The sequence below is a fragment of the Miscanthus floridulus genome, chromosome 10 (genome assembly GCF_019320115.1).
Source record: "Miscanthus floridulus cultivar M001 chromosome 10, ASM1932011v1, whole genome shotgun sequence".
Taxonomy (NCBI): Eukaryota; Viridiplantae; Streptophyta; class Magnoliopsida; order Poales; family Poaceae; genus Miscanthus; species Miscanthus floridulus.
Window position 1 is genome coordinate 105621505 of NC_089589.1, and position 71883 is coordinate 105693387.

The 71883-nt window shown below is 47.9% G+C and overlaps 2 protein-coding genes, 1 long non-coding RNA gene and 2 pseudogenes across 3 annotated transcripts; 2 read left to right on the plus strand and 3 right to left on the minus strand.

The window, feature by feature from the left end:
* Positions 1 to 18590: 18590 nt before the first annotated feature.
* LOC136489198 (uncharacterized) lies at positions 18591 to 19133 on the minus strand. Its single transcript, XM_066485906.1, has one exon. It carries the CDS (start codon positions 19131 to 19133, stop codon positions 18591 to 18593), a length of 543 nt encoding a protein of 180 aa, XP_066342003.1.
* Positions 19134 to 34204: 15071 nt separating this feature from the next.
* On the plus strand, positions 34205 to 38131 carry LOC136486929 (receptor kinase-like protein Xa21; annotated as a pseudogene).
* Positions 37621 to 38940, minus strand: LOC136486930 (uncharacterized). Its single transcript, XR_010767073.1, has 3 exons — positions 38402 to 38940; positions 38112 to 38294; positions 37621 to 37729 (listed from the first exon to the last, which is right to left on the minus strand). It is a non-coding gene; the product is annotated as an uncharacterized lncRNA (long non-coding RNA).
* A 946-nt stretch (positions 38941 to 39886) lies between these two features.
* On the plus strand, positions 39887 to 40811 carry LOC136489200 (receptor kinase-like protein Xa21; annotated as a pseudogene).
* Positions 40812 to 41747: 936 nt separating this feature from the next.
* LOC136489201 (uncharacterized) lies at positions 41748 to 46264 on the minus strand. Its single transcript, XM_066485907.1, has 3 exons — positions 46175 to 46264; positions 42310 to 45482; positions 41748 to 42184 (listed from the first exon to the last, which is right to left on the minus strand). The coding sequence occupies exons 1-3, from the start codon at positions 46262 to 46264 to the stop codon at positions 42181 to 42183; spliced, it is 3267 nt and encodes a 1088-aa protein (XP_066342004.1). The 3' UTR covers positions 41748 to 42180.
* Positions 46265 to 71883: the final 25619 nt, after the last annotated feature.

Genomic DNA, 71883 nt, shown 5'->3' on the forward strand with positions numbered 1-71883 from the left:
GACCAGTCGCTGCCTCTCTAGGGGGGGGGGCGGGGGCCACCGCACCGAACACCATCGCCAACATGACTAGGAGGTCGAACATGATGCTCGAGTGCACCTCAGCAACCTCCGGGATGCACGATGGCGTATCGAGCAACATCGCTTCGGTCGCCATGAAGACGATGTACATCACCGCTAGGAGTACGAGCAGGAGTACGAAAACCCAGACTCAGCTCTCGAACTGATCGACGCCGGCAACGCTGCAGCTAACGCCGACCACAACCCCGAAGGGCCCCCAGCGTTTACGAGGGTGCTCAGAACACTTCAGTGGCCCCATGGTTTCAAAATCACTGGGGTCGAGCCCTACGAGGGAAGGATGAATCAAACACAGTGGCTACAGGCTTACGCCACCGCTGTCCGTGTCGCCGGAGGAGATACCAATGTCATGGCGAACTATCTCCCCGTCAAGCTCACACCACCCGCCATGAGCTGGTTCACTAGCCTTGCCCCGGACTCCATCGGATCCTGGGAAGAGCTAAAAAAAGTCTTCACCGACAATTATATGGCTACGTGTACTCGGCTAGGCACCAAGCATGATCTCAACCGCATCAACTAGAAGCCGTCTGAGCTCCTCCACAGCTACATTCGACGCTTTTTCGAGATGAGGAATTCTATTCCCAACATCATAGAAGCTGAGGTCATCACCGCCTTGATCCGAGGACTCCACCATTGCGAGCTTCGCTCCAAATTCAATCGCAAGCCGCCCACAGGCATCGACGAGATGATCACTACTGCCAACCAATACGCCGACGCCAAGGAAGCCGAGGTGTGCTTCAACGAGGATGCGGGCACTCATCACCCATCTCGCCGCTACGATGACCGCCCCGACGACCGATGCCACAACGACTGCCGCTTCGATGACCGTAGTTACCATCGTGACAGCGGCCGTGATCGAATAGAAGGACCCAGGTCTAGCCAAAATCGCCACCGCCGGCCAGACCACATCGTCGCCGCCGTCAATCAACCTCGCGCCAAGCGCAACTACGACGAGCAGTACCAAAAGATCCTTGATGGCCCATGCCCTCTTCACAAGAACGCCAAACACAAGATGAAGAACTACCTCGGCTTGGCTAAGGAGTTTCAGGACAAAAAGCTGGAAGACGACGCCAATGACGGAGCCGAAGGCCACCGACCACCTAGGGGCAACAACAATGGCTTCTAGGACCACGACAAAGTGGTCGCCACCATCTTCGGGGGCCTTGCCTCCACCGAAAGCAGAAGAGAACGGAAGCTCACCGCACGAAGGGTGCTCTCCGTCACTACGGAAGATGCCGCCGCCAACCCCAGTTATCACCCATGGTCTGAGATACCCATCACCTTCAGCAGGGCCAACTAGTGGGTGGACATTCCCTACACAGGGCGTTTCCCCCTCATCCTTGACGCAACCGTCTAGAAGGTGCTCTTCAGGAAGGTGCTCGTTGATGGTGGGAGCGCACTGAATCTCCTCTTCGCCGAAGCCCTAAAGGAGCTGGGCCTCGGGCTATCAGATCTCACACCCTCCAACTCCTCCTTTTGGGGTGTGGTACCTGGCAAGGCCTCCAAACCGCTTGGAGAGATTACGCTACCAGTACAGTTCGGCACGACAAGAAACTACCACGTCGAACACATCAACTTCTACGTCGCTAACCTCAACACCGCCTACCACGCTATACTTGGTCGGCCAGCTCTAGCCAAGTTCATGACTATACCGCACTATGCGTATCTGGTGCTGAAGATGCCTTCACCAACAGGGGTTGTGGCCCTACGGGCCAACCTCTCCATCGCCTACGCCTGCGAGACAGAGAGTCTCGCTCTCGCCGAAGCCACCGACCTCTCCATCCAGATGGCCAGCGTGGTCACTGAAGCCAAGATGTTGCCCGCCGATGACATGGAGATCCTAGAGCTAGAGCCTCCCCATGCCTCTACCAAGTCCAAGGAAATAAAGGAGGTCGGCCTTGGCCTCGACGACCCCTCCAAGACCGTGAAGATTAGGGCTCACCTTGACCCCAAATAGGAAAGCGCGCTCGTCTCCTTCCTATGTGCCAACGCCAACGTGTTTGCTTGGAAACCTGCAGACATGCCGAGGGTACCACGGGAGAAGATCGAGCACTCCTTGAATGTCTCGCCGACCGCCAAACCGATCAAGCAGAAACTCCGCCGATTTGCGCCAGACAAGAAGGAGGCTATTAGGGTAGAAATGAAATGGCTCTTAGCTGCCGGATTTATAAAAGAAGTGTATCATCCTGAGTGGTTAGCAAACCCTATTCTCGTTCGAAAAAAGAATAAAGAATGGAGAATGTGCGTTGATTACACTGATCTTAACAAACACTGCCCTAAAGACCCCTTTGGTTTGCCTTGGATAGACAAGGTTGTAGACTCCACCGCCGGCTGTGAACTGCTCTCCTTTCTTGACTGTTACGTCGGCTATCACCAGAGCTCCCTCAAGGAAGAAGACCAGATCAAGACATCGTTCATCACGCCCTTCGGTGCATACTGCTACACCACCATGTCCTTTGGACTCAAGAACGCCGGGGCGACCTATCAAAGGGCCATCCAGATGTGCCTTGATCAACAGATCAGCCGCAACATTGAGGCTTACATTGATGATGTGGTCATCAAGTCTAGGACCGCCGACAATCTTATTGCCGACCTCGAAGAAACGTTCGCCAACCTAAAAAAGTACCGATGGAAGTTGAACCCTTCAAAGTGCATCTTTGGAGTTCCATCCGGTATACTGCTGGGCTACATCTTCACCGCTCGTGGCATTGAACCCAACCCTGATAAGGTTTCTGCCATCACCAACATGAAACGGACAACATGCGTCAAGGATATACAGAAACTTATAGGCCGCATGGCTGCTTTAAGCCGCTTCATATCGCGCCTCGGTGAAAAAGGGCTACCATTCTTCAAACTCCTCAAGGCCTCCAAGCATTTTTCTTGGTCGGAGGAGGCAGATACAACTTTCGAGCAGCTCAAGTTATTTCTAACAAAGCCTCCGATCATGATGGCGCCATGGCCAGATGAAACTCTCCTGATCTACATCGCCGCTACTTCTCGCGTCGTCAGCACAGCCATCGTGGTCGAACGAGAGGAGGCCAGGCACGCTTATAAGGTGCAACGTCTGGTATACTTCATCAGCGAGGTCCTTAATGAGCCCAAAACTTGTTATCCTCAGGTCCAAAAGCTGCTATACGCCATCCTGATTACATCACGTAAGCTCCGGCACTACTTTGAGTATTACAAGATCGCCATGGTCACCGAGTTTCCTCTGGGGGACATCCTCCGCAACAAAGAGGCCAACGACTGTATCATCAAGTGGGCTGTCGAGCTCGGCACTTACTCCATTGAATTCAGAAGTAGGCCTACGATGAAGTCTCAGGCGCTTGCTGATTTCATCGCTGAGTGGACCGAGATCTAAGAGCCCATCGCTGCCACCTGCCCTGAGCACTGGGTGATATACTTCGATGGCACCCTTAACATCAACGATGCTGGTGCAGGCATTCTGTTCATTACGCCGACCAAGGATAAGCTCTGATACGTTCTCCGGATACACTTTCTGGCCTCCAACAACGCCGCCGAATATGAAGCATGTCTCCACGGACTCCGTATAGCCACTGAGCTTGGCGTCAAACACCTCATGGTACATGGGGACTCCGTACTGGTCATGAACCAGCTTAACAAAGACAGGTCTTGCTTCAGCGAGAAGATGGATGCATATTGCGCCGAAATCAGGAAGCTTGAAGGAAAATTCTATGGCATCGAGTACCACCACGTGGTACGCGACCAGAATCAGCTCACCGACCATTTATCTAAGTTGGGTTCTTCTTGCGCCGCGATCCCACCGGGGGTCTTCATTCAAGATCTCCTGGCGCCATCCATCAAAGAAGATAAGAAAGTTCAGGAAGTTCCCCCTACCGAGCAGCTGGTACTGGCGGTACCTTCGTCGGCCGTCGATTGGAGGGAACAATTCATCAAGTACCTTACCAGCACCGACGTACCCACCAATAAGACTAAAACCAAATGCCTAATCCATCGAAGCAAACATTACATGCTGGTGGACGGCAGCTTGATGAGGAAAAGTGCCAAGGAAGGGATTCTGCAAAAATGCATCATCCAAGAAGACAGAGTGAAGCTACTTCTCGAAATTCACTTTGGCTACTGCGGCAACCACGCTGCATCGAGAACACTGGTCGGCAAAGCTTTCTGAGCTGGTTTTTACTGGCCCACGGCCATCTCTGATGCAGAAGACCTCATCCGACGTTGTGAAGGATGCCAATTTTTCACCAAGCAAATACACGTGCCGGCACAAGAGCTACAGACCATTCTAGCTTCCTGGCCCTTTGCATGCTGGGGACTAGACATGATTGGCCCTTTTAAGCCAGCACCAGGTGGCCTCCGATACATATACGTCGCCATTGATAAGTTCTCCAAGTGGATTGAGTACAAACCGTTCATCTCGGCTACTGCAAAGAAAGCAGTCGAGCTCTTCGAAGATATCATCCACAGATTCGGTCTCTCGAACAGCATCATCACCAACCTCAGAACTACATTTACTGGCCATCACTTTTGGGACTTCTATGAAGACCATTACATCTTAGTCAAATACGTCTCTGTTGCTCATCCTAGAGCCAACGACCAGGTCGAACGGGCGAATGGCATGATCCTTGATGCCCTCAAGAAGAGATTATATCAGAAAGAAGAAAAGCACCTGGGCAGATGGCTCAATGAGCTACCAGCTATAGTATGGGGACTGCGTACTCAAGCTAGTTGTAGCACTGGTGTGTCTCCATACTTCTTGGTCTATGGCTCAGAGGCCATACTACTAGCGGACATTGCCTTCTGAGCACCTAGGGTGGAAAACTATGATGAAGAGCAGGCCGCAGCTGTTCAGACAGAGGACGTCGATAGGGCCGAGGAAGAACGCCTAATCACCTGCGTCCGCACAGCCAAATATCTAGAAGACTTGCGGAGGTACTACAACCGCAACATCAAAGGTTGTTCATTTGTTGTCGGCGACCTCATTCTCCGTAGAAAACAAAAAACCGAAGGGATGCACAAGCTCTCCTCCCCTTGGGAAGGGCCTTACATCACCCGACCAGGGTCTTATCGCTAATGTGACTTAGACGGAATCGATGTTCCCAACTCATGGCACATCGAGCACCTTATATGTTTCTATCCTTGAAACACTCTAGATATGTACTCTCCACTTTATGTTGAATAAAGTTTTGGTCTCCATAACTTGTCTCCACTTTTTCTCCATTATGATTTGATCTCCACTTACGATCGCCGAGCTCTACGCTTCTCCATAACGAACTCCAATACAAATTCGCCATAACTGCGTCGACCACGATCCTCCAAATCTCTAACGTTATCGCCGAACACGTTTTCTCCAAAATCGTCGAACACATTTTCTCCAAAAATCGCCAAACATTTTTCTCCAAATCACCGAGCACTTTACTCTGAAACTCTGAGATATCTCGCCGATCAGCAAGTAGCATATGTTCTTTTCTGTTCTCTTTGGAGAAGACCCAGTCTCCGATCTCTCCCTGCACGTGCCACGGGCTCTACGCTCTACGTTATGGGTGGTCGGCTATGGTTCTTTGGTCACGCTTGTTTCTCCTACCTGTGCATGGGCTCCACGCTCAATGTTTTGGACTATGGGCTAGCCAAGGCCGAGAGTTCAGTAAAAAACTAACTGCTCAGACGCCATTTATACTATGATTGTCTACAAGTTACTTCGCCAACAGCCGAGCAGCACACGTTCTGCTCTGAGCTCTATGGAGAAGACCCAGTCTCTGACCTCTCCCTACACGTGCTATGGGCTCTACGCTCTGTGTTATGGGTGGTCGGCTATGGTTCTTTGGTGACGCCTATTCCACCTACATGTCCACGGGCTCCATGCTCGATGTTATGGACTATGGGCTAGCTGAGGCCAAAGAGTTTAGTAATGAACTAACTGATCGACTATACTACATATAATTGCATTGGGTTGTCACCACAACGATTCTTCGCCGCAAATATGAACAAGTCGCAAAAACATGCACTTTATAGCATTTATACATATACATAAATGTTTTTTGCGCTCACGCATTCTAACTACACTGTCAAGATATTACAGATGATAATCTCTAAGCAAATCAACGAGCTCCGCCATCACCGTCCGTCTCACCGAATAGGTCTATATCATCGGCCAGCTCATTCGCTACGTCCTCCACCTCATCCTCTAGCTGCTGGGTCTCCGCATCGCTCAGCCCTTCGGTGAACCCGCCCCCTATCGCCTGAATGTCGATGGCTGGGTAATGGAACCGAACCACCACAAGGGCGTGAGTAGCGACGGACACAATGGCATTACGGTTGAAGCTCTTAAAGTTCTCCCACGCTGCCTTGCACCTCTGGATGATGGTGTCCGAACGTTGCCGCCTGCCGTCGGGTTGAGTAGCCGGTTCTAGGTCGACGCAGTCAAGCACCGATTTAATTGCGGCGACTACAACATTGAAGTTATCCCTTTGGGTCCTGGCCTCCTGCATCAGCACATCAAACTATGCCTTGGCTTTATGATGGTAGCCTGCAAGTGTTACAATGTTCCATCATACAAGGAAGTTACTTCAACGGTAATTCCGACCAGGAGGTATTCACCTTTCAACTCTTTGGCCAGTTTGTCTGCTCGCTCAGACTCCTTTGCCTTCTCCTGTCGAAGTTGTTAGACGGCCTGGCGTAGTTGGCTGAGCTCCGCGTCTTGCTCTACAAGCACAACAGTTATCACCAAAAATATGGTTGTTCAGCAATACAAAGTACATTCACTAATATACCGTAACTTTCAAGTATTATGTCATCACCGCGCTTTTAGAGGATTCGGACCGCTTGGGGTCGAGGTTCATCACGCTCGATCTCCTCCACCTCGTCCTCCTCTACTGTAGCCAGAGGCACCACCCGGGGCCTCGGTGGCCGGATAGCGGGTCTGACCATGCCCTCCAACGCCTCGGGGAGCGCCGTCTGCTCCTTCGGCACAACAAGATTCTCCGCTCTAGATTCCGACGTGACTCTGGTAACTATAGCTTCTACTCCTAAGGACCTAGTAGTGCCCGCCATTGCTGAGGGTGCTGTCACCGACTTGTTCGCTGTCGATGACAACTGTTCGCCGCCGCCAATGGACATGATTGGCTCCCCCACGTGCTACGGAGCACCCGGGGACTCTAGGATGGGGTCCACCGGCATCCCCTCCACCCTGGGGCCAGCCTTCGGCTGCTCGTTAGTCTGGACGGCCGAGACTGGATCCGTCATACGCCTTGCACTGCATCAAATCAGCTCTTCAGTCACCACAAAAGTTAAGAAACTACAGCAAAGTAACTCCAAGACAAGGATACTTACGGTTTGGTCTATCTGTTCAATTTCTTGAACCAGCGGTGCCTGCCCGAGCCCCCAGGCGCAGCTGTGGGGTCGACTCCCGTGCTCTACGGGGGAGGTCTCGGCTCCTCCATAGTCAACCTTTGTTCTGTGTGCCGTTCTGGGGCCCTCCCCGCCTGCTGCTCCAAGTTTGCCTCCGCCTGTTGCACGAGGACTCCCGTCGCTTGCCCCCTAGGGACTCCTGTCGTCTGCTGTGCGGGAACTCCCCTCGCCCACTGCTCGGGGACTTCCCTTGTCTATGGCTCAGGGACTTCATCGCCTCCCCTTGATTGATCCCCCGCACGCGTGCTGCGTGGAGGCTCCTTCATGCTCAGTGGAGGAGCCAACTGAACTTCGTCGTCATCAGACCAGTTGAACACAGCGGTCCTTCATGTTTGAGTGGTCTGATCATCACCAAGCAAGATGCCGCCGGATTTGATGGGAGCAGCAGCCGCTATCTTCCTCCTCTTCTGGGCCAGCTCGTCTGCCGCTGCCCTCTTCCCCCGGGCTTTCTCCGGCATTGGGGGAGAACTCTTCGTTCAACCAACATCCGTACCTACGGACTCCGATGAGATGCCGATGGCACTTTCTTCCAGTTGAGTCGGTGGTCGTGCATCCACTGCTGGTGGCCAATCACCCTTCGGCACACTTGAAAAGTACACCGCTCTATCCTATGAGTGGATCTTCACATAAGTAAATTAGTCCATTGCTCGGCAATAACAAAGGATAAAAAGCTTCAGGAATACACAACTGAGATATTTACCAGAGGAGGTAGATTTTTGCAGTTGAAGGGCTTCGTATACCCTGACATGTTTAATGAGGAAAATGGAGCAAATAGCTCTATAGCTCGCTCTTCACAAACGTTCCTCGACAGCATCTCTGGCCTCTCCCGGGTACCGTCGGTCTCCCCCTTGAACTCGAAGGCTAGGTGCGCCCTCTCCTTACAGGGCTGCATGCGGCGTACTATAAAATTCACTGTTACTAATCCACCGTTGATCCTCACGCCCTTTATTAAGGCAAGAAGCTCCCTCACTTGCTCCATGTCAGCGCTGTTCGGCGTCTCCGACCAGCTCCTCTCGCTCTCCGGGATGTGTTCGGCGTCGCAGCGGATGGCTGGGTGGCTCTGTTTCATGTAGAACCACTTGGCGTTCCATCCCTTCAATGATGTGTTCAGTGACACTATAAGGTACTCGCCCACCATCCCATCGCGTAGCTGAAGGTACACCCCGCCGAACACCTTGGAACCACTGTCGTCTCTCTTTTTCAGCCAGAACAGGTAACGGAAGAGGTTGAAGTGGGGGAGGATTCCGAGATATGCCTCACAGAAATGGATGAAGATTGAGATGTGCAGAATGGTATTGGGATGGAGGTTGCACAGACTAACCACTCAGAGCTCCAACAGATCCCTCAGGAACGGATGAACAGGAAATCCTAACCCGCGCCAGAAATAATCCTCGAATACCACCACTTCATCGGTATGGGGCATTGGGAAGGACTCACCAAGGGCCGGCCGCCATCCGGCGGTAGCACGGTCAGGAAGAACGCCAGCTTCCACCAATCTATTAAGCTCCGCCTCTCCCGTTCGCGATGGCACCGACTCTTCGTCACGCCGAGCACCGGCGCTTGCCTTCTTGGGGATTGTTTTCTTCGATTTGACAGCTCCTTTCTTCGGCGCCATCTCTCCGATGTGATTGGGGTTTGGCGGCGGAAGCAAATGTGGATGCAAATCTGGAAATGCGAGGATTGAGGATGAAGACGGAATGGCAAAGTGGCAAAGGTGGGAACGCGGGATGCGGCGGTGCAGTTACAAAGCCCTTTCCCCACCCTTTCACATTCGAGGGTTTTGGGGAACCATTCCCGTGATTTGCGCTCCTCTAAATGCTCCGATGCGACTTAATGGGCCATAACCTGGGCTTTCACACAACTGCAGCCCACATCGCTCATTTATCGTTACCGTTGGTTATCAATCGCCGACTTCTTTGGTTTATTATCATCAACGATGAGTAAATTTGTATTTGCGTGTCTGGCTCAGATAGTGTGCTCGAAGGACACAAGGGTTTATACTGGTTCGGGCGAAACGTCCCTACGTCCAGTTCATTGTTGTTTGTGTTACCGACACTTGGTTTGCAGTAGGGGTTATAAACAGGCGAGAGAGGGAAATGATCCTATGTGCTCGTGTCATGCTCTTGTGTTTCAATTTTGTGTTCATGTATCGATTCCCTTTCATAGAGCGCCCTACTTCCTCTTTTATAGATGAAGAGAAAGCGTGGGTTACAGAGGAGTAAAAGGAGAAGAATAGGAGAGAGAAGGCTTCCAGGGCTGTCGGGTCCTTCTTCTCCTTCGTGCGGGTCCCACCGATCCTGTAGATGTCAATAGGGACGACACCATGTTGCGGCCCTGTTCGTCACTGGCACCATACGCGCCGTCATCTGCTGGTCGTGGTGCTCCACTCCGTCTTGGTGAACATCGTGGTGAACTGACATGCCTATCAGCGTCCGTATAAGGATTAGGCAGAACAGCACCGGCACGTCCGACACTGTTCTTGATGTAAATCTCTAGGTATGGCCCCTCATGGCCATGGGTTACAACAAGGCGTGCTAGCCTCTTCCCTGGTGTCAGAGCTTTGACCCAATACCATATGCTTGGATCTGAGGTGGTTGGCGGCGGTATGGGTCCCCGTCGGATGAGACGGAACCCACGTCCTCGAGGTGGGGTGTCGGTACGAAAAGTGACCAACACGTAAATATTTGTAGTTTTGCCATACGTTGTGATCGGATGTGGCCTAGCACTCAATGACACAGGGTTTATACTGGTTCAGGCAACGTGGCCTATGTCCAGTTTGAGTCGGTTGGTGACTTTATTCCTAAGCCCAGGGGGTCAAAGTTTGCTATGGGGTTACAAACAAGGAGTAAGATGGCAGGTATCAGAGGTCCGGTCGGACTCTGGACTGAAGGGCCGAGAGTGACGGGAGCTCCGATGTGTGCTAAGTGTTTGAACGTCTATTGTTCGTTGGAATCCATGGTCGTCCGTATTGTGTGTGTTTGTTGTTCGAGTCATCCTTGTTGGGAGAGAGTGCATCCCCTTTTATAGATGAAGGGGACAACCTTACAAGAGAGAGAGAGAGAGAGAGAGAGTACCTATGCTACTAAGTTTTGTTGCCCAAGCCATCGGGTACAAGATGATTGTAGGCGCCCATAAGGCTGTTGATGTCAGACGCATGTGGGAGGTTTTACCGTGTTCACCATGTATGGCAAATGATGGCTCCCACAACACTGTTGATGCCTAGAGGCATGTGGGGGGTTTTACCATGTTCGCCTAGTATGGGAATTGATGGCGCCCACAACACTATAGGGCAAACGTCGGCGACCACAACACTGCCTAGGTTCTGACATACCTGGAAGGTTGTAGGCACCCTTCTGATTTGTTCTGTCGGTACTGTCCTGTAGGTGTACAGGGTATGGTCCTTGGTATTGTGGTTGACTTGAGCACCCTGCCTTACTTGTTCTGCCCGTTTCTTGGGTCCTCACCGAGCGGGCATCCCTGGTCGGAGAAGAGCTGTAAGCAGAGGTTCGGTGCATCCCTGGTCAGAGTCGAAAGTGGCATTTGGCTAGGCCTTTTGGTCGGAGATGCGTGTCAGAGTCAGAAGTGGCATTTGGCCATGCCTTTCGGTCAGAGAAGCGGGCCAGAGTTGGAAGTGAGCGCTGTTCCTCCTTGGCTAGGCCTTCCGGTTGGAGAAGCGGGCCAGAGTCAGAAGCGAGCGTTATTCCTCCTGGGCCAGGCCTTTCTATCGGAGAGGTGGGCCGGAGTCAGAAGTGAGCGTTGTCCTTTCCTTGGCTAGGCCTTCCGGTCGGAGAGGCGGACTGGAGTCGAAAGCGAGCGCTGTTCCTCCTTGGCCAGGTCTTCCGGTCCAAGAATGGATCACCCTTCTGGCCTGTCGTTAGGTTTTTGGACTGGCCCAGGAGTTGCGCATCGTTCGCAATGTCATCTGCTGGGTTGAGCTTTTGCTGGGAAGCAGGTCCATGAGGGACCCCAGGTTTATGAACCCGACAGTAGCCCCTGAGTCCCTGGGCGATTCGAGTAGAATCGTCTAGGGGACTTTTGGTTTGATGGTGGGTGTGCGCGAGCGCACCCATGGGTGTAGCCCCCGAGCCCCTGGGTGATTCAGGTAGAATCATCCGAGGGGTTTTTTGTGTCACCAGCGGGGGAATTTTTCATTTCGACAGCAGGTGCGCGTGAGCGCACCTGCGGGTGTTGCCCCCGAGCCCCGGGTGATTCGGGCAGAATCGCCTAGGGGGTTTTGTCAGCGGGCATGTGTGTGTGCACCTTGGTGGGCATAGCCTCCTTTTTCCAGTTTTTGACCCATCATTTCTAGGAGTGTGGTCCCAAGCGTTTTGGCGCAGTCGAGGGATCGGGCAAGACAGAGTCATCAACCAGGGTGTCGGGTGCGCCGAGGGTTCGGGCGAGTCAAAGTCATGGATCTAGGCATCGGGCGTAGCTGAGGGATAGCCGAGAGATCAGGCAAGATGGAATCACGGACCTAGGCATTGGGCATAGCCGAGGGATCGGGTGAGTCAGAGTCGCAGATCTATGTGAAGGGCGCGCCGAGGGATCGGGCGAGTCGGAGTCATGGATTCAGGCGTCGGGCAAGCTGAGGGATCAGGTGAGTCAGAGTGTCTCGAGCCCCTGAGCCCCATTGTCTCGGTTGGGGTCAGTTGAGTTTCGTGCATTACCCCATCCGCGATTTCCGCAATCGGAGGGGCTAAACTAACGTCGCTTGCCTCAATGGCTCGAGTGACGCGCTCGGTGAGCTCGCTAATGGGTATGTTTGAGTGAAATCTGGGTTCGTCGTTCGTGACAGGGTTGGCATAGCCCTCATGTGGCATTCCACTACTCCTTAACCTACGTCCTAGCAGATGCTCGGGTCAATCCGGAGACTAACCCAGGTGGCCCACTGGCCTCCCCTTGATGGAGATTATGTGGGCATGGCTCAAGGTTAGGATCGAACGAGAAGGTTGAGATGACCCTGTCTACTTTGGAGCAGGCTAGGTGAGGGCCGCTGGGGCTCATCTACGTTTTCTCCCCTGGCTCTGTTTGACACGAGGTGGCCTCGAGCCCTTCGTGGGTCGTCCTTCGAACCCCGGTCAGTCATTGCTCATGTTGAATGAGGCAACTATAGCTTCGTGATGCAACACGAAGTGTTGTGATGCATCAACTGCATATGCAATGCTTTGGATGCATGGGATGAATGAATGAATGTGTGCATGGATGAATACGTGAATGCGTGCATGGGAAATGATGAATGAATGATCATGTAAATAAATGAAATAGAAGGTTTTGGTAAAAGTTACGTTGATGACTCGAGTGACGGGTTTGAGGAGTTTTTATCAGATATGTCCGAATGGGATCCATGCTCGTCGTTCATGATGGAGTCAACATGGCCCACATGGGGCATCCATCTACTGCTTACCTGTCCCTTAGCATTTGCTTGAGCCATCCAATCGACTTAGGAAGCCCATTGGTCTCTCCTGGGCGGAGATCCCATTGTTGGGCCCTTCCAAGTCTTGCGTGGGAAGGCAGAGGGCCGCCTGCATGCGGTTGAGCCTTGTTTCCCATGCCCAGTGTGCGGTAGTGGTGGGCCATGCCTAGGCCACGTTGCGTCTAACCAGGCACTGTCTCGTCAGGCAGAGCACATCCCATCAGTTAGGACGCGTCCCACCGTATCCCATCCGCATTGAATGGGGGAAGGGAGAGGGTTTTGGGCCCCAATCCTTCGTCTTTCCTCAACTGCTGCGCCTCCTCCTTAAATAGGGGAAGGGAGAGGGCTTTTCATCCTGTTCCTTCACCTATTCTCCAACCACCGCCTCTCCTCCTTCTTCCTTCTTGCCTAGTGCGTTCGTGCGCCTCGGCGGTTCCTAAGCGAGAGAGGGTAAAGCGAGGGAGAGGAGAAAACTCATAGATCCATTCATGAATCCAGAGCACAATGTTGAGCTGGAGGTCATCTAGTGTGAGTGAGTCGGTGCTGGCCACCTTCGTCGAGAAGGGGCTACTGTCGCCGAAGGAGGTGGCGCACTGGAGGGCTCCTACGGGGGAGGCTTTTCCACGACCTCGGGACCACGAGGTCGTCTCCTTCCTCGCCTTCCACAAGCATGGGCTAGGATACCCAGCGCACTAGTTCCTGCGTGGACTCCTCAATGAGTGGGGCCTAGAGCTGCAGCACCTCAATCTGACTGGGGTGCTGCACATTGCTGGTTTCATCACCGTCTACGAGGCCTTCCTCGGGATGGAGCCGCACGTGGACTTCTTCTGACGGCTATTCTCTGGGTGAGCTTTGTCGAAGGGGGATCCGCCTAGGACCACGCCGGTGGGGGACTTTGCCCTGCAGAAGAAACCAAGTTTGTCGGGCGCCTACCCCGCGTACTCCCCCTACGACTCCAATCGGGGGTGGTATGGGGAGTGGTTCTACATTAGGAACCCAGTGGAGGCGCCATTCCCATCATTCACCGATAGAAGGCCGGAGAGGTGGGATAGCTGGTCGTGGGGCCCTTGCAGCTGGCAGAACAAGCTGGAGATCATTAGGGCAGAACTCTTGAAGCTGGTGCAGCATGGCCTCGATGGGCTATGGGTGTTCCACACCTTCTTCCACCATCAAGTCGCCCCACTGGTAGAAAGGACACAACCGATGTGGATGTACACTGGCTCGATGAACCCCGACCGTGTGTCGCCAGAAGAGTTGGCAAAGGACGAAGTCTGGAGCCAACTCGACCAGGTGCTGCGACTGAGGCCCAAAGAGTCCTTCGATGGAAAGCTCAGAGCTCTTCACGCCTCGAAGCTGTCCAACCTGATACATTCTCTTCTCCTTATTTCATGTCCCTTTCGATCCTGCTCTCCTATAATCTTGATTTCAAGTCGCCCATTTTGTAGGGACTCGAACGTTACAAGTCTCGACCACATCTTCTAAAGGGGCCGGAGGGCGTGGCTTGGCAAGCCACCCTGAAGGAGGCGACAAACACCAAGAAGAAGAAGAGAGTTGAGAAGGCTTGGAGGAAGCACCAGAAGGAGCAGGATATCGCCCAGCGCGTGTGGGCTGGGGAGAATAGGAGTGACGTCAAGGCAAAGCTCGAGTTGGAGGACCCCACGGAGGTGGGGGATGATGCGAGCTCTTCGGAGGATGGTGGAGGCTGGGACGCTATCGTGACCTCGGCAGAGCGTCGTGAGCCTATGGCTGCATCTACCAGTGGCGGGCAAGATGCAGAGAGGTGTGGCGATGCTCCTATGCCAAGGAAGCATGCCGCGAGCTCGGACACCGTCGGTGAGCAGGAGGTGAAGCGGACGCGGTCGCCGCGCCCTTTGAAGGTGTTGCCAGCCTTGTCCTGGCCTGCTCCAGGCATGGTGAAGTAGGCCAGGCAGTCAGAGCAGTAGGCTCGCACCCGCGCATCTTCGGGGCCGGCGCCGGCACGCGACCAACAATGGGGGATGCCCCGCCAGCTGCTCCGGTGGGCGTGTCACAAGCTGTTGGTCTAGGTGGCGCATGGTCCGATTAGGAACCGGCCGGGTCGACTCCCCCCTCGGTCGATGTGAGGGGGCGCGGGTCACGACCCGTGAGCAGCCCTCGTCCGGTGGGCCCATTGCCGATGGGTCGGGGTTCAGAGCCCTACCGCTCATGTCCAAGTATGTATTCTTTGTTTCTTTTCGATCTCATAGTTTTGAGTTTTTTTAGCGTGACTGACCTATTCCTTTTGACAGGAGCCAGATACTAACGGGGTTGAGCGTTGCCCCACCTCCTGTGTGGGAGGATTGAAGGCCCACCTTGTAGCGAGCCATGGCGAGCGGTGGGGAGAGCAGACTGGTGGCGGCGTGACCTTCTCTTCCGGGGGTTGAGCACTCCCAGCCAGTCGTAAGTATGGTGGCGGCGGCGATGACGGTGATGGCGGCAATCCCGGTGGCGACGACGGAGGTTGGGTCGGAGGTGACCCTTGCAGTCCCTCCCCCAACCGTCATGGTAGAAGAGAGGAGGGAGACCGGGCTCCCTGCCTCACCCGGTGGAGGGACGCACGACTCGCCCTCTTGGTCGGAGCTATCGGGATCAGGAGGAGACATGGCCAGACCAGAGGCAGAACAACCGCCGGTGGGCCATGAGGTTGAGGAGGTGGAGACCCCTTGCCCCGGCGAGGCAGTCACAGTGGTGGAGCCACCGGCGCCGTCACAGGAGCTGGCGGTGGTTCGCCCTACCCTAGCAATCCGAGGAAGGCACGATTCATCCTTTGGGATGAGGAGGAGGTGCAGCTCTGGGATATACTTGGGGAGAGAGGACTTGCGATGGAGTCTGATCTTGCCCAAACTAGGGCGAGGCTTGAGGAGGCCTTGGAGCAGGTCAAGGTCGTCCAGCAGGCGGTTATGGTTGACCTACCTCGTGTCCCAAAGGTAAGTTTTCTGCATTCGTCCTGATTCCTTCATTTCTTGCTGGTTGCTTCAGCATGTTTGCATCTTGCTTTGTAGTGCTTGGAGGAGATGTCGAGCCGCAAGTCCCGTTTCCTCCAGGAGGAGCGGGAGGCCACGGCGTCGCGGTGGGTCACCGAGCTCAAGCGCTAGCTGGAGTCCACCCACCATGAGTCTCAAGACCGAGCGACCGAGGTGATGGAGGCATAGGCGATGGAACTGCTTGTGGCAGAGCGGGTGGCTGCCGCTGAGCGGGGACTTGCAGCAGTGAAGGTCCACCAGGTAGAGACCGAGGTGGCGCTCTAGAAGTCCCTAGCAAAGACCGAGGCCATGCTTTAGAGTTCCCTAGAGGCCCTAGAGTCAGAGCGGAAGGCCTGGTCGGAGGTCGACCAAGAAGTGCTCGTGCTCTAGGGCCAAATGCTTGGGGCGGAGGAGTCGAACGCCTGGCTATGCGAGCAGGTGACTCGGCAGGAGGAAGGACTCTCCATCCTCGAGAACACCCGCCTCGGTATGTACCTATTCTGCTTTTGGTTGATGTCTTGTGTTTTTTTCTTTTCCTTGCTTCTAAGCCCATCATCCTTCTTCTAGAACTGGGCGGAAAGGTTGGGATGCTAGAGCAGGACCTGGAGATGGCCAAGGCGACGATTGGTCGGAATGCGGAGGGATTGGCCTAGTCCCTTGAAGAGCAACGTGCTCTCGAGGGGGAGCTTGACCAGATCTGCAACGTCGCCTAGGTCGTCATCTCGGAAGTGTTCAAGTCGTCGTCGAGCACCAGCACGCCTGCCATCCGACTGGCGAAGGTCTCGGATGAAGTTCGGGCCCTCATCTCTGATGGGACATCGGGGGTGCTGACTTCGGTGGTGACGCACCACCCGGACCTTGACTTCGCCACCATCTGCAGTGGGTATGTCGATGCCTGGAGCACGGAGGACATCCATGCACTCGAGGAGAGTTTGCTGCCACGTGCACAGTTGGTGTCCAAGCAAGTCTCCGCGCAGTGGGTGATGGATGCTCATCGTGCGAACACGGCTGAAGGCGCATGCCAGGAGGATGTTGCCCAACCTATGGATGGAGTGGAGCCCAGGTCGGAAGCGAACATCGCCCCACCTCCGACCGAGCCTAGTGTCACCCCATCGGAGAGCGAGCAGTCCTTATCTTCGCCGGTCGAGCCGGTAGCCGATGTCGCCGGGCGGCTGTAGTATTATTTAGAGTAGAAAAAACAGTCAATAGATGTAAGGGATAAGTTTGTGGGGGAGCCCCTAGTGTAAACATTTTTGTATCCATGAATAGATTTGTTTTGTGATGGAATCACTTCGTAAGGGGGAGCTTGTCCTATTCGTTCCTTATTTTTACCATAGCATAACTGTGTTTTCGCACCTACCCGTTTGAACCGTAGGCTGCAACCTTAAGAACTCGGGTGTGGCCTGCGAGGCTTAGCTGCTCATAACCGCAGGTCATGGCGGGGTGTGATAGGTCAGAATGTTTAAAGCAAAGTTACGTAAGGTTTTTAAAGGAACAGACTACCCTTTCGTTTGGGTAAAAATTATTTACCATATGATAGTAAAAAAGAGAGGTGGTATCGCACCCCTGAAGAGCCCCTGAGCAACCCGGGCCAAAAGTGTTTGGGCTGGGGTGCTTTGTAGGAGCGAACGTTGAATGAAAAAAATTGGTAAGACCAAATCTTAGGGGAAGAAATGACGTAGGTGTTCGATGTTCCAAGTGTTGGTGAGAACGTTGCCGTTGTCGTCCTTCAGTCAGTAGGTGCCCGGTCGGATCACTTCGATCACCGTATAGGGTCCTTCCCAAGGCAGGGAGAGTTTGTGTTTCTCCTTGGTTGATTGGGTCCTTCGAAGCACGAGGTCTCCAACCTCGAGGATCCTTCCTCTGATTTTCCTCTCATGGTACCTATGGAGAGTCTGCTAGTAGCGAGAGGAGCAGATGACGGTCGTCTCGTGGGCCTCCTCGAGCAGGTCGACTGCGTCTTGTTGAGCCTCCGCGGCTTGGTCGTAGTCGAAGGCCTTCACTCTTGGGGCACCATGGTCGAGGTCGGTGGGCAGCACTGCTTTGGCTCCGTAGGCCAGGAAGAAGGGTGTGAATCCTATGGATCTATTTGGGGTCGTTCTTAGGCTCTAGAGGATCGCTGGGATCCCTACAACCCATTGCCCGGCGTACTTGTTGAGTCAAACAAAGATGTGTGGCTTAAGTCCTTGGAGGACCATGCCATTGGCACGCTCGACCTGACCGTTAGTACATGGATGTCCGAGCGAGGCCCAGTCGATCCTGATGCCGTATCCATCACTAAAGTCCAGGAACTTCTTCCTGGTGAAGTTAGTTCCGTGGTCAGTGATGATACAGTTAGGAACGCCAAACCGGTAGATGATGTCGAGGAAGAATTTGACCGCCTCTTCTGAGCGGATGCTGGTGATGGGCTTGGCCTCTATCCACTTGGTGAATTTGTCGACCGCTACAAGCAGGTGAGTGAAACTTCCTGGGCCCTTTTTGAGGGGTCCTACAATGTCGAGGCCCTAGACCACGAATGGCCAGGTGATGGGGATGGTTTGAAGCTCCTGTGCTGGCAAATGAGTTTGCCGAGTGTAGAACTAGCATCCCTCACACTTGCGGACGACCTCCTCTACATCTCGTAGTGCGGTGGGCCAGTAAAAACCTTGTCAAAAGGCTTTTCTGACCAACGACCTCGGGGCCGCGTGATGTCCGTAGATTCCGGCATGGACCTTGAGGAGGAGCTATTTCCCTTAGTTGGTAGGGATGCACTTTATGAGTACCCCCAATGGACTTTGTTTGTAAAGTTTGTCACTGAGTGCGACGAACGTCTTGGCGCATCGAGTGATCTGTCGTGCTTTAGTCCTTTTGGGTGGGAGAATCTCCTCGTGGTGGTAGGCGAGTAGCGACGCTCGCCAGTCGGTTTGATCAAGTGCCACCATGGTGACATCAGCAGGCGACGTTGTCACGGAGGTACTAGGGTCGGAGCCCCTGAGTGCCGGGTCAGCATCAGGGCGTGTCTGAAATGGCCCTTCCTGGATGTGGGTAGATGGTTCATGAAGGTCATTGATGAAGACCCCGTCCGAAGACGGAACCCGCCTAGCATCCAATTTTGTGAGAAAATCGGCGGTGTCGTTGTCCTTTTGGGGGACATGATGAAGCTCGATCCCATGGAATTTGTCCTTGAGCTTGCACACCTCCTGGCAGTATGCTATCATGAGGGGGCTTTTGCAGGAGGACTCCTTCATGACTTGGTCAACGACCAACTCCGAGTCACCGCGGACGTAGAGCCGCATAGCGCCGAGCTCGATGGCGATGCGCAGTCCATTGATGAGGGCCTCATATTCCGCGGTGTTGTTTGAGGCCAAAAACTAGAGGTGGATGGCGTATCAGAGCCTACTCCCATCCAGGGAGATCAAAACCACTCTAGCCCCTGAGCCGGGCGCCATTATGGACCCATCGAAGTACATCGTCCAGTACTCGTGGGTGATGTTCGGGGTCGGTATCTAGACCTCCGTCCATTCAACAACAAAATCCACAAGAGCCTGAGACTTAATGGTGGTGCGGGGGATATACCTGATGTCGTGGCCCATTAGCTCGAGTGCCCACTTGGAGATTCGTCCCGCGGCGTCGCTGTTGCGGATGATGTCTCCGAGCAGGTATGAAGTGATGACCAAGACTTCGTGGTCGGTGAAGTAGTGCAGGAGCTTCTGGGTTACCATCAGCACGGCATATAGGAGTTTTTGCACCTAGGGGTACTGGACCTTGGGGTCGGTGAGTATCTCCCCGATGAAGTATACGGGTCGCTGGACCTTAAGGTGGTGTCCTGGCTCCTCGCTTTCGACGACCAGGGCGGTGCTCACCACGTGGTTGCTTGCCACGACATAGCGGAGGGGTTCTCCCTGTTCAGGAGCGATGAGGATTGGGGTCAACGTCAGTGACGCTTTGAGGCTCTCCAAAGCCTATTGTGCTTCCTCAGTCCAGACGAAAGCGTCCATCTTTTTTAGAAGCTTGTAGAGAGGCATTCCCCGCTCACCTAGCCGGGAGATGAACCGACTCAGTGCGGTCAGACAGCCGGTGAGCCTTTATATGCCCTTGATGTTGCATATGGGGCCCATGTTGGAGATGGCCATGATTTTCTTAGGGTTGGCCTCGATGTCGTGTTTGGACACAATGTATCGAAGTAGCTTCCCCTTCGGAACCTCGAAAACACATTTTTTGGGATTCAATTTGATGTTGAACCTTCAGAGGTTTGCGAAAGTTGCGATCAAATTAGCGATCAGGTCACAAGCTTGAGCCATTTTGATGACTATGTCATCAACATAGACGGCGATTGTTGGTTTTGGCTGATCGACTTGATCAGGTTGGTCGAGCGGGTCGATTTGATCGGCGAAGCATTGCTGCATGCACCATTGATAGGTGGCGCCAGCGTTCTTTAGGCCGAAAGGCATGGTTACGTAGTAGTATGAACCATACAGGGTAATGAATGAGGTTGCGAGTTGATCAAACTCTTTCATCGCAATCTGGTGATAGCCTGAGTAGGCATCCAGAAAGGAGAGGATCTTGCATCCTGAGGTGGAGTCGACTATCTGGTCTATGCGCGGCAAAGGAAAATGATCATTCAGACATGCCTTGTTGAGGCCAGTATAATCAATGCACATTCTCCAATTCTCGGTCTTCTTTTTAACAAGAACAGGATTGGCAAGCCAGTCGGAGTGGTATACCTCCTTGATGAATCCAGCCGCCAGGAGTTTGGCGATCTCCTCGCCTATGGCCCTTCGCCTCTCATTGTTGAAGTGACGTAGGCGCTGCTTGGCGGGCTTCAAGCCTGGGATGAGGCGCAGCGCATGCTCGGCGAGCTCCCACGATATGCCTGGCATGTCAGAAGGTTTCCATGCGAAGACGTCGCGATTGGCGTGTAGAAAGTCGATGAGCTCGCATTCCTATTTGGCCAGGAGCTGGGTCCCGATCCACACCGTCTTGGTAGGGTCAGTGGGGTCGATCCCCACCGCCCTAGTTTCCTTGAGTGGGTGAAAGGCAGTCGAGGAGGTTGGCTTGTTGCAGTCCGGGACTACTAGGGTCGACAACTCCCTGACCCGTGGGAGCTCGGACGAGTTGATGATGGCAGTGGCGAGCTAGAAATGCTCATGGTCACACATGAAGGCGTGCAAGAAGGCACTACCCACAATGATGACGCCATTCGGTCCCGACATCTTTAGCTTGAGGTAGGTGTAGTTGGGGATCGCCATGAACTTGGCATAGCATGGGCGCCCCAAGATGGCATGGTACGACCCTGGGAAGTCCACCACTTCTAAGGTGAGAACCTCCGTGCCAAGCATGATGGGCAAGTTGATCAGCTCGAGTGGGTACGCCTGTGCTCCTGGGATCACGCCGTGGAAGGGAGAGCTCGCCGGATAGAGCTTCGACCGGGGGATGCACATGGCGTCGAGGGTGTCGATGTAGAGGATGTTGAGGCTGCTGCCTCCATCCATCAGCACCTTGGTGAGGCGCTTCTTGTAGACGATGAGGTCGACGACAAGCGGGTAGCGTCCTGGTCTAGCAATGTGGGATGGATGGTCCCTTCGATCAAAGGTGATCGGAGATTCCAACCAGCTAAGGAAGGAGGGGACAGCCATTTTAGCGACGCACGCCTCTCTGTAGCGCACTTTGTGCTGGCACTTGGAGTAGACGGCATCGGACCCCCCAAAGATCATGATGCACTCCTCGAGATCAGGAAAATCATCCCCATCCTTGCCCGCCGCGCCTCCTTTCTTGGCCGTTGCCTCCTTGCCCTTTCCTTCTTTCGGCCTGTCGGCCTGTCGCAGCAAGCGCTTGAGGAGCTCGCAATCCTTTTAGAGGTGCTTGATGGGGTAGGCATGGTTGGTGCATGGGCTCTCCATGAGCTTATTGAAGTGGTCAGGTAGGCCCTACTGGGGCTTTTTGCCCACACGATCAGCCACGGCGACCAACGCGAAGTTGGCCAATCGGCGCCGATCCTTCTTGTTCTTTTTGCCCCTCTACATGGAGGGGCTCTCATCTTGATCCTTGCACTTGGCCTTGCCCTTGTCCCAGCCTCCGTTGAAGACTGCTCTAATCGCCTCCTCGCCTGAGGCATGGTTCGTAGCGACATCGAGCAGGTCACGGGTGGTCCGAGGCTTCAGACAGCCAAGCTTGTGGATCAGGGACTCGCAGGTTGTCATGGAGAGAAATGCACTGATGACGTCCGTGTCGATGACAATAGGAAGGGAGTTGCATCGTTTGGAGAACCTACGGATGTAATCCTGAAGGGACTCGTTGGGCTCCTGTTGGTAGCTCTTGAGGTCCTAGGAGTTCCCAGGGTGGACATACGTCCCCTAGAAATTTTTAACGAATATCCTCTTGAGGTCCGCCTAGTCATGGATTCTGTCGTGCAGAAGGAATTCAAGCCGTGCCTGAACATGTTCCCCCACACAGATGGGGAGGTATTGAATGATGAAGTGATCATCATCCACTCCTTCGGCTCGGCAGGCGAGCCGAAAGTCTTCAAGCCATATACTGGGATTCATCTCCTCGGTATATTTGGCGATATTGGTAGGCGGTTGGAAGCACTGTGAGAACGGCGCCCTCTAGATGTGTCGACCAAAGGCCCGCGGTCTCGGGCCATCTAGGCTAGGACTCTAGTCGTCTGTCTGGCGACCATGACTGGGGTGCGTTTCACCGCTCCCCTTGATGGTCCAACTGGGGCCCATGCCGCCTACCCTCAGCGCCGCCCGATAGATGTCATCATCATGTCGGGCCTGATGCCGGTTGCTGATGACGCTATGAGCATCTCAGTTTGGCCTGAGGCGTTCGCACATAGGGGGCCAGTGTGGAGCGAGCATCGGGTCAGGCCACGGTGCAGCTATGTCCTCCTGTGCCGAGCTAGGTGGCTATAGAGGTGAGCGGATGGATCGATTCATCTGGTGTGTCCCCACTCCCCTAGTGGGGAGAGAGGCTGCAAGTCGGTGTCGCGATGTTGAGCTCTCCGCCTGTTGAACGGTGGCGGTTTCCACCAGTGCTCAAAGGTTCTGGTGGATCGCCTATTCCTGGGGCTCGTTCGGCTCAGGAAGGCCACGTAGAAGCATCGCCGCAGCGGCGATGCTCTGGCCAGCCCGAGCGAACTATGGGGGATCGTTCCCCCCATCCATGATGTTGCGCTGGACTTGACGGGCGTGCCCTCGGGCGCCGCTCATCGGGTTACACGCGCGTGGCGCAATGTGCTGCACCGAACGCGCCGGCGCAGGTGGTGGCTAGTTCTGCCACCTTTGTCGTAGCTCCTCACTATGCTCCCGCGCACACGCGAGGGCCCCCGTGCAAGGGTTTGGAGGTGTGTGGGTCTATAGAGACTCCACTACCACCGGCGGCTGTCCCGAGGCGTCCGCCATAGCGCACTCCTAGGACAGTGGGTGGCTAGGCGCCACGACGTCGCCTATGCTAGAGCCGTCGCTCTCAACATCGTCATCCATGAGGTCGTGAAAAGAGGCGGGGGCGTAGCCCGCCATCCCCACGAATTCGGATGCGAGAGGGGGCGGCGTCAGCATTTTTTGGAGGCCCCATGCGTACGCGTCCGCAGGGGATGCGAGGCCATTGGGGAACTGGTCGCAAGGCGGTCACGGTAGGGACAGCGGGGTCCCTCCAGAGAATCGACGAAAGATAATAAATAGCGAGTAAATAACAGTATGTACATTACTCACAATGAGGTTTGAGCCCAGTGTGGGCTCGGAGCGAAGCGCAGGCGCCTCGTTGTTGAAGTCATTGGGAGTCCCGGAGCCGACGAAGGGCGCCCCTCCGACAGACGCCGGAACAAGTGCCTTCTTATGAAGGCGTAGCACGCCGAGTTGGGCAGTGACGAAGTCCAGGCTTCCGAAGAGGAAGGTCTGGGATGTCTCAAAGACGGGTGGAACCCACATCCCAACAGGTGGGAGTGCGGGAAACTCCAGCATGCCGAAGCGAGTCGTATCACTTGAGCCCACCATGGTGAAGATGGTGGAAAAGTGGGCCATCCGATGACCAAAAGCGTGAACGTATGACGTCTTCCCCACGGACGACGCCAACTGTCGGTGCAAAAAGTGACCAACACGTAAATATTTGTAGTTTTGCCATACATTATGCTCGGATGTGGCCTAGCACTCAATGACACAGTGTTTATACTGGTTTAAGCAATGTGCCCTACGTCCAGTTTGAGTCAGCCGGTGACTTTATTCCTGAGCCCAGGTGCTCGAAGTTTGCTGTGGGGTTACAAACGAGAAGGAGTAAGATGGGGGGTATCAGAGGTCTGGTCAGACTCCGAACCGAAGGGCCGAGAGTGGCGGGAGCTCCGACGTGTGCTAAGTGTTTGAACATCTGTTGTTCATTGGAATCCTTGGTCGCTTGGATTGTGTGTGTTTGTTGTTCAAGTCATCCTTGTTGGGAGAGAGCGCATCCCCTTTTATAGATGAAGGGGACGGCCTTAAAAGAGAGAGAGAGTACCTATGCTACTAAGTCTTGTTGCCCACACCGTCGGGTACAAGATAATTGTAGGCGCCCACAATACTGTTGATGTCAGACGCATGTGGGAGGTTTTACCATGTAAACCATGTATGGCAATGACGGTGCCCACAACACTATTGATGCCTAGAGGCATGTGGGGGGTTTTACCGTGTTCGCTTGGTATGGGAATTGATGGTGCCCACAATACTGTAGGGCAAACGTCGGCGCCCACAATACTGCTTGGGTTCTGACATGCCTAGAAGGTTGCAGGGCACCCTTCTGATATGTTCTGTCGGTAGTGTCCTGTAGGTGTACAAGGTACGGTCCTTGGTATTGCGGTTGACTTGAGTGCCCTGTCTTACTTGTTCCACCCGTTTCCTGGGTCCTCACCGAGCGGGCGTTTGGCCAGGCCTTCCGGTCGAAGACGCGGGTCAGAGTCGGAAGCGGCGTTTGGCTAGGCCTTCTGGTCGGAGAAGCGGACCGGAGTCAGAAGTGAGCGCTGTTCCTCCTTGGCCCGGCCTTCCAGTTGGAGAAACGGGCCGGAGTCGGAAACGAGCGCCATTCCTTCTAGGCCAGACCTTCCGATCGGAGAGGCGGGCCAGAGTCAAAAGCGAGCGTTGTCCTTTCCTTGGCCAGGCCTTCCGGTCGGAGAGGCAGGTTGGAGTCAGAAGTGAGCGACATTCCTCCTTGGCCAGGCCTTCCGGTCGGAGACTGGATCGCCCTTCTGGCATGTCGTTAGGTTTTTGGGCCCGCCCAGGAGTTGCGCGTCTGACATAGATCTTGGCGACAACACATGTGTACAACAAATAAGAGGTGCACATCACATAGATCTGAGGGCGGAACAAGACGAAAGCAAATGTAAACATGTAGATCAACAAAAATGTTGCCCATATCTAAGTATCTAAGAACATGAACCCTAATATTAGTGGACGATAAACAAAATCCACAAACGATTCAACAGAAATCACCGTACAGAGAGGGGTAGGAGATGGGGACAGGTGAGATATACTATCGGAGCACTGGAGGACCAACACGAATCCACCGGTGGAGGTTGACCGTATAGGTCAAGCAAGCTCGATGGGGAGGAAGTGGAGAGAGCGCATCAAACCAGAGGAGGAAGGAGAGGCGCGAAATGGGGGCGGTAACCCTAGCCCAGGCCTCAGGATGACAAGATCTCCCGCGCAAGTCGAAATCGTTCCCGCCAAGCATCGCATCGTCCAGGACCGAGAGGGAAGGAGAAATCGAGAAGATGGAGGCGTGTGGGATGGCGGAGGGGAAAGGTATGGAGAGGAGCAGGCATATGGTGCGAGTCGAGAGGCAGATCTGGTGGTGGAGGGGGTGATGGCCTCACCGGTGGAGGAGGGGGTGGCCACCGCGATGGTGGAAGAGAGGAGGGGGAGGCAGATCTGGGGGCGGCGAGCGGCGAAGCTCCTTGGTACGGCAGGAGGCAGATCTGGGGCGGAGGCGCCGCCATCCGGCCTTGCACGGGCAGCCACTGCCGTCTTCCGAGGGAAGGTAGGGGAGGAGTTGTAGTGGAGGAGGGGGTGGTGGCCTCATCGGTGAAGGAGGGGGTGGCTGCTGCGAGACCTAGGAGCGACGGGAGTGCGGGCGTGGTCTCGGGCGGGTGCGGGCTGTGCGTTTGGGATAGGGATGGGCGGCCGCGTCTGGAGATAGGTTTAGGGTTTTTTTTCTGTGTATATAGTTTTTCTGTGCGTGTATCTAGTTTTTCAGTGAGTTTTGAAAAGACCGACAGAATAATATCAATTTTTCGGTGTGTATTGATACGCACAGAAAAATCACACAATTTTTCTATGGGTTTTCGAATATTTCTGTCGGGATTTTTGAAACGCACAGAAATTACGAATTTTTCTGTGTATATAGAGAAATACGCACAGAAAAATTCATCACCCACAGAAATATTCAAGTTTCTAGTAGTGTTGCCAATTTGCCGTCCAGATGCCGAGATGCGAGACGGTGGTCCTTGGATCCATCCATGTCCAGTGGCCCATTGGATATGTAGCTGCGGCCAGTACAAACTGAATTTTTTTATTTTTTAGCTCTTTTTTTGAAAAAATTTCACATATATATCTTTGGAGGAAAGATTTCAAAATCTGGACCTTTAGCTCGGCGCCATTGTTGCTGGCGCCGAGCTTACACGTCTCGGCGCCATCGTTGCTGGCATCAAGCTCTTGGACTCGACGCTAACGTGGCAGTAATTTAGCATGGCGCCGAGCTCGGTGCCGTAGATCTTGGCGCCGAGCTCGGTGCCGTGGTCACCGGCGCCAATCCTCTTACGTTGGTGCAACTGTACGAGTAGATCGCTGCACTTACTGCCGTCTCCGATGGGACTGTTTAGTAGGAAAAACACGCACCGTCGCGTCGCGTCCACTGTTCACAGCGAGCATCGGTCTACGGAGTTGTCTCGTCGCGTCGGTCGGATAGCCCTACGTTCCCGGCTTCCCCAGGAAAATCAAAGCTCACGAGCTACGGTCTACGGAGCTATCCTGTCGCACGACTGCCAACTTGCCATGCCATTTCGGCTCCCTCCTCGTCGACATCGTGAACGAATATATACTGTACTAATAAAGCGGTTTTACGGCTCAATGCTCTTCGATTAATAAGCGCATTAAGTAACACGGTCAGTCTGCCACAAATACTATTTGTTAAAGGGTTTTTATAGTAAAACCTCTGTTTTTCAATGAGTCATTCCAGATTTGAATAGATTTATAAAAATGGTATTAATGTTTATATCTTTAAATAGTCGATCATAGAAAAATATATTCCATAACTAATTTGATGATGCTTATTATGTGTCACAAATATTTACTCTATATACTTTCAAAAAAGAATATAACTCTAGATTTGAGACTAGTCAAACTTTCTTCGGTCGGACCTATTTCATAGAAAAAAAAGTACTCATACTTATGTCTCTGTATACATTTACTACGAAAATATATTCATGATCAATCAATGATGCTTATTTAATACAAAAAATATTAATACTTTTTTATAAAGGAGAGTTAAAATTGTTTGACTTTTTATAAGGAGTATATAAGAGTTAAAATTTTTAGGGTATTTATTTTTTTATATATATTTGGTTAAAGTTAAAATTACATGACTCACCGAGAATCATAATAGTGCATTTTTTTTTCTCGCCGTGTATTTAGATTACACTGTGCTTTAGCTTTGTGTGTGTAAATGCCATGTATGTGCACACGAGTCGTGGTATGCAGGCTTCGGCCCTGTTCTTTACGCCAAGAAGTACCATTCGCTGATTTGTTGTGAAAGAAAAATACTATCTATAGCCGATAAATTCAAGCAAATAGGGCCGGCTACCAGCTCGACTGCCCACGAGCGCTCCAAAGAGAGGTGAGGCCGTGAGTAGAGCTACGAACCGTCCAGCGACAAATTGGTGGTAATATATGCTGAGTTCTGCACGTTTTTTTTTCTTTTCGAACTGTCAGCACACTCTTGAGGGGGCTTAATCAGCATTTCGATTGAGCATCATAGCAGAACAGCAGGAGGCTGAGCAGGCAGCAAAGATTTCATATAAGAACGCAGTAAAAGTGTAAAACAGCACCCCAAGTGCAGCATACGTTTACGAACAACGAGAACAGGATTCAAATTTTGAAGTCGAAATGCCATGCATCCAGACACGGGAGACGATACCACAAAACAAAACATGATGAGTGCTACTTGATCGACGAGCGATCACCGGATAAGTACAACTTTATTAGGCGAAGTACTACTGCAATGCAAATTAAAGAAAGAACAGAGAGACCAGAGAGTACTACTTTGCTTTTCATGGGAAGCCAGGAACGCAGGGCTCGATTTTCGTCGTTGCAGGCTCGCAGGCTCGCAGCAATGCCACTGATGGCGCACCCACGACCCACGAGGGCAGGGCAGAGTGGCAGACGTCAGGAGCAGGCCGGCAGCTATGCGGCAGGATGCCTTTTAGCTTTTGCTTGGCCGCACGGCACGCAGAGGTATGGGCGCCCACGGCAGCGATGCCCACTGTGGACAGTGGACGCGACGCCACGCGACGGTGCGTGTTTTTCCTGCTGAACAGTCCATCGGAGACGACAGTGAGGGCGTGTTTGAATGCCGCCCTCGCCTGGGCTCTGCCAGGCAAGCGATCGCAGCCCAGGCGATCGAAATCAAACGGCTGGGGACGCTGCCTGGCGTCTGAGCTGCCTGGGAGGCAGCATCCAAACATGCCCTCATGAGTGCAGCGTTCTACTCATACAGTTGCACCAACGTAAGAGGCTTGGCGCCAGTGAGCACGGCGCCGAACTCGTCGAGCTGACTGTCAAATCATTGCCACGTCAGCGTCGAGCCCAAGAGCTCGGCGCCAGCAACGATGACGCCGACATTAGCGTCGAGTTAAGGGTCCAGATTTTAAAATCTTTCCTCAAAAACATATTTGTGAAAAAATTTCAAAAAAAAAAGACTAAAAAATAAAAAATTCGGCCAAACACGGCTGAACCTGCACTGCTAGCTAGCTAGATGACCAGGAAGGAAACCGACGTACGACTCCTGTACCAGTCATGTTTCTATAGTGCGAGAAAAGCATCGTCTTGACGTTGACGAGTTGACCGGGGTGAAGAAGGGTGCACTCGATCGGTTCCACACACATGCGTGGCATGTCTATTCCAACTTGCGACCCTTTTTTTTTGGTAAAATACTAGATAAATGTCCGTGTATTGTACACTTCTCATGAATTTTTTCTGTGTATATGACCACACACGTGGCTTGCAGATTAGACGAACGTATTAAGGAATATAAAAATATAATTACATAGAAAATATAAAGCCCGAGCCTGTTTCATATTTCTATTACTTGTGTAATTTATTATTATGCATTCTACAATTTTAAGTTGATTTTATCATTTTTAAAAATAAAAAAGTTGGTAAAATTTTTTGCATTGGAAATCCTAAACTATTTTCAAATCCATTCAGACCCTTTTTTTCCCCTCTTTTTTGTCACTGTTCATGGCAGGGCCTCAGGCCGTCTCCCCATGTGCTCCACGTCGAGAACCTGGTTTACTTCAAATTTTGGTGCGTCGGTAATGGCGACAGCTAGGGCCGGAGATGAAGCAACAGTAGCATGGCATCGACGTGGTCATACTGCCGAGCTGACTTGGGATGCTGCTGCTCTACGCCTCGTGGCTTTTGGTCGTCAAGCTTGTGTCCTTTGCCATCGTGCGCTGTCAACATTCGGCAAGTGACTAGAGCCATGGGCAGGCTGCGCGGCTGTGGCCAGGGCATCGTTGTTGGCCGACGTCATGGGTCGGCACGACCAGTGGCACGGCGTCCTATGGTGTTGTGAGATCTGACGTCGTTGGCGGGTGTGGCCTGGTGGCGGACTTCGCCGTGAGTTTGTCCATGGATGTTTGGCACGTGATCTTCGATGTGGACAATGATAAAGGATGTGCTCCCACGCTCGAGGATCGCATCAGTATGTTTTTCCATAATTGGTGTGTCACGATCGACCTATAGAGTTCGATGAAAAATCATATGTTGCACGTACGGAATTGACTGGCTAAAGCGAGTGAGCGGGCGAAGCATTGCCAAGCATGCTTCAGCTTAAGAAGTTGGAGGCCAGCGACAAGAAATAGATGTCGTATCTTAGGCTTGAAAATATTCTAACTCATCTTTAATCGGTGACCGGTTGCAGTTTGGTGCCCATAATTAAGAAGTTAGATTTTAAATTGTATAACATATTTTATGTGTGCGTTCTTGTCTCTTTATTTAAATTTGTATATGCCGGTTGAAAGGGTGCTCGATTTCCTTATTTTAGTACAACATATTTTTATAGAATTGCTAAACCTCAGCCGGTTGATTTGGCCTCTCCAATCAACTGATTTTTGGGCCATTTGATCTTATGCGGACGGCTAGTAGGGGACGCGGCCGACGAAGAGGTGAGGCACGCGCAGTCAGCGAGGGTCGACGAGGCAGCAGGTGCGGCCGCCTCAGAGCTCGCGGCCCTGGCCATGGCGGGCGCGGCGCGGGGCCGGTGGCCGGCGACGAGGAGGGCCGACGGCCGGCTATGAGGAGGACGACGAGGAGGGCCGGTGGCCGGCGACGAGGAGGGCCGACGGCTGGCTATGAGGAGGACGACGAGGAGGGCCGACGGCCGGCTACGAGGAGGCCGACGAGGAGGGCCGCTCCCAGGCGGGATCACCGTTGCTGCTTCTTCTCCGGACTCTGTTTGCGTGCGCATTCGACGGAAGGGAAGGGAAGGGAAGTGCGCAGGCGACGGAAGGGAAGGGATAAGGTTGGGGAGGTGGGTCCCACCATAATTTGGGAAAATTTGTTTTGAAATTTATGAAAAATTTGTGAATAATTTGAAATATATTTCTCTGGTATCTGTAATTCATAAAAATAATTTAAAAGTATTTCTGAAAAATTTGGCATATATTTGTATTATTTCCAAATTACACCACCGTTTTCAATAAATTACACTGAAAAAATCATTATAAATCTAATAATAAGACTATGTAAATATAGCTAGAAGACACTGTAAGTACATGAAAAAAATTCAGTTGACAGGAGGGCGAAAACAACTTAATGTCACCTAAACAGATCCTTTCCTGAATAGGTGCGCCGCCGCGACGGGAGCGGAGGCGGAGCGAAAGGTGGGGTGATCCGACGATACCTTTAGGGCTCCTTCGTTTGAGTCATTCCTGCTCCCAAACGATTCCTGCTCAAGTCTGCTACATACAAATTAAATAGACATTCCTGGTCGAAATGGTTCCGGGACGTTGTTCGCTGGGAACCGAACAGTGCCTTAGATATTTTTTAAGGTGTAAAGATAACATTGCTTCTACCAGGCTTCTAAGACCATTCACACTCGGACTTCAGCCATGCTATTTTAGGGCCTCTTTTTTTAGGCCTCCTTTTGATGGGCTTTTGAACCTGTTTTTGTTTTGCAAAAGTTAAAAGCAAACCAAAGACTCAAAAGTCACAGCTATTTTAGACAAAAACAGCTTTTGTCTTAGTCCAAAAACTGAAATCAGCTCCTCTCCTTCTTTCTGCTGCTTTTGGATCTAGAAATTACACACCTGCCACTGATGTACCGTTTCTTTTTGTTTCGATTGTTTCCGTCCGCGACCATTCTTTCCCCACGCCGGCGACGCGAGCTCTTCTTCCGCCGGTGACCCTCGCCCTATCCCCGGCGGCGGGCGAGGACTCATGGCGGCCTCGCGAGGTACCCAGGCTCCAGGACGAGGCCGTGCTCTAGGCGGCGGCGCATCTCTAGGCTGACGCGGCGGCGCATCTCCCAGTCGCATCCCGCTCCATGAGGCCACGGCGGCGCATCTCCCAGTCGCTCCCTTGGCTCCGGTGGTGCAGCCCCGTTCTCTCCGGCCTGACGTCCCTCGCGGCCACCAGCCCAAGCACGCCGTGGCGGTCACGAGATCCAGAAAGCCATCTCGTACCTCCTGCAGTTACGAGCAGCAGATTGGTTGCTTCAGTACTTTCCTTTTTCTTTGAGAAAGCTTCGATTCAATCCTTCCTAATTTTGATCCGTGCTCATGGTCTTCGGCCCCATCCGTCCGATTGTCCGTCGATCTGCAGCTGTGCCATCTCCGTCGATCTGCAGAGTGAGCGCCGTCAGTGGCGGATCCATATTCATGGCTGTGGGTGCGGCCGCCCCCGCAAGAAATTAGAAAACAGTGATCATATTCAAATTTTCACCGTGTATGTACTCATACGATAAAAACTATGCACCCACAAAGCAAAAACACCTCTTTAAATTTGCTCTAGCTCCGCCATTGTGCGCCGTCGCTCTCTGGCCGGTGTCAGTGTAGCATGTGCAGCAGGCCAGAGTGGCCGCCTCTCCGTCGAGCTAGCGCGCAGCATGGTGGCCGCCGGCCGCCTCATCCAGGACGAACGGGAGCATGCTGGGGAAGACAAGGAAGAGAGAAGTGAATGACATGTGGGCCATGTATGACATGTAGGTCCGCTGATAATAACTTTTGCAAAAGCCACCGTTGTTCAACCAAACGATCTTCTGTCTTTTCCACAGTAGCTTTCCCAAAGCCTATAGCTCACAGCAGCTTTTCTAAAAATCACAACTCAACCAAACAGGGCTTAATGTTTTGGTAAAGGCTCAAAGTATGTTGTATGTGGACTCAAAACCTACTTGTATTAGGAGTGCATGACTTAAGAAAGACGTGCTATTAGGACTTTTATTTCTATTAGGGTTTAAGTGTACAATCCTACTAAAAGCAGAACTCTACTTGCATTCATGAGGGCTTTGAAGAAGACTATGACCTGGATGGATCCACTAGCTGCTAATAGTTCGTAACTAATATTAGCTGCTATTAGCTAGTTTGGCCTAGCTCTATGGATCCAAACAAGATCTATATATATAAACAAATGGTAGAGACCATATGTATCAACCAAGTGAACTCAAAGAGTCTCATCTAAAACTTGCAAGTACCCGTTTGAGGAACAACCAAAGCTGATGGCTCGTCAAAATGCTAATGGCACTCCCTTGAGAGCCTATCGCTATGTCGTTGTGTCGTCTAGTGCCTGTTTGGATGGATTATGACTAACAACTAGTCGTATTAGCTCCTATAAGTGGACTAGTGAACTAACAACTAGGTCATGACTAGTGGACTAACAATTAGTCCATCTATTTAGATGCTTATAGACTAAAAATTAGTCAACTAGTTGTTAGTTCTATGGATGCAAACATACCCTTACAAGTGCAGTCATCTCCCTTATATGGAGAGACTACGTTACTACATGAGTCCAACACTTAGCTCTAATTAACCCTCAACTGCTAATTACTACAACATATGTCTAATATTAATTCCTTTAGTATAAATTAAGTATTCAATGCATACACAATAATGTCTACCTTGGTGAATATTTCGCCACATTGAAGAATGTTATCCGCAAACCTTTATGTACTCTGGACTTGAGTTCTCGTCTTTGCCTTCATAAAGACCAGCCCAATGAGTTTGACTTGGCCTCAATCAGATCACCTTGAGAGACCTCTGTCCTCGCAACTCCAATCCATCCCAGTGACTCCAACTTGAATAATATGCATCATTGCAACTTGTACATATATGCAATGCCAGCTCTCTACTATCTAGAAGAGATTAGTGTCATTGTCTGACTCACTGATGCTGTAATATTAGCACTTGCCTTCTTCCTCCTTGATATGCATAATGGAACATGCCCACTGACAACCAAGGTTCACTTTATCCATAGAAAAATATACAGGAGGCCACTGATAAATGGATTTCAGAAAAAATATTGGTCAAAACAAACACAAAGGGCTAAATTTCTCAAGAAGTCAAAGCATTTTACACCAAGAACGAACTAGCCCAATTACATATTTTATCCGAATTTTATTGCCAACAAACTTTTCCCTGGTCCCGACTGCAATAGATACGTGAAATACCACTACGGTTTTCTGAAGAAACTTGGGTAATTTAACTTACACAGAGGCCTCTTTTGAATTTTACTTTTCAGCTTGGACTACGACCTGATCTGTTCAGCCAATTTGGACTGTGTGAAACGGAACAAGGAATCCTTGCAAGCAAAACAGTAATGCTGGATGGTGATTGGTCCAGTTCGATTAGAACGATATATAGTGTGGTTCTTGGATGCATCCATAGCAAAAGAACATTGACCAAAGACTAGAAGCTAGGCGGGCAATGAATTGGGAAACACAGTTTTATGCGTACTCTCACCATGTTTTTTACTCTTTCCAGCTTCCGGGCTGGGCTTGATGAGAGCTGACCTGTTTTGGTCTCTTGGTCTTGGGATGTGTGACAGTGAGTGTGACATAACATCCTCCTCTATTTATACCATCCAGTCTATTGTCTTGGTGGCCAACGCAAACTAAACTTTGCATGCTGGTAGCCACTTCTCCTCCTCATGGCCCGAGCAATAAACCTGATCTCCTTGTTGCTGTGCTTCTGTTCCCATGCGCTGCCGTCCCTGGGGAGCAAGAACAACAGCTCCACCTCCACAGACGAGCTTGCTCTCCTCTCCTTCAAGTCCATGGCGTCTTCAGGCCAGTCCAGCTTGCTGGCTTCTTGGAACACGTCCAGCCACTACTGCAACTGGCCAGGAGTGGCCTGCGGCAGCCGGCACCCCAGCAGGGTGGTCGCCCTGCGACTGGCCTCCTCCAACCTCACCGGACGAATCAGCCCCTTGTTGGGCAACCTGTCCTTCCTCCGGGAGCTGGTCCTCGACGACAACAAGCTCACCGGGCCGATACCGCCGGAGCTCGGCCATCTTGGCAGGCTTCAGGTGCTGAACATGAGCAAGAATCTTCTGGAAGGAAGCGTTCCCAGGACCCTGGGAGGATGCAGAGAGCTCAAGAGGCTTGATCTACATGACAACCATCTCCAAGGTGAGATCCCACACGAGATCGGCGCCTTGCAAAACCTGGTCTCCTTGAGTCTGAGCAAGAACGACTTGGCAGGAGAGATACCTCCATCTCAAGCAGGATTGACATCCATCAGAAAGTTATCTCTGTACGCAAACAGATTATCGGGCGACGTACCACCTTTTCTGGGCAATCTAACCAGCCTCCAGATTCTTGAGCTCCATGAAAACATGCTGTCAGGTACCATCCCTTCGTCCCTGGGCATGCTGCCAAGTTTGTCTAGGCTCAGCTTAGGCTTCAACAATTTGAGTGGCCTCATCCCAGATTCCATCTGGAACATTTCCTCGCTTGTTCGGCTCTCTGTCAGTCATAACATGCTGAGTGGAGCAATTCCTCGAGATGCATTCAATAATGTTCCCCGTCTGCAGGAGTTATTCATGGATTTCAACCAGTTCGATGGCCCGATCCCGGCCTCGATATCTAACGCTTCTGACATGGTGATGCTTCAGCTCATCAACAATTCTTTCGGTGGAGTTCTTCCGACAGAGCTGGGAAGACTAGGAAACCTCAGTTTCCTGCAGCTCAGTGTGAATTTTTTTGAAGCCAAAAAACCAAGAGACTGGGAATTCATAACTGCTCTAACGAATTGCTCTCAGTTGCAGGTTATGGAAATGTTCCTGAACAGTTTTGAGGGGGTGCTTCCTGCTTCAATTTCCAATCTTTCTGCTTCGATACAAATTCTTAACTTAGCAGCCAATGACATCTCGGGAAACATTCCTGATGACATCGGCAACCTCGTTGACCTGCAAACTCTGGCTCTCGCTGAGAACAACCTAACAGGATCTCTTCCCTCTTCCTTGTGCAGTCTTAGAAACTTGGTCAGGCTTCACCTAGTCTGGAACGGCATATCCGGGACAATCCCACTGGCCATAGGAAATCTTTCAGAACTGTCTTTGCTTGACCTCAGTTTTAATGACATTAGCAGTACAATACCAAGCACGCTTGGAAACCTCACAAAGCTGTCACGGCTGAGTCTTTCACAGAACTACTTGACTGGCCCAATTCCTAGAGAAATATTCAGCATCTCCACGCTTTCCATTGGTTTGTATCTGTCTAACAACAACTTGGAGGGATCACTGCCACAGGAAATTGGGAATCTAAAAAATCTCGTACATTTCTATGCAGAATCGAACACCTTGAATGGCAGTATTCCATCCTCCATGAGCCAAATGAGCGCTCTAGAATTTCTTGACCTCTCCAGTAACAGTTTGTCAGGCCAGATACCCAAGTCCTTAGGGAACCTTACCACGCTCCAACGCCTCAACCTTTCATTCAACAACCTAGCTGGGATCGAGCCGTAGCTCGAGTGGTAAACGCTGTAGGTGGTGCAGCGGCCGGTCGTGGGTTCGAGCTCTGCTCGACTCACGATCCCCACCGGGGTTTTCCCCCATATTTAACAGGTGCAGCCTCTCTCGCGTGGAGCTACAAAGAGATAGCGACGCGCCCGTCACTTACGGAGCCTTGGATGGTTTCGGTGATCTCCTCAAGGACGCGATCTTAGAATCTAGGTGTAGTTGTAGGGTCTGTTTGTGTACGTGGGGTGTGAGTGAGTGTGTGTGGTGTTGGTGTGTGTCTGTTCATGAACAGATCCTACAGTTGTACTTAGATGAGAGGGAAAAAAAAAACCTAGCTGGACAAGTGCCAGATTTTGGCGTTTTCGCAAACATCACTGCAATCTCAATCCAAGGCAACCACAAACTTTGTGGTGGCATTCAAGGTCTGCATTTGAAGCTGTCCTGTTCCTGTACAATTATTGCCAAAGAAAAAACATAAATTCCTAGTGATTCCTATCGTTATTTCTGTATTAGTGACAACACTAGTCATACTAGCCTTGCTCTGTATGTTACTTATTTGGCGCAAGAGAACAAAAAAAGCTATTCCATCAGCAGAGTCCAAGCAAGGCCACCCGTTGATCTCTTATTCACAGCTACTAAGAGCAACAAATGATTTCTCAGAAGCAAACTTATTGGGCTCAGGATCATTTGGATCAGTCTACAAAGGAGAATTGAATTTGCAAGACTGTGGAAGTACAAATCTTGTTGCTGTGAAAGTACTGAAACTTCAAACTCCGAAGGCGCTCAAGACTTTCACTGCTGAATGTGAAGCACTACGAAATATGCGACACCGGAATCTTGTCAAGATAATTACAGTTTGCTCTAGCATTGATGCCATGGGGAATGATTTCAAAGCAATTGTGTATGACTTCATGCCCAATGGCAGTTTAGAAAGTTGGCTACATCCAGACAGAAATGGTCTGGAAGAGCAAAGATACTTGAACCTCTTGGAAAGAGTGACTATACTCCTTGATGTGGCTTATGCGTTGGATCACCTTCATTGCCATGGACCCACACCTATTGTACATTGTGATCTCAAGTCAAGTAATGTGCTCTTGGATGCTGATATGGTAGCCCGTGTTGGAGACTTTGGGCTTGCTAAGGTTCTTGTTCAGGGAAGCTCGTTGTTGCAACAGTCATCAAGCTCGGTCGGATTTAGAGGCACAATTGGATATGCTGCTCCAGGTTAGCCTAATAAATATGTTTTCATTCTTTTTTGTTATATTCCATCATTGCTGCCTAGATGTTTGTAGATTGCAGTGGAAAAAATAATGGTGGTTTTCCAGGGAAAAAATTACTAGCCACTTTATTATAAATTTAGAATTTTTTGTGTTGCAAAGTCTAATATTTTTAAAATACCCAATTAATGCAACAGAGTATGGTGCTGGAAACATGGTGTCGACACATGGAGACATTTACAGTTACGGAATTTTGGTCCTGGAAACAATAACTGGAAATAGGCCTACTGAAAGTAGATACAGACAAGGATTGATGAGCCTCCGTGAACACGTTGATCTAGCCCTCCGTGATAGAACAATGGATGCCGTCGACACACGCCTGTCTGCAGACCTTGAAAATGAGCTCCACACCATGGGTGATGATTGTTCATACAAGAGGAAGATGGATGGTGTTGCTGCACTTCTGAGTCTTGGAGTGTCCTGCACTCAGGAACTGCCATCAGGCAGAATGCCAACGGAAAGTATCATCAAAGAGCTACATGCAATCAAAGATTCGCTCCTGAGAGAACACCGAACATCACTAGGTGGATGATACGGCAATGCGCCAATGCCTGACAGTTTCATGTGCAAAAGGTATATTTTCCTTTTCAAGTGTCTGAAGAAGCTTATTCCAGCAGCAGCATTTTCTACAAGGTACTAATAATTAAGGTAGAGCGTGGATGGTTTTTTTTTGATCTTTTCCAAAGTTATTATAACACAGTACAGCTGAGTTCGTTTGTAAGACTGGAGTGATTATATAACTTAATGTTACATGGTCGCCTAGAGATGCTACTAATATAATATGCCAGTACGTTGCCTACACCTGTTGTGTGATAATGTAATCACATCTGTTTTCAATATTCGTCGAAATTTTGTCTCTTATGAATGTCTTCAATATTTGTCTTGATGTCATGTGAGAAATTCTGATTACGGCCGTCCCTGGCCTGTTTCCAAAATCTGATCACCGGCACCGCTCACTTTGTTGTTCACCTTGGCAATTGACCCCCTCCATAAAGTGGTGGAATTCACAGCACAATTTTCGTTAGAAAAAAAGAATTCACAGCACAATGGTGCATTTTTAAGAACGGTACTGCTTAAAGCCATGAAACTCACCTCTTCCAACTCGTAAGAAGGAAAAACAAAACAGTGCACCAAGGAACTCGCAGAAGACGCCTGGATTACGCCCTTGAGGGGAAAGATCACCACAGCTACACAAGTTGAAGAATTCATCTCCCTCTGGATCTGTGTGCATGACATTCAGCTACAGAGGTTGTGGAACAAATCAATAGGAAATGACCACCGATAGACGGTATAGCACCAAATTGGCTTCAGGGCCTAATTCGTAGGCTCCCACCGCAGGTTCAAAACGAACACCATTTGGCAAGCACCATTCACAACTGGCCACACCAAGACTCCTGTGTGCTTTGTAATGGCCTAATGGAAACCAGCTACCATCTTTGCCTCACATGTCCCTTTGCGCAAGAGGTTTGGAAGCATATCTTGTCTTGGGAACACCTGACAAACGTCAACATGGCTCAACAGGCGAGCTTCACAATGGTAGGAGATTGGTGGGAACACACATTGACCTTAATCCCCAAAGAACAAAAGAGAATGTTCAACAGGCTGCTATCTACACGACTAAACCTGGTGGAGCCTCGGGAAAGAGCAGAACCATAGGATTTTCGATAATATCCACTCCACACCTCTTCAAGTAGTTGGACAAATCAAAGAGAGCGTACCCTTATTCGAGGGGGGGGGGGGGGGGGGGGGGGGGGGCGCGGGGGACCACTCACGTTTCACTTAACTATTTCTGGCGCGGGTCATTTTGGACCCAGGCAAGCTTCTCTTGGGGGGGGGGGGGGGGGGGGGGCGCGGGGGACCACTCACGTTTCACTTAACTATTTCTGGCGCGGGTCATTTTGGACCCAGGCAAGCTTCTCTTGGGGTGGTTTGTGGTTTTGTTAGCACCCTGCTTTGTATATAAAGCTTTTCTACTGATAGGCAAAGCTCCTGCCTTTTTTCAAAAAGAAACATGAAACTATGCGACGTTCTTTATGTATAGGGTTAAGTCCAATTTACACCCTCCAACTTGCAGCAAAGTTCGGATTTCAACCTCGAACTTCAAAACCGGACAACTTTAGCCCTCCAACTCTCGAAAAAGTTCAACTTTCAACCTTCTGGACGGTTTTGCGGGTGAACAGTAACTTTTGATATTTTCAGGAGCGTCGAAATTTTATATTATTTTTTCGAGCATCTTAACGTCCTCAAATGAAAAAACTCAAAACTACAAAGTTGTAGATCTCATCGAGTTCTACAATTTACATATAAAAATTATCTTCATCCGACATCGTATTGAAGGATTTTCTATTTTTTGAAATTTGAGTCTCATCACGCGACAAAATATGGTGCTGAAATTTTATATTATTTTTTCGAGCATCTTACTGTCCTCAAATGAAAAAACTCAAAACTACAAAGTTATAGATCTCATCGAGGTCTACAATTTACATATAAAAATTATCTTCATCCGACATCGTAGTGAAGGGTTTTCTATTTTTTGAAATTTGAGTCTCATCACGCGTGAAACAATTTTGTCGCGTGATGAGACTCAAATTTCAAAAAATAGAAGGCTGGTTGCATGACGAGACAAATGACGACCAAACAGAGCAGCAGAAGTGCTTAAATCTCCTTCAGAGAGTTACCATACTGATCGATGTGGCTAATGCTCTTGATTATCTACATTGGCATGGCCCTGTACCTGTTGTCCATTGCGATCTGAAACCAAGAAATGTGCTTTTAGATTCTGAGATGGTGGCCCGTGTTGGAGACTTCAGACTTGCTAAGATTATTGTTGACACATCCCCGATTTCTCACCAGTCAATGAGCTCAATGGGATTTAGAGGGACGGTTGGTTATGCTCCCCCAGGTTAGTTGTATATGTTTTCTGTTTTTCCACTTGTTTACATTTGTTGTTGCCTAGTTCTGTCAAAAATAATGCATGTAGCTCTTGTTTTTATGTAAAAAAAATGGTGTTATTAGACTCTTTTTTCGAAAGATCTTGTGTTATTTGAATCTGCCTTATATTTTTCCACTTGAATGTTACTGACTTCCTGCTCTGATTTTCTTGAATCTGTGATGCAACAGAGTATGGTGCAGGGAACATGGTATCAGCGCAGGGAGATATTTATAGTTACGGAATTCTTGTGCTTGAAACAGTCACTGGGAGGAAGCCGACTGAGAGCAACTTCACTAGAGGACTGAGCCTCCGTGTGTTTGTTGAGCTGGGGCTGAATGGTGGTGAGCTGGACGTTGTTGACACCCAGCTCTCTTTAGGCCTCGAGAATGAGCTTCCGAATGCCAACAAGTTTTCAGGTAAAAAACAAAGATGGATTGTCTCATTCCACTGCTCAGACATGGAGTGTCGTGCTCTCACAAAATGCCGTCAAATAGAATGTCAACAGGAAACATCATCAAGGAACTACGTTGCATTAGGGAATCTCTCATGAGGGAGTACAAAACATGTTGAAGCGAGCTGCTCAGCTTATGGAAACTTAGGCTTGTAATAGTTCAACCGGAATTTGAAATTTCGGGTAACAGAGTTCATAGGCCTTCAGTGTCATATTAGCAATATTTGATAGCAATGTTTGAATTTGCATCTCATATGTTCTTGCTTGTGTTCTCGATCTATATGCAAGGATAAGCCTTCTTGGCGAGGTCAATCGTACCACACACGGTTGATAACCAACGGAGCTATATGGTGTAATGCTTGTGAGGGGTTCGAATCGTTCTGGATTAGGTCCGTCAATGTCTAGATTTCCATGTTGACTGTCATCCAATAGGTAATGGTAATATTAAGACGTCTCCTAATATTTTAGCCTTTGTAGAAGCATGTATTGATAGGCTAGTATAGACAAATAGATAAGGTCATCACAATGGATAACAATTACAGTGAATCTATAGCGACGGGTAGGAGGCTTGGGTGGCTAGCCGCTCTAGCGTTGGAGTAAGGGATCCAAGTTTGAATCCTAACGGGTGCACCCTCACTAGAGGGGCCCTTGCTTCCTAGTGTCCTACAACCTCCGTCGTAAAACACAATACTTTATGACTTCCAAATTTGTACTGAAAATAATGTAATACATTCTATGTTGTGCTCTTGCTTGGATTTGACAAAGTTCGTTAAAAAGGAAACCATAATTCGGGGAGAAACTCTTTAATTGAGTTTAATCTATGGGCAAATGCGTCATTTGAGTATTCCAATCTCATAATTTATATTAAAATTTTTAGAATGCATTGCGTTACAGGACATAGGGAGTATGACGCAGAGGGCTAATCTAGCCTCTGGTCCCTAATTATAGTGTATCTATATGGGCACCACATTACAAAAAGAACAACGAGAAAGAGTGCAAAGACAAGTAGGAGTAGGTACTAAACACAAACTTTTTAATACTTATGTCTCGTAATAGTCTAGCCTGTACAGGAACATGGGTTTATGGGTACATAATTATTTAGCAATCAAGGTACTGAATACACAGATACATCATAAAACACACATAATTATATAGCAATCAGGGTACCGAATAGATAAATACATCACATAAAATACAGATTAATCTTCCCCAGCGAAGAAACAGCATGAGAAGGTGTAGACAACAAACCAGTGGTGATGATGTTGATGCAGAGGACGCAGAACAACAACGCAGTTGAAGCAGAGGAAACCAGCCACATGACGAAGAGGACGATGACAATGAGAAGCTTGTTACTAGGAGTACGTCTTATTTGATCAGCTGTCGTCAGCATTGGATGCCGATGTGATGCAACCTGCAACATATATAGGGAGTGGAGGGGTCCGTCCATCTCCATGTGATTGTCGTCTACCAACGGTGGCTGATGATTGATTACCTGCAACATATATAATAAATTGGTCAACAGAGTGATGAGTAACATATATGCCTACGCTACAGCATGGAATGAATGAGTGAATGCGTGAGCATGCAATTATTATGTTGCTTGATCGATCACCTAACCTGAGGACGGTGCCTCTGAGCAGCTTGGCCTTCCTGTAGTGGCGTGAGTGCCTGGGGTGGAAGAGGGAAGGGTGGTGCTTCGCCTCCAGCCCAACCCACTCGAGGCCGTCCCACCAGTCCTTCTCGCACACCACCGTGGGTGGCTGCGCGAGGCGGCCCCCGACGGCCGGCACGCGCCTGAGGGCCGGGCAGCCCGTGACAATGAGAGTCTCGAGCATCGGTGCAGACATCATGCGGCCGCAGATGCTGTGTAGCATCGGGAGGTTGTGGAGGTGGATGCGCCGCAGCCTGGGGAAATTCTTGACGATTTCTTGCTCCTCGGGCCTGGTGTTCAATGGGAAAATCTCCCTAAGATCACCGCAGCATACGATCTCAAGGGTCTCAAGCCGAGGCAATAACATATACTTGTACAAGGGGAGCACGAGGATGACTCTAGGGCAGTAGTCGAGGTGCAAGAACTGCAGGGACCTAAACGACGAGTCGTAGCCATCGGGCTGACCTTCTAAACTCCAGTTCCAGACGTACTTTGCCATCGGGAGCCTTGATGCCCAGAATGTTGTCATATATGGAAATATCTTGGACCCAGTCATACTGGGCCTCCACCTAATAAACTCCTTTTCTCGGAAGGTAGTGAAGACAGATCGCAGCCTCGGGCACATCTCAACTCGGCACCACTGAAGACGGTCCCATGATACATCTGGTGACAGCGGGATGCCGGCGGTGATGGACCAGCTATCATGTACGTGCAGAACGTTAGCACTTTGGCATATAAACTCAGGGGGCATAGTCCGTGTTCCATCTGTGCTGCCTTGTGATTCATTCTCTCCCTCCTGCTCGTCATCCTCTTGTACGTGGATGTACCAGCCATGACCATGCATCGTCCCGGTCGTCGGGCAATCCCAGATCCAGCGGATTGCGCCTTCACCATCACTACCATCATCTCCAGCAGCAGCAGCCTCATACTGAATAAGTTGGTTACGAGTGATGGCATCTCCCGCATATGCCGTTGCTACATCATGTACAGGCTGCTGCAAGATACTGGTTCCTTGAGCAGCAACAGAAGCACCAGATGCCGGTGGTGAAGATATCTCAACACGTGCGGGCCTGCTAATGGGATAGCTATTGTATTGGCTGGTGTGAAAGGCTCGAAGTGACCGAAGGAGTCTCGCATCCCTTACAGAAATGTACCAGTCTCTGTCAAAGGATGCAGAAATAGACGATGATCCTATGATAGATGCAGAGTTGGCCTCCTTGCTATTTTCTTCCCATCTACATAGATGCGGTGATTGCTGGTCCAATGCTGCGGACTGGGTGGTGGTGCTCATACGGAACACGTCCAGGGTCGCAGCAATAGACGATGAACCTTGTGGCCACAGTATTGCTCGAAGCTTCTGGCAGCCTAGTAGGATGAGCTGCTTCAGTCCCCGGGCTTCTACCTCCCGCAAGTCGAGGGTTTCCAATGCTGTGCAAGAGAGGTCCAGGTCGTGGAGGCACCCAAGCAATCCTCTCAGCATTATACTCCTCAACTGAGCACAGCCACGGAAGGAGATGTTGCATAGCCTGTTGACCGTAGCACCTTCACTTTCAACATCATAAGTAGCATTGTTGACGAGGACGGCTTGTTCCAGCGTAGCAGAGTTTTCAAATATTAATCGTTGTGTGTCAACACAGCTTGCGCCAACGGATCTGGGCAGATCAGCAACATTGTCATCTGTTACTCGGAGCTTGACAAGGCTGCCACCACCAGGTAAATCACTTGTGCTCCAATTCTTGATTCCCCTTACATTCAACTCTCTGAGGTTGGCCATTATGTTCATCATCCTTTCTGACAGCAACCAGCACCAGTCTGTGTAGCTCAAATCCAATACTCGCAGCTTCCAGAAACAAGCCCTCCATGCTCCACTCTGGTCAAGCTCCTTGTCCTCCGGTGTGATACTTGTGCCGTCGTCCTCGCAACGGTGGAGGAGGAGGAACCTTAGGTTGCTGCAACAGAGGAAGGGTGGAGATGCAAATCTGAAGGTGCATTGAGAGAGATGCAGCACATGCAGACTACTGGCCGAATGTTCGAACACAGAAGCTGGTAATGGTATTGCTGTGTCAGCAGTAGCACCTCCTCTAGAGGGAGATTCTTCATTTTCATAATTTGACAGAAAAAAGGAAGTCGCTTCCGCAGGCACACTGGTAATCTTGGAGGATGAAGGGCAGCAAATCACTGGCGGCCGTGCCAAATGATGATGCTGGTGAGCAGTTGAGGAAGAAATGGCTTGGCGCATATGCCTCCAATTCCAATCCAAGTGTATGTTTCTCTGCAGTGCGTCACCAATCTTCCAAGCCGATGCTTCAGTGCTACCGCCTTGTATAATGCCGTCACAAACCCAGTAGTTTGAAGCATGGGTAGCCCAATCTAAGCCATCCATGCCCTGCAACTTCCACATGTACAGGATGCATGCCTCCACTACCATGTGGTCGATGGCACCGGTGTACTGAGCAACCTCCTTGGCTTCCTCATGCACAAAGCCCCACAGTAAACTGCCATTTTTAGCATGGCCGAGTTCCCAGTAATCATCGTTGTATGTGTATGGAGGATAGGTATTTGCCAGTCTACCGTAAAGGTGCACCCCACCAGGATTCAGTTCATTTATGCTGCGAATATTTGGTGCGACAGAGGGTCTAAACCTCACTTGCACTGTCCACAACAGCATGTTGCCTTCAAAGTTTGGATTCAGTGGGATACCAAACTCGTTCAGGTCAATGTAGCTGCCACTTCCGTTATGGAAGACCACAGCTAACCTATTGATGTCGGCAAGCCTTCTGTAGATGTGCCTATAGATTTCCCGTACCTCCTTTCTATTGCTTTCTTCCATGCCGTTGAATTCATCCTCCTTGTCGTGCCGGCTGAAGATGGACATCACTGATTGGGGGAGCTCTAGCTCCTCGGCAATGGCCTTCTGTAGGGCCCTCCTGCTTTTCCACACTGAGCAATCCAAATGGATAACCTTGTCAAACTTCGATCCTGGGGATTTTAGACGCTGCACTGCCGCTTTGAGAGTAGCAGATGCCCCCCATCCTTGCCAGCCAACGAAGTAGAACACATTAGAATTGCGATTGTTCTCCACTTGACGGAGTATTTCTGTAGCCGCAGCATCAACGTTCTCTGCCACGAGCCTCCTTGGCTACAATGTCAAAAAAATTGCCAAATGAGATTATTAGATACTACGTATTACTTTCACAATACAATTGTTCGTGTGTGACAGAGAGCGAGAAATTTTCCTTTTCTATGCGTCAGGCCAGCAGCGGATCGAAAAACAGAGCAGGGGGCTAAGTATCGCTTATATATGTTTAACATTGTGCTATCAGGTGATAGACTGCTACAGTTAAAACATGGCCTTCTCACCACGAGGTGTTAAGATGTGCAGAGTTAAACCTTTGCACAAGTTGAATTAAACAATTGGCTCTGTAATTAAGGCCTTGAAGGCTTGGACCCTTCCCTCGAGCAAAAATAACTACTGCTTATTCGAATCGAACAAACAATAGAAATCACTAGAGAAAATTGTGCTAATCCAAGCAAAAAACAATTAATGATAGTGTAATGTTCTAGTAGTGAATAGAAAGTACCGAACACATTCAAGATTACCAAGAACACGTCTCCCAGAAGTCTAAAGACAATCCGAATCCAGGATAACAGACAACTGACAACATGATGCGGATTTGGGCCTCACTCAGATGTAGCCGCTCAAGATCACGAATCCACAACTTGGTGAAGGATACTAAGTCTACTATGAACCTGGATTCACCAGAAAACAAAAAGGCCAGTCGTTGACTCCTTGCAGATGTTGGATCTGCCCTCAGCGATTGAGTCCCTGACCTCGACCGCTGGTGCCTGGACATGCTGTAGCCGGAACTGGAAGGTCGTAACTGCTGGGGCGCTGGGCGCCTCGTCTAGCCAGCGAGCCATGTCCCGGTGAATGGCCAGGGTGGGGCAGTGGAGTAGGATGGGCACAGTGGCGGATGTGGGATGCGGGATAAGGGGAGGCTAAAACAACAGAGATGTTGATTTGCACGAAGATTTAACGGTGAAATCAAGTTTTTGCTACAGTAATTAGCATTGAAATCAAAAAATTAGGGGGGGCTGGAGCCCCCCCCAGCCCCCCCTTTGGATCCGCCACTGGATGGGCAGATCCGCGGATGGTGATGGGGATTGGATTGGGCGTAGAGAGGGCGCCACCGGCTGCAACGCGAGAAAGACGAAGCGCCTCTGCACTGCCCAAGCAGTGATGAGGAGGATGGGCCTGATTGGGCCTTCTTGCATGGGCTAACAGTGGACTGATATTACGTTGGATATTCACTCTTTATTTGGGCTGAACCCGGGCTTGAGCCCCCGAGTTCGGGCCCTGGATCCAACCCTGCTTTAGGCTATTCCCTCACTGTTGTACCATCGTGCACTCAAACGTCAATACTACCCGTCAATGAGATAGCATTTAAATTTTAAATATAATGAAGAATGCATAGAATAAGAGAATATTACCTCCGTTTCTTTTTATGCAAACTTGATACCGTTAGATTTGTAAGTATTTATAATATCCGATATCATAAGTTATTATATGATATAAACATAAAGTAAATAAATGGACAAAGTATAATTTAGGAGACCGTGTCATTCTAGCGCGTCTTAGGGACATTGTATAAATAAAGAGAGATGATAAAAGTTTTATTGAATGAAATGAGTTTTATGGGAATAAAACTTATTTAAACTGTTTCCAACACCTGAAACTTTCACTAAGATTGGCCTAGTAAAACGGAACGGAGTGAGTAATGGTTAATACTATAAGGGCCTGACCTTGGGCACTTAGGGCATCTCCCAACAGTACGAGCTAGTTACTAGCTCTAAGACAATCTATTCAATAGTGTTAACTTTTAGAAGTAGCTCATAATATATGATTAGATCCACATGACAATCTCACATTGTCTTAAAATATGTATATAAGAGGCTAGCTTTTGATCAAGAGCTAGTTTTTTTCTCTCTTCTATTGAATTTTTTAAAGGATCAAAATGCATAGAGGGGGGGTGTTTGAATTGGCGTTTTCTAAAATTCACAAACTTTTGCAGCGGATTAAATCACGGGTATCGAAATTTCCGGTCCCAAGCGGAATTAGTGGACTTGTCCAAAATTAGGGTGAGGACCGAATTTTCGAATCCCGGAGAGTAGTGAACTAACTAATTATGAATTGAAATGCTCAAATTCTAAATTGAGTTCACCACACAAGTATAGAGTTCCTTTTTTTCCCAGACTTTATCCAAGGGTTTGTAAAATAACGTATTTCTAGGGTATCACTCTTGTAAATACATTTTTAGATGAGGGCCTCCATAGAAACCATCCGTATAAATGCATTTCCAGAAGAACAACACAAAAAAATGCTTTTTTGTTTTGCTCCCAAGCGTCTTATAATCTCAAACTCTATTAGTGTTCTATCTGGACATGCAAGCCGTACACCTCAACAATTCACTATTAGATGCAATTATAATCCACTAACATCTACGATTATGATATATGTGTTAGCAAGACACATCATCCACTAACATGCATTTATGAGCATGCTACGCCATCCACTAACATTAATTTGTAATAGTTTATTCCTTCATATAAATAATTATATGTAATCTAGTTGAATTCCAAATCATTTGCAATACCCAAATCAATGCGCCGGGTATGCTTCCAGTTCTAGAGAATTCAAACCCATGATTTCAAACCTCTCATGAGTATGCCATACCATCCCACTATACTGCACACGTGTTTGCTATAATTGCAATAGGAAAATCTTATAGTATTTTAGGTGTGAAATATTTCTATAGGGGCAAGCCTCTTGAACTAACAACTTACCTCTAATCTACAAACAAAAGAACGACATTTACTTTTAAAATAGATCTGAATCTTGTAACAGGGCCCATAAATGATGTCCATTGAAAATATTGTTAACTATAAATTTTATATATAATTGAGCTCTACAATTTTAATATTGAGTTTATCTTTATCTGACTTTATATGAAAATTTTATACATTTAATCGTGCAACCGTCTTTAAAAATTGATTCATCTCTACAAATAGATAATTTCGAGAGATAGTTCAGCTTATGAACCACCTCCGATACTCGGAGACTGTTGGATACTAGCCCCTCTTGTCCATTTCTAGAAATGGTTGTCTTTGTTTCTCAGCCATGTGTGAAAAAGAATAGAGACACACCTAGAAATCATTTTTTTATAATCTTTCTCCAACAAAATGAAGCCAGAACATATATATAGTATAAGTATAGGAACAAATCTGCAGAATAAATAAATATAATAAAATGCATGTACCTCACTCTCCATGTCTACGTGCAGAGCTTCAGAGCTGGCGAAGTTCTACCCCATGGATCGATCGATCACCAGAAAGCTCCGGACTTGGTTCGTTCCTAAGGGCATACGACGCAAAGTATACATAGTGCTGTGTCAGTGAGTGTATTTAGTAGTACATGTAATTAGACGACTCACTCTATGTTTGCTCGGGCCGACCGTCATATATATGCATATAAACTTGGAGAAGCAACCAGCAAATGAGATCGATGCATGTTTTGTGTAGTTACCTTGAGTGAGGCCTCAGGTCGAAGACGACGTACAAGCTAAGCCAAATAAACATATAGTGGTGAATTGCATATAAAGTTAGCTATCTGATATACTCCTAGCTATATGGGGGAGGAAACGTCCATAAAGAATGTGTATACCTTGCGTTACTTTGCTTCTTTCTTTACTTTTTATAAAGAAAAAGGATGATTCTTTCATTCCTGGACACGTAAGATCCTTTGCTTCCTGAGTTTAAACGAAATACTAAAGCTAAAGTTTATAGACCTCAAAATGAAAAAGGTAAATAAAGATAAAACATTTAGGGCCTTTAGTTTTAATTTGTTGCCTGCGGTCCCATGCATGAGCCGACAAGCCTTTCCTTTACTTATCATCTGATCTGACACATATTAACGGAAAAAGAATGCGTTGGCCGGCCTGTGCCCTGTGGTGACAGCTTTGGCACAACGAATCGAATCATACTTTGGAGACAAGAGAGACAGGATGCGATGCGAACACATAGAACTCTATAATCTCAACATTCTGTACTGCAAAATATGTGTTTGCAGTTTGGTATTAACCAACAAACTGTTTTGCAAAAGTTGTTGATGTAGCCGGTTCGAAGTTACAAGAGGAGTGGTGGTCGTTCAATCCGATTGTGAAAATCTTTTTCGCCACTTTAAGGAATAATTAATTTATTGTCATCATGAGAGGGTGGTGACTAGTGGCAAATGAATTACCACTTTGTGAGAGTAGTGGATATGAGAGGGCTTCTGCCTCATAATGGCAAAAGGTTAAATGTCCCGTTTGACCAGCCACTATGCCACCTCCTAACATACCGGTAATATATATTTTCCACTGCTAGTTGAAGCCATGAACTGGCAGTGAAAATGGTATGGTACAAAACCCCACGCCACCCCTCTTTTTACCCCTTCTACTTTCTTGCCACCGACTCCCACCATTGTTAGGACCATTTTTCACTAATTTGCTCATGGATGCTCTTAATTCTTGAAGGATTCACATCAATTTCTTGTTTTAAGGTCGGTAGCTTGCAACCTTTTAAATTCCTAGCTTGTTTCATTGGCTAAATATTTCATTTTGGGATGAATGTCATGAAAAGCATCTTTCTTCCTTTTAGAAGACTTCTTGCACCTAATGGAGGCTCCCAAATTTTGAAGGTTTCACATCACACTAGCTTACTCAAAGATTAGTATATGTAGTCTCTAATTTAATTGTTAGCTTATTTGCTTGGTTAGGTTGTTTCCGATATATTGAGACTGAATATGATGGAGAGCCTTTTTAATTTAATTTCTTCAGTTTGGAGGACATTTTTATTTAGTTGTTCGAGTAAGCTCCCAAATTATGAAAGTTGTACATCACCAATATTATTACTCTAAGATTGGTATCTAGCCACTCATTCAATTTCTTTATTTTAGAAGACATTTTTTTATTAAATTGAATAGTTGTTTGGATGGCACACATTTTTAATAGACATTTTTCATTAAATTGAGCATCATAGATTTTTAGCGGGCATTTTCATTAAGTTGAGTGGCATATTTTTAGTATTGCTTATGTCATACCCATTGTTTATTCAACGATGGATCGTAGATGAATGTATTGTTTGGAGCCTATGTCTACCAAGTTCGTGGAAGGCACTGATTCTTTTGTAATGGATCATGGACCAACATATACTGCCCACATATTGGTTGCAAAAATAAAAAAATGGTTTCAAGACATCGAGCAAATATGTTGTTATCTGTTGCATAGGGGTTTCATGACAAACTATAAGGTTTGGACTAAGCATGGGGAAGATGATGACAACTTTCTTGAGGAAGATGGTGAAAGCTTAAATATGTAACATAAAGAGCAAGTCACAGGAGGGAAACTCCTAGAGACGAAGATTTATCACGCGTTATTGATTGCCGAAACAAAACTCCTAGTTCAAGTTGAAGCTCCACACTGGATATGCATCCTATCACTGGGTCTTACCCTAGTCACTGTGTTGGGTCGGAAGGAAAAGAATAGGAAGATTGGAAGTTGATACTTGCATTGATGATAATTGCTCCAAGTTTAAAGCTTTGGAGCTACATTCTTGTAATTTGCTTGTGTTCTTCCTAGTTCACATCAAATTATTCTAACCTCCCTAAAATTTAATGAAATATAACTGAAGGCATGGTCGCGTGGGCAACCTCACTAACTTACAGTATCTGAACATTAATGAAAAATCCTTGGGGGCCTCCGCTCTCCTCCCTTCAATAGGCTTAAATTTTGGCTATTCTCCATATTTTTAAAAAATGAAACAAGCGGATCAATTGCACAAAATATAGGAAATTCAAATTAACTGAACTATTCGAATCTTCTTTACTTTATTAGTTGAATCAATATTAATATAACATATGTTATGAAAATATGATTTTTTTAACAAGAACACTTTTATAAAACTTGTATAAATATAATTTTTGTTTGCAAGTCTTGCTAAAACCCTTTAAAAGACCCAAATCAAAATTTTCAAATTGAAATACTTCACAAAAATAATTGTGATTTTTATTGATTTCTAGATTAAGATTTTTAAATTCTGATTAAATACAAATACAAATTTGTTTTCGAAGCTAATTTCAAACTCTGCGAACGGGATGCCGGGGCCCCGCTGGGACTAGTCCGTTAACAGCTCACCGAGCACCATGATTCATCCATAGAGGAAAATCATGGCACGGCTTAGCACCTCCGTTTTTATCGGAAAAAAAACGCTTGAGGGAAGACGATTGCAAAGACGAGCCGAACCTCGACAGGACCCCTGCTACGGGCAGGGGCTCGAGGAAAGTTGGACTCATAAGGAGACCGAACGCGTGGTTGCAGAACGATAGACCCATGTAGGGGTCGGAATCAGTAAAGACCTTTTTCGACCCACCAAATCTCACGGTAATAACCCCAAGGGGTCCGATCACGACGAAAGGGAATCGCCGTCCCCAGGACACGCCGTGGGCGCTAAAAGAAGGCCAAGGCCCTCAGAATCCTCCCGTTCGGAAAAGCCTCTGAAGGAGTATTCTACTCCTCCGCTGGCTCGGGGGCTATTGTCGGGGACCAATACTAAGGTACCCGAAGAGGAGGAGCTAATTGTCATCAACATTGATTCATCCGAGCAGTCAAGAGTGCGACTACAGCTCCAACCGACCCCTAGTTGCGCGGGCTCCGCCTCGCCCGACCTCTGTGGAGCGGGCTACGCCTCGCCCGACATCTAGGTCGGGGCTCTGCCTCTACCGGCCTCTAGGGGTGGGCTCCACCTCGCTCGACCTCTCGGTCGGGGGGGCCCGCCTCGGTAGACCTCTGGGTCCGGGGCTCCGCCTCGCCCGACCTCTGGGTCGGGGGCTCCGTCTCGCCCGACCCATCAGACGCGGCTCCTGACGGAAGCCCGTACCGCCGCCAACCACTACGGGCCAGAAAAGTACAACCCAAGGTCAAACTTCTGGCATCGTGCAGGCAGTGGGCACATCTCAACATGAGCCGTCCCCGCGACATGTCACTCTAGGGAACTCACATCACCAACAGTGACGGACGCGAGGTCACTATGCTGCCTACTCCCTGTACAGCCGCTGACCAGTATGCTGGTTCGCCGCGTCGCCCACGCGGGACGGAATGGGACATCACGATCCGCTGACAACGCCGGGGTGTGGCATCAGCGGCGAACAGGCGCCCGGCGTGGAGCCGTCCCTGTCACCATCTGCAGTGTCGGCGGGACCCACATAAAGGAAAAGAAAGGACCGACAGTCGTGGAAGCCTTCCTCTTCTTGGCTCTTCTCCCTCTTTCTCTCTGTGTAACATGCTCTTCCCCTTCGTCTATAAAAGGGGAAGCAGGACGTCCCAGGAGGAGGGCGGTTCACCACTCTACACGGCTGTAGACATCAAAACACACGCCCTAACATGTCTTAAGAGCACACACACATCAGAGACTTGGGACCTGTCCCTCTCTCGCTCATTTGTAACCTCTACTACAAACTTTCAGTGCTAGTAACACGAGCAGCAACGAACTGGACGTAGGAACTTTATGCCCGAACCAGTATAAGCCTCGTGTCCTCTAAGCACACCATTCAAGCCAGACGCGTAATACTAGAAAATACTAGTTGGTAACTCAAAACACCGACACTTTACTTCAAAGTACCACTTATCTGGGTGGCACATGCTTAGGATTGTGGTGGCCATTGCCAACTGAGCATGCCGCGGCCATGGTTTGCATGTGTAGTGTTATGGTGGAAGTAGACTCAGGGCTCCACTGCGGCACGCTTGGCAGGCTCGCGGTCGGCCGGGGGCACATCATCGTCAAATATGATTGGAAGGTAAACCTCTCAACTGCACCTTTTCATTTCTATTGCTCAGACTTCAAATCTATCTCTGAAAAATTATGTGTAGTAATACAAATGTATGAATTAAGATTTTTCATCATTCATTGAATCATGGAGCATCATGCGTAAAATTCATTAGGTGTGTTTAAAAGTATCTTGGCTACTGAAAGATTATATGGTGGTGTTTCTGGCAAAAAAAAAAAACTGTTGCAACCTGGGTTACATTATGTATTCCTCTATTGAATAGCTTGACTGCTACTCTGTTTTCTTTTGTTTGTTAGCCCAAGTACAATGGAGACTATTGATTAGACTCATGGGAATGAGTTTAGCTAATATAATTAACAAAATTGTTGAGACTCATGAATCCGCAATAGAATTTGTAAAGGCCTCCCAACCACCAGCATATTTTTTCTCTGTGCTTTTGGAAGTTTAGGAGTTTGAGGAGAATGGAGACCTGTAAGCCCCGAAGGCCATCTTCAGCTATTGATCTTTCTATTAAAATAGGTGATTTTTTTAAGAAAAGGTTTCTGCGGCTTTATTGAACCACCAAAATATAATTCAACTTACACTAACTGCTCTTGCTTTTGTGTTGAAGAAATTGGGAACAACCCTCTAGCATTTTCATTAATGTACACTAACTGCATCCTCATGTAGGCTGTCTGCTTGCTCCTGAAGTGAGAGGATGTTGCCTTGCTTATGAAGTGAGAGGATCAAAAGACAACAATCTGAAATGGAGAATAGTTGTTCAAGAGGGACATCCAGGGAGGAAGGCATCATTAGCTGTTCAAGGGACGACAGGGGAGACAAGCTATAGCTTTGCTATTGTTACCGGTTTTTTCCAGCTCATACAACTATCTATTGAAGTACACACATGGATGACTTATCAGCCTGTTTGTAACACCCTGTTTGTTTGGGCTTGTTTGGCTTATAAACTGTACTTTTTCAGTCAACGAACAATACTTTTCTCTCACACCAAATCAGTCAACAGTACTTTCGGTCATGGCTTATTAGCCAAACAAGCCCAAGCGAACAGGGACATGAATGTTTGTGAATTTGTGTTTCTTTCATCTGTAGATTTATTTATTAGTTTTATGATTTATTTTAGCTTTCAGATTATTTGTAGTATGCATGGTCATATACATGGTCATATACAATTGTGTGAGACTTAGCCCTGTTCGCTTCGCTGAAAAGACAAGCTGAAAATTACTTTTCGCTGATTTATTGTGAGAGAAAAACATTCCTTCACTAAAAAAAAAGTACGGCTGATAAGTTCAAGCGAACATTTAAACTATGAAAAAATGTTGTAGTTTGGTTGTTTACATGTGCATCCCTGAAATGAATCTGTAGCGTTAGCACGGGCACTATAAGTGCTACAATGATTAGCCAATAATTGCTTGAGTAAATCATGGATGAAGAACAAAGCTTAAGACCAATCACAATCTGAAGGAGACAAACACAGGCTGCTGCACTTGCCTCTCGAAATCTATCTGCAAGCTGCTCCTGCTGCTCCTGGATCCCTTGCACAAGTGCCTGAAATAGGAACAGTACCGCAGCTGAGCGGAGTTCGATTCAGCAAGGGCAAAGCAGAGGCGGCAGCTTGCGGCCTGGAGCTCACGTACGCGAAGAGCAGCAGGAGAGAGGGAGGAATCGGCAGCAGGTCAGCACACAGCCGGGAGGAAGCGAGAGGGAGCAACGCACGGCACACAAAACGAAAATGCAAGCGCTCGGCCTGGGCTGTGCTCGACTCGGCGCAGGAGAGCTAGGCGCTGCTGGTGGACTGGCCACCTGGGTCGCCTGCGCCGGATGAAGCCGGTGATCCTCGGCTGGACCTGCATGAGCGAGAAGAACGAACGGAGGTGCTGCACTCCGACGCACAGAGGAAACGGACAGAGAGAAGTAGCACATGGCGCCTGGTGCCTACTCACCGCCCAACTGGTGGACGCCGGGATGCACTGAGCGCCTGCCACCGCACGGCCAGGGTCTGCACTGAACCGCTCCCAACACCACCGGTGCTCTCCTACCTGGGGCCGGAGCACCCGACCGAAGAGCAGACAAGAGCCCCGAGCGCACCAACACAGAAAAGGGCGAGCACAAAATCGAATCAAACTCGACCAAATCAAAACGATTTGCTCCCAAACTTTGCACAGATGAAATTCACCATGGTACGAATCTATCCCTAAAAAATCATCGCCTGGGATTGATCCAGACTACGGAAAACTCAGATCGAAGCCAAGAACGAAAATAGGGAAAACGAAGAACACAGGGAACAAAAAAAAATATCACACACAAAAGTGACAAATCCCAGAGTGCACGAGGAAGATTTGGGCCTTCATTTCCACTCAAAATCACAACATACACTACCACAAATTTGTTTAGTTGTAGCAGTATATATATATATAATACTTATATTCATATGTTTTTTTCTATGCCAACACACAAAAGTGACTTTCAGAAGAGAGGATAAGAGAGTTTTTTTTTTCCATTTAAGCCTCTTTTTTTTTTCAAAGCCTTGTCTTGAAAAGATTAATGACCGTTCTGTTGTTGCAAGCTAGAAAAATTAGGAATATAAAGAATTAAAAAGTTAGGAATTAAAAAAGTAGGACAAGTCGAATTAACCTATAGAAAATATAAAGAATAGTAAATTAGCATACAAACAAAATTAGCAATTAGAAAAATTAGGAATAGTATCAATTAAACAAACAAGTACTTTTGGAAATAGAAACCACGTATACTTTTCTTAAAGCTTGTGGGAACAATTAAACAAACAAGTACTTTTGGAAATAGAAACTACGTATACAAACAAGTACAATTAGCAATTGCTTTGCTTGTGCGTCCAGGGCCTTGTTTAGATGCCACCAAAATTTCAAGTTTTTTTACTCTCTCTTCATCACATCAATTTTTAGCCGCTTGCATGGAGTATTAAATGTAGGTAAAAAAAAATAACTAATTATACAGTTTAGTTGGAAATCACGAGATGAATTTTTTGAGCCTAGTTGGTCCACGATTGGACAATATTTGTCAAATAAGACGAAAATGGTACTATTCATCGGGGTGAAATTTTTTCAGCATCTAAACGGGGGCCCTAGGTAGCGTCCCGCATGTGGCTGCTGTTTAGCCTGTAGGAGTAGACTTCTGCTCGGCTGCTCCCTTTGCAGAGGCTGCTCGGCTGCTCTTGCGCCTGCAGAGTGCAGACCTTCTGGTCACCTGCTGGCCGCTCAGGGGCCGCGGCCCTGCTGCCCCCCTGCTTCCGCCTCTGAGTTGTGGACCTTTCTTAAGAACAACAGGGAAGGGGAAACCTAGAGAGAAGGGGAGAAACGAAAATAAGGGCATGTTTGGTTTGGGCTACTAAACTTTAGGAGCTACTAAATAGTTTAGTCACTTTTAGTAACTCTAGAGTTACTAGAGAGGACTAAAGCTCTTTTAGTCACATTTAGTCATAGTGTTTGGCAAAAAAATTACTAAAGGGACTAAAAGCTACTAAATTTAGGAGCTACTAGGTGAACCAAACAGACCCTTAAGAAGAGGTGAGGATGGCACCCTCGTCCTATTTAACAGGGCTAATACACAATTCTGGTTTTGCTCCAAGATAATTTGAGCTGAACCACTTGACCCGAGGATGTAATGGTTCAACTCTTTTTCTGTCAATCGGACGGCCACGCTTCCTGCACATATTTATTTCGCCTTGATGCAACCTCTGTGATTCCGCCACAAGCCGTCCCGTTCCTCCTCGGAACCTCCGCCTGGGTTCGAGGCTGAACCGACTAAACCGTCCACGCCCGGTTTTGAGATCTAAACCAGCATACCGTCCTCCAATGGTTTTGGGGCTGAAACCACCAAACACCTCCGATGGTTTTGAGGACGAAACCACCAAACCCCTCCGATGCCGATGCGTGTCTGACCTCCGCCAAGCTTGACGCCTTCGTCTTCCTTCTTGACTTGACTGACGCCATCTACATCTTCCATGTAGATGCGTGTCTGGCCTCCGCCAAGTGCCACGACGCCATCGTCCTCCTCCTTGACTTGGTCGACACCGTCTTCATCACCCATGTACTCTTGCACTTGTTGATGTCCCCAAAGTGTCAGCCACCGAAGCTGGTCACCTGGGCTCTTGGTCGCTCGGTCCAAGCCTCACATCCATCCTTTACCGCTCTCAGTCCATCGGCACGGCACGTCTCTATCTGACCTTCACCTTGTCGTCGACCGCCGCCTCCGAGCTCCACACCTGCGCACCACAAGCCAAGAGATGTTGGACAACCCAACTCACGCCATGGTTAGTTCACCGACTCAACTCAAGACGCAAGTCAGTCATGTTGACAATCACTCATCACAACCGAACCACAATGGCACATATCAACCTTGTGTTCGCATAGTGCGATTCCTAGTAGCTAATGGAGGATAAGTGTGACAAATGGTTATTTGAATTTTCTGTAACTTGTGTACCAAACCACTAAATGGAACCAATCATAGATATTTAATGTGGAGCCATTCCAAATGTAGTCCAAAGGGTGCTTGTGGCATAATGTCAAAAAAAAAAAAAAATCAATGGAGATGCATTACAACAGGTAATGACAGTATTGCACTATGCTCCAAGTAATCTTGAGATTGGATATTTCAATGGAGAAAGTAGAGATTGACAATGGTAAACTTATTGGCAGCCCCAGAACAATCATCTATATTCCATGGAAACAAGAAAGCAACAGATTGGATATATGGATATAAATTTGTTTTTGTTTTTCAAGATATATACATGTTTAACCTGATGTGTATGGTTGCTTTAGCGGTAGAAGAAATGAGAGTGAAGCTAGAGGTTCCACTGATGTGAATAAACCAAGGAGAACTCTGCGGAATTTTTTCACAAATTAGTACAATTTTGGCAAGGTAACCTCATCAATATGCATTCACCATGGTTTTCCTGCGCGTGCAAGCTAACAATAGGTCCATTGTAGCATGCGAAATCAACTGCTGCTCATATGAAAGGTAAGCTGACGTAGAGGCAAGTTAGAGGTCTAGTCATCCTATAAATCCTGTGTTTTTTCTCAACCCTTCTTTTTACTTTGGAAGCAACAGCAACCATGTAATTTCTCCTTTCCTTTTCTTGAGTGTTAATTATCGCTTTTTACTACAGGATAAGAAGACAAACTTGATAGTTGTAAGATGATTCAGAAAAGTTTGCTTCCATTTCACAAGAACTTGCGAATGCAATGGAGAACAGGCTCATTGAACTGAAATCGCTAATTTCAGAAATTATGTACCTAACAATGCTGCTCTACAGGAACCTAATAATGACATCCTTATTTCCATTAAATTTTATTGTTTTATAGTTCCTACTGACACAGCCTCACTGCTGGTCATTCCATACTCACGTATAACATGTATATAAAGACACAAGGATACTATATTAGTTGAGCTTATTAGTAATTAATAAACTATAAGGTCATTCCATACTTACCATTCTGTTTGCCATTTATTCATGGTCATGCTTAGTAAGTTAATTCATGTGACATGACCACTACAAATTGGTCGGGGTTAGATTTATTTTAGATAAGACAATTTTTCCTTGCATGTTGCTTTGTTTATTTCATCTCACCTATTTTACCAAGATGCTGATACATATGGTAATATGTTGATGCTTTCATTGAGCTGGATGATAGAATGAGCTAAACTTGACGTTTTTATCTTAGCAGGAAGATACAATTTGATCAAAGCACACAGACTCAGGGCATCAAGAAATTCTACATGCCAAACAAGCAGGACCAATGAACAAGCGATATTACTTTTCTTATTATTATTAGTTGAAAACTTTATAGAATTTCGGAGAGTAGTAGCGACACTTAATTATGTTTGTCTGAATATTCTATTTCAACCAGTTGTCTATTTAATGAATGATTGACTTGAATTAGTGTGGGTGTGGATTTGATTCTAATATGTTCTAATTCTTTTGTAAGCCATGTATCAAATGTTATATGCGTTGTTACAAAAATTCCTATTGCAATAAAACCTTAATGCAACGATTGTGTTAAGTTGTTATTTTATCAATTGCCACCATAATCCATTGATGCTAAAAATTGTATTTACAACTTAAAATATTTTGTTGTGATAACAATAGATTGCAACGGAACAATATTGGTGGGGAGAAAACCTATTGCAAGGAAATATTTTTCATGGCAACACTATCTCTGGCAACGAATAAAATGGTGTGGCAACATTATCTCTGGTAACGAATAAAATCGCATGACAAATGGTGTAATTGCTACGACATGGCGGTCGTGGCAATGACACCTTAGGAAACAAAATTCTAGCATGACAATACAGACTATTGCAACGATATTGTTCATGGCAAATGTCTCTATTGCTACGCCATCGATCGTTGCATGTACCACCTCTTGCTACGAAGACGAGCAGTGGGAAGTGCTTATATTGCCATGACTGTGAATGTTGTGACAACGTCCTATTGCCATGCTTTGCTTGGCAACGGACAACAATGGTTGCAAGAAACTCCAACAGCTTCAACGCCAAACTAGCAATGATTGCAATACCTTATTGCAACATGACTTTTTGCAACCATTGGCAATGAACGCGATTTGGTTGCAACATCTACCTTTTGCAACCAAATTGGGCCTATTGCAACGTGTCGGTGCGAAAAGTGACCAACAAGTAAATATTTGTAGTTTTGTCGTGCGTTATGATCGGATGTGGCCTAGCACTCAATGACACAAGATTTATACTAGTTCAGGCAACGTGCCCTACGTCCAGTTTTAGTCGGTCGATGAATTTATTCCTGAGCCCAGGTGTGCTCAAAGTTTGCTGTGGGGTTACGAACGAATAGGAATGAGAAGGGGGGGGGGTGTTAGAGGCCTAGTCGAACTCTGAACCAAGTGGCCAAGAGTAACTAGGGCTCTGACGTATGCTAAGTATTGGAGAGTATGCTCTATGTGTCTCTAGAGCTTATTGAGCTATTGCGTTCTCGAGTCGTCGAGAGAGTCTTCCAGAGAGAAGAAGCCAGCTTCCTTTTTCAGGAGAGAGCGCATCCCCTTTTATAGTTGAAAGGGATGGCCCTCCAAGTCAAAGAGAAAGAGAGAAAATGTACACGTGTGCTGCCTAGTCTTGTTGCTCATGCCATCGGGTACGGGATGGCTGCCAGCGCCCACAATACTGTTTATGCCCAGACGCGTCCTGCAGGCTCTACTATGTTCGCCTGGTATGACAAATGTCGGCGCCCACAATACTGTTTGTGGTCTGACGCGTCTGGAAGGTTGTATAGTGTCCATGTATCATGACCTAGAGGCACCGTCTTCAAGGTACGCAGGGTATGAGAAAGGTCCCTATGTGGTTTTGGTAATTGAGTGACAACCTAGGTGGACTAATTGTGTTTATGTGAGATACACAGGTGATTAGTGCACAAGTACATGTGTGTGAGCAACATATGCCATGAAGGTAGAAATGGCTTGGAGATGTTGCAAAGCTCACACATGTGATGATGAAGGAGCTCATTGCACATGAGACATGACATTGAGTCATGTGATCAAGGTGGAGAAGATCAAGACAAGACTTGGCTTGATGGACCGGTTGTAAGAGTGAAGGGCAAGTCGGAGGCTTTGGTGAGATGGACCGCGTGGCGGTGAAGCTTAAGCAAGACTTGGCGTCGATGGACGAAGGCAACGGTGAAAAGCAAGTGAAGTCAAGATCGATGAACCAATACGGTAATGTGATGATATGAAGTGGATCATATCATTTGGTGATTGGTTGGTGCTTGTGTTGTATCAACAATGAAGGAGATGGAATGGAATGCATAAGGCAAAGGTATAACCTAGGGCATTTCATTTCACTGGTCATAGGTGTGTAGAGAAGTTGATGACCGGGTTTAGGATAGATGGCCATACTATCAAGAGGGGCAAACTTGTTTGCATATTGGTCATCTAGTGCCATTCAAGTGATCTAACTTTGCATCGTTGCTAGGATCGAGTGGCGTGGCAAGTTGAGTGGTTAACTCCTTGAAAAATGTTTGTGAAAAGCTAACACACATGCACAAATTGTTGTACACTTGGTGGTGTTGGCACATTTGCAAAGGAGAAAGAAGTTAGAGTTGATGATCCGAAAGAAGTTGGAGTTGATGTGGATCAACTCGGTGTAGAAAAGGAGGCGAAATAGGTCACAGGAAGTGACCGGACTCTACACAGCGCAGCAACCGGATGTTGGCTCGCGAGTCCGGTCATGTGTTCCTATGAAAGCGTGGTATCAGTCAAGTGATCGAACGCTGGCCTCGGCAGGACCGGCACGTCCGGTCAGTGATAGCAGAGAGCGCGCAGGCGTCGGTCTTCGACCGGACGCTGCACGGTAAGAGTGACCGGACGCGCAGGGTCTACGTCCGGTCGCGTGTGACGTATGATGACATAGGCAGCGCTGGAGTTGGCATGTGGGCATAGTGTTGATCAGACGCTGGCCTACGTCCGGTCATGGTGGACCGGACGCGTCTAGTCGCAAAACAGAGGATCGGGGTGCTCTCTAGAAATGATCGGACTCAGGAGTAGCAACGTCCGGTCATCCTAGCAGTGCGTCCAGTTGTAACTTAACCGTTGAGATCGGGCGCTCAACATTTGAAGCCAGAGATGACGTGGTAGCCATTGTTGACCGGACACTGGCAGGGTGCATCCGGTCGATCTGACCGACGCGTCCGGTCAGCCCAAAAAACGCCTAGTGAAGGGGTAACGGCTATTTTAGCCCATGGGGCTATAAATAGAAGTGTTGGTTGGCCTTTAGCCCATAGCTTGGTGGAGCTAAGCACACTAGAGCCTTGGTGGCTTTTGTGGTAGTGCTTGGGAGCCCTCTAACTCACTCTAGCTTGATAGTGTTCATCCGATTGAGTGAGTGAGCGATTCTAGTGCTATTGCATCATGAGGTTGCATCGAGTGGCACTAGGTGGTCGTCTTGCAAGCCGGTGGTTCTTGTTACTCTTGGAGGTTGCCACCTCCTAGATGGCCTGGTGGTTGTCTCCGTTGAAGCCCACAAAAAGCTTATGCGGTGCTCCGGAGAAGAGCTTTGTGAGGGGCATTGTGCTCGCCCCGTGGGAGTCGCGAAGAGCAACTCTAGTTGAGCATGTCATTGAGCTACCCTCACTTTTGGGGTAGGTTCTTATGGTGCCCGACGTGTGGGCTTGGCAGGTGATGCCAATTAGCCACCAAACCACCAAGTGAGCAGTCGACATAATGGGGACGTAGCGTGTTGGCAATCACATGAACCTCGGGAGAAAATCACCGTGTCAACATTGTTCTTCCCGTTGGTTGGCAATCCCCTTACACAAGCTTGTAATTACTTTCATATACATTGTGCTTGTGTAGTTGCTCTTGTAATTAGTTAGCTTGTGTAGCTCACTAGTTACCTTCTTGCTTGTGTAGCATAGAAGTAGCTCCCTTGCGTTGCTAATTTGGTTTGTGTATCCTTGTTAGTCACATTGCTTAGTTTGTGTAGCTAAGTATTTACGCTCTCTAATTTGGCATTGGTTGCCTTGTTATTGAGCATTGCTAGTGAGCTTAGGAGCTTTGTGCTTTTGCTTACTAGAATTGTGTAGGAGCTCTCTGGTGTGTAAAATACTAGTGTCATAGGTTTGTGTGACATTGCTCCTAGAATTGGATAGGTGAGCTCTCGCTAGCCTCGGCACCTTTGTTGCCTAATTAGGATATTTATAAGGTGCTTGTGAACTTCGATAGAGGGGTGTAGTCTTGGCTTGATCAATTGTTTTAATTCCACATTTATTTTGGTTAGCCGGCGCGATTAAATTTAGGAAAGGACTATTCACCCCCCTCTAGTCTGCCATCTCGACCTTATGAGTGGTATTAGAGCCTAGGTCTCTCATTTGTGGTCTTCACCGAACCCGAGAGGATGATGTCTAGTGGGCTAGATGATTGTGAGACCACATTTTTGATGGCACAAACTTTGCACTTTGGAAAAATCACATGCCTTGATCATTTTCATGCAAAGGGACCTAAGTTTTGGTGGATTGTCACTAGTGGTCTCACTCATGTCTTGGACCATAGAAATCTCACCAAAGCTCAAAGAGTTCTCTATGAACTTGATGCACATGCTTGTTGTTTTTCTAACGAATGTATTGAGTTTTGATTTGATGAAACAAGTAAACTACAAGGGAACCGCTCGTGAGATAGTGGGAATCGATCAAGCACACCTTCAGTGATTCCTCCATGTAGGATGATGGCAAATTCAATAAGGAGGATGATCACAAGGTGGAGGCACATGAGCGTGTTGAGCATGACCACAATTTGGTGATTGTGGAAGATTGCTCCACCTCATGGTCAAGTGATAATGATGATGATGCTACCACAAAATCACTTGACAAGATTGATGGTGATGCCTCAAGTGATGTACATGATGATCCTACCCCATGCACACTTGATGGTGATGATGGTTCATGCTCGGGCCATGATTGCGATGCTACTACATGCCCATCCACTACACCACATTGTTTCATGTCACAAGGTGACACCAAGGTATCAAATGCTAATGTGGTTGATCATGTTGATTCATATGATGAGCTTGTTAGTAGACTTGCTAGCATGACCATGTCTTTAGAAAATGAGAAAGCTAAAACATTGAAATTGAAAAATGAAAACTCATTTCTAAAGAACTCTTGTGAAGAACATAAGAAATTACTTGATGTTCTTAAATCTTCACATTGTGAGCTAAAATTGAATCATGAGACACTAATTGCATCTCATGAAGAATTATTAGAACAACATGCTTCTATCATTAAAGTGTTTACAAAGAAACTTAAAAATAATGAGAGCTCATCACATGGATCAAATGATAAATTACAAAATGTTGCTAACCCTTGTGATGTAGGCAAGAAGCATGTATCCACCTCTTGTGATGATTTATTAGATATGCCATGCTCTTCACATATAGATGCTTGTTCTACTTCTATGTCTTGTGAGACTAACCTTTTGAAGGAGAACAATGAGCTCAAAAATGAAGTGAAGAATTTGAGCAACAAGTTAGAGAGGTGCTACAACTCAAAAGTCACCTTTGAGCACATGTTAAAGACTCAAAGAAACTATGGTGACAAGTGTGGCCTTGGCTTCAAGAAGAAGATGACAAAGGGCGAAAGAAAGAGAGAAAGAAAGATGAAGAAGCTACAACAAAGAAAGCTCTCTCATACCATGTGCTACCGGTGTCATGAAGCGGGACACCTTGCAAATGGTTGCCCTAACATTGAGAAGCTCAAGAAGATAAAAGAAGAAGAGAGGCTCAAGCATGTGAAGTGCTTCAAGTGCCGTACTTGGGGTCATCTTACCTCAATGTGCCCAACCAAGCAATTGGTGGAGCAACTAGAAGAGCCTCAACCAAAGCCACAAGTTGAGCAAGAGAAGACACCCCAAGAGCAAGTCAAGATCTATCATGAAGATGGTGGTGACTTGATGACGAAGAGGAAGAAAACTAGAAGGGGTGGAAAGGCAAGGCATCCAATGCAAACTCAAGATGCCAAAATGATGAGCAAGACACAAGATGAGAAGAAAGTCTATGCTCGCATCAAGTGCTTCAAGTCTGGAAATACGGGACACTTTGCCTCTAAGTGTCCTACCAAGCTTGAGAAGAAGGCTCAAGCAATCCATTAGAGGCAAGGCAATGGGAAGCACCACATGAGCAAGGAAGAGAAGGCTCAATCAAAGAGAAAGTGCTACTCATGCCGGAAAAGGGGACACATGGCACATTCATGTCCCCTAGGTAATACTCCTAAGCCTATTTCAATTAATAATGATTCTATGCTTAGGAAGGATGGTAATGGTACCTCTATGGTTGCTATTGCAAAATATCCTGCTACTCATACTAAGGCTATGCCTAAGTATGTTGCTTCTAACTTGAGAGGATCCAAACTAGTTTGGGTACCATCAAAAAGTGGATGATTGATTGTAGGTACCATTGGCATTGGAGACTTGATTCAATTGATTTCATATTGATCATCATATGTTGAGTCAAGATATGAAGCCTAGTACACATCCGAATCTAATGCCAAGTGAAAATTGAGTGAAGTTCAAGTGCTATCAACATATAAGTGTCATATTCAAGTTGTGGTGATTTATTGAAATATTTGATGGCTTGCAAAATTATTTGAGTTGAAGCTTGCTAGTTGGATGATCATGAGCTAACCAAGGTATATCTCTTGTTGATCATTTCATTTGGGTGCATATGAGTTGATTGAAATTGGATAAATATGCAATGTTGTTTTCAATAAGATGTTTGAATGGATAAATTGATTAGTAGTCAAGTTTGGATTGATTTGTGTTGGATAAATTCATGACATGACTTTTAGTGAGTGGTTGAATGGATTTATGTCCTGTGAAATTATTCAAACAAGTTAGTTTCAAGTTTGATTCATACTTGATGAAGTATAGCTCTATAGTTGAAATATGTCCTCTATTGCAAAATCTGAGCTAGCTGTGATCTTAGCCATGTATGAGTGATCAAAACTTATTGGATTGGCATAAAAATTTGTGTACATACTCTAGACTTATGGTATAAGATTCTGTACAAATTTCATGAGAATTGTATAAGATATGCTTTGGTTTTGGAGTGGATCTTGTCAGCTATAGTGCAGCAGTTTTCAGCATATAACAGTGGTGGAAGAATTGAAATCTGGTAGCAATCTAAAGATAAATTAAGCTCAAATTTTTACAGATGCTAGATAACTTAGTGAAGCACATATCCATCAAATTTCGTGGTATTTGGATTTGTACTTTGGGAGATATGCATTTTTCTTTGAAGAGTACAAAATCTGCCAGAAAAGTGACAAATGTTGGATTGATCTAGAGTCACTTTTATTGAAAGGTCCTCAAGTTGAAAACATGTTTATAAGTAATTGAGGCACCTAAGTTTGGTTTGGAGATGATCTAAAAGCATGACAAGCAAAGAATACAAGGCCATCTGATTGTGGAGTGTACTTTATACATATTTGGTACTCAAATTGGAAGTTCAAGATCAAACTCAAGATGAAGATGAAGTTTAAGTTCTAGTGACTATTGGAAATCATTTGGTGGAAAGAAAAGGACTTAAACAAGTAGAAAGAAAACGACTTAAAGAAGGAATCAAGGTACTCATCAAGTTAAGTCCGTCACCTGGACCAATCAATCAAGTTATTTCAAGTGAGTGTCAAGAATGGTTCTTTGAAGAGAGGTCACTTCTCCCTAGTGTAGGGGCTTGCCGCCTATGTGTAGGTAAACTAAGTATGGTACTTGGAAGGCTAACATGGAAGTGGTGATCCGAGGGATATTTGAGATGCTTAGTTGAAGCAATCAAAAGGGTTGATCAAGAAAAGCAAGCAACACCCAAAAGAGTGCTAGTCATGATATTTCAAGTGATATTTCAAATAGTTCTGTCATGCAAGCATTGATCAAATGATGAGGCAAGCTAACCACAACAAGATAGTGCACTTAATCATATTAGTGGTTCTTAAATCATATGGGTGAAGAATGGATTTCATTATTCATGATTGGTCTTCACCAAGCTTATAATTGGACTTCACATTGCTATTGGAGTAATGAATTGGAATCTATGTGACTATCCTCTACTCCAAGATAGCAAAGGTATCATTGTAATGTGCATGATCATTTCATCCCTTACTAGTATGCGATTAGTGCATATAGTACATGCCTCATAGGATCATGCATAACAAATGAAATGTTTAAATTCATAGCCTACCACTATTGCTTGAATGATTAGTTGATCTAGTGGTTGGTATATGAATTTGTTCATGAACTAGTGAACCCAAGTACTTGATTTAATTTGGATTGCTAACAAGTGACAAGTACAACATTGGCAAGATAACCCTTGTAAGAGGTGTGAAGAAGCTTGTCATTGGTTCAAACCGGACTTGGAAGCTTAGGCAAATCAATTTAGTCAAGTCAAAATTAGAAGCTCATGATAGTGATAAGAGTACAAGCACAAGACAACAATGCAAATGGATATCTAGTTTGTTTGTTTCAAGTGGCATCTACACTCAAGTATTTCATAAAGAATTCACAAGTGATGTCTAGATCAACTCACAAGTGATATCCTATAAGTAGTACTCATGAATATAGCAAAGGTTCAAGAAATAGTTTTTATTGATAAATCCAACAAGTGGTTCCATACTAGAAAATTCTTTCAAGTTGTATCACATCTACACGTGGTATCAATATGCAAGACGATGGTTCCACAAGTGATCCTCAACTTTAAGTGATCATCAAATGAAGAATGCTTCCCTCACCTATAAGAGCTCAAGTTTATCAAATGGATGACCCATGCTATGACATAGGGGGAGGTTTCCCACAAATTGGTATCAAGAGTCAAAGATCCTATGTGTGGTATCTCAAGGACTACAAGTGGTGTTATTCCAACAATCAAGTGATGTCCATAAAAAAATGCAAGATTTAAGCCTCAACCATCTACCCCAAATGCAAACCTTTGCATCAATGAGAAGCACACCTTTTATGGAAATTGATGATAAAGGGGGAGAGATTGTACAAAGATATGAAAGCTTTGGGAGAGTTTGATACAAAGAAGTAGAGGTTGGACATGGACAAAGAGGGAGTAACATTGAAGAAAAGAGATGGATCATTCTTGGACAAGAGAAGCACACAAATAGGGGGAGCAAGCTCATGAACTTTGATTGGTTGCATTTGTTATGTGCATAGTCATGTGCTTGCTTGCATTGCCTAAGCTTTTAAATTCAATATGCATGCTTGTATGGTGTATGCTAGTTGAAGAATTTGATTGATGAAATGAAAACTAGCATGCATAGGATGATAGCTGGACACTTGGTATGCTTTTCAAGTAATGCTAGTACCTTGCTTTTAATGTTGATCTCACAAGGTATCTAGTCATTTTATTTCGAAGTGATATCTAGCTAACCATGATGCTAAGGATGAACTTAAAGGTGCAACTCTGATTGGTATCACGCTTCAAAGGTTTACTCTATACACCTTAGCATCATTTGGTAGTAATCAATCTCCCACAATTCCAATCTATGCATATGTGCGAGCTTTAAACCAAAACACTCTAGCACATATGTAGGGGGAGATAATACTACCATTTTGGGTTTGTGGTGCTTGTCCAAAATCCTTTACACATAGTAAAATTGCTTGGGCAAGCAACATGAATCCAAAAGAGCTAAATTTCCATATCTTTGTAGAGTTGTCATCAATTACCAAAAAGGGAGAGATTAAAAGGTCCCTGTGTGGTTTTGGTAATTGAGTGACAACCTAGGTGGACTAATTGTGTTTATGTGAGATACACAGGCGATTAGTCCATAGGTACATGTGTGTGAGCAACATATGCCATGAAGGTGGAAATGGCTCAGAGATGTTGCAAAGCTCACTCATGTGACGATGAAGGAGCTCATTGCATATGAGACATGACATTGAGTCATGTGATCAAGGTGGAGAAGATCAAGACAAGACTTGGCCTGATGGACCGGTTGCAAGAGTGAAGGGCAAGTCGGAGGCTTTGGAGAGATGGACCGTGTGGCGGTGAAGCTTAAGCAAGACTTGGCGCTGATGGACTAAGGCAACGTTGAAAAGCAAGTGAAGTCAAGATCGATGAACCAATACAGTAACGTGATGATATGAAGTTGATCATATCATTTGGTGACTGGTTGGTGCATGTGTTGCGTCAAAATGAAGGAGATGGAATGGAATGCGCAAGGCAAAGGTATAACCTAGGGCATTTCATTTCACCGGTCATAGGTGTGTAGAGAAGTTGATGACCGGGTTTAGGATAGATGGCCATACTATCAAGAGGGGCAAACTTGTTTGCATATTGGTCATCTAGTGCCACTCGAGTGATCTAACTTTGCATCATTGCTAGGATCGAGTGGCGTGGCAAGTTGAGTGGTTAAATCCTTGAAAAATGTTTGTGAAAAGCTAACACACATGCACAAAGTGTTATACACTTGGTGGTGTTGGCACATTTGCAAAGGAGAAAGAAGTTGGAGTTAATGTGGATCAACTCGGTGTAGAAAAGGAGGCGAAACAGATCACTGGAAGTGACCGGACTCTGCGCAGCGCAGCAACCGGATGCTGGCTGGCGAGTCCGGTCATGTGTTCCTGAGAAGGCATGGTCGCAGTCAAGTGACCAGACGCTGGCCTCGACAGGTCCAGTGCGTTCGGTTAGTGGCAGCAGAGAGCGTGCAGGCGTCGGTCTTTGACCGGACGCTGCACGGTAAGAGTGACAGGATGCGCAGGGTCTGCGTCCGGTCGTGTGTGATGTATGATGATGTAGGTAGTGCTGGAGTTGGCACGCGGGCTTAGTGCTGATCGGACGCTGGCCTGTGTCCGGTCATGGTGGACCGGACGTGTCTGGTCGCAAAACAGAGGCTTGAGGAGCTCTCTAGAAATGACCGGACTCAGGCATAGCAGCGTCCAGTCATCCTAGCAGTGTGTCCGGTTGTAACTTAACCATTAAGATTAGGCGCTCAACATTTGAAGCTAGGGATGACGTGGCATCCATCCATTGACCGGACGCTGGCAGGGTGCGTCCGGTCGGTCTGACCGGCGCATCCGGTCAGCCCGAAAAATGCCCAATGAAGGGGTAACGGCTATTTTAGCCTATGGGGATATAAATAGAAGTGTTGGTCGGCCTTTGGGTGGTAGCTTGGTAGAGCTGAGCACATTAGAGCCTTGGTGGCTTATGTGGTAGTGCTTGGGAGTCCTCTAAATCACTCTAGCTTGATAGTGTTCATCCGATTGAGTGAGTGAGTTTTTCTAGTGCGATTGCATCGTGAGGTTGCATCGAGTGGCACTAGGTGGTCATCTTGCAAGCCGGTGGTGCTTGTTACTCTTGGAGGTTGCCACCTCCTAGATGGCTTGGTGGTGGTCTCCGTCGAAGCCCGCAAGAAGCTTGTGCGGTGCTCCAAAGAAGAGCTTTGTGAGGGTCATTGTGCTCGCCCCACAGGAGCCACGAAGAGCAACTCTAGTTGAGCGTGTCATTGAGCTACCCTCACTTTTGGGGTAGGTTCTTGCGGTGCCCGACGTGCGGGCTTGGTGAGTGATGCCAATTAGCCGCCGAACCACCAAGTGAGTGGTCGACACAACAGGGACGTAGCGTGTTGGCAAGCACGTGAACCTCAGGACAAAATCACCGTGTCAACATTGTTCTTCCCATTGGTTTGCAATCCCCTTACACAAGCTTGTAATTACTTTCATATACATTGTGCTTGTGTAGTTGCTCTTGTAATTAGTTAGCTTGTGTAGCTCACTAGTTACCTTCTTGCTTGTGTAGCATAGAAGTAGCTCCCTTGCGTGGCTAATTTGGTTTGTGTAACCTTGTTAGTCACATTGCTTAGTTTGTGTAGCTAAGTATTTGTGCTCTCTAATTTGGCATTGGTTGCCTTGTTATTGAGCATTGCTAGTGAGCTTAGCAGCTTTGTGCTTTTGCTTACAAGAATTGTGTAGGAGCTCTCCGGTGTGTAAAATACTAGTGGCATAGGTTTGTGTGACCTTGCTCCTAGAATTGGATAGGTGAGCTCTTGCTAGCCCGACACCTTTGTTGCCTAATTAGGATATTTATAAGGTTCTTGTGAACTTCGATAGAGGGGTGTAGGCTTGGCTTGACCAATTGTTTTAATTCCGCATTTATTTTGGTTAGCCGGCGCGATTAAATTTAGAAAGGACTATTCACCCCCCTCTAGTCTGCCATCTCGACCTTATAGTATGGCAGGGTAGGGTCCTCGATATTGCAGTTGAGTTGAGTGCCTTACCTTATCTGCTTCGCCTGCTCCCCAGGCCCACACCGAGCGGGCATCCCCGGTCAGTCGTTCCCAGTCATCTCCGACCGTGTCGGTCGGGAAAGAGCAACGAGCAGAGGTTCGACATATCCTTGGTTGGAGAAAGGGGTTGGGTGAGGCAGAGCCCACGACCCAGAGGTCAGGCGAGGCAGGGCATACCCCCAAAGGTCAGAGGTGTCGGTCGGGGATCGGATCGTGGTCTTGGCCTGTTAGTGTGTATCTGGGCCGGCCCAGGCGTGTGCTGTCGTTGCGCCGCCTGTTGGGATGAGTTTTGTAGGGAAGCGGGTCCATTAGGGCCCCTAGATTTATGAACCCAATAGGAGCCCTATTCTCCTTTGGGACTTCTGTGAAGTCATGAAGGGGCTGTTATTGGAACTTCTGTGTTTTCCCCCATGTCCATTCTGACCGCAACCTATGCGGACTCTTGCGTCTCTTCTGATCGGGGTGTTCGCCCTTGTCTGTTCTGACCGCAACCTGTGTGGTCGGCTGGACTCCTGAGTCATGGTCAGATGGCCTGAGCCCCCGTGCCCCGTTAGGCTCGGTAGGGGTCGGTCGAGTTTTGTGTGTCACCCCGTCCATGGTTTCCGCAACTGGAGGGGTTGAGCTAATGTCCCTTGCCTCAATGGCTCGAGTGACGCACTCGGTGAGCTCACTAACGGGTATGTCCGAGTGGAATCCGGGTCTGTCATTCATAATGGGGTCGGCATAGACCTCATGTGGCATTCCACTACTCCTTAACCCGCCTCCCGGTAGATGCTCGAGCCATTCCAGAGATCGACTCAGGTGGCCCGCTGGCCTCCCCTTGATGGAGATTCTATGGGCATGGCTCGAGGTCAGGATCAAATGAGAAGGTCAAGATGACCCTATCCACTTCTGAGC

Excerpts from the sequence above, each read along its gene's own strand:
- LOC136489198 (XM_066485906.1), bottom strand. The coding sequence starts at position 19,133 with ATGCGGCTCTACGTCCGCGGTGACTCGGAGTTGGTCGTTGACCAAGTC.
- LOC136489201 (XM_066485907.1), bottom strand. The coding sequence starts at position 46,264 with ATGGCTCGCTGGCTAGACGAGGCGCCCAGCGCCCCAGCAGTTACGACC. Across the intron at positions 45,483-46,174 it reads TCCAGGCACCAGCGGTCGAG|CCAAGGAGGCTCGTGGCAGA; the intron begins GTCAGGGACTCA and ends TTGACATTGTAG.